This window comes from Triturus cristatus, chromosome 2_1, assembly GCF_964204655.1.
Source record: "Triturus cristatus chromosome 2_1, aTriCri1.1, whole genome shotgun sequence".
Classification (NCBI taxonomy): domain Eukaryota; kingdom Metazoa; phylum Chordata; class Amphibia; order Caudata; family Salamandridae; genus Triturus; species Triturus cristatus.
In genome coordinates this window covers 651,457,321-651,529,409 of record NC_140581.1, presented here as the reverse complement: position 1 = coordinate 651,529,409, position 72,089 = coordinate 651,457,321, and positions in this window count along the sequence as shown.

Below are 72,089 nucleotides of genomic sequence, written 5' to 3'. Positions count from 1 at the left end.
TCAGTCACTTTTAGGCCCATGCTGCGTCAAAACCCTGCGCCTGCTTGAAGCAGGCGTAAGGATTGACGCAGCATTGTACAGATAGGGCCCCCCAGATCATTGCTGGAGCTGCGTCGCGCTTGCGACGCAACTCCAGCAATGCGCCACTTTTCGGCACAGATGCGTCACGCATCTGTGCCGTTTTTGCCCCATGGTGCGCCGCATTATAAATGCGGCGCATCCATGGTGGCGCAGCTGTGGCGCATAATAACTGGCGCATCCCTGCTGATATGCAGGGATGCGCCAGTCGTCATAAATCTGCCCCAATATTATTACATTCACAACCATTTGCCATAATCCCTATCTCAATTGTGTAGTCAACGGTATCTCATGACCTACACCACAAATCGTTGGCAGACAAGAAAAACATAAATCAATTCTTATTTATCTATCCCAAGACCTTGGACTACTTCAGAGTCCGCTAACCTCTCCAACTTCTTGACAAGAAGCATATATGCATCACCAGTTCATCCAACACTCTTCTTCCACATGTGAACAAATTCAACGACAACAACTGCAATGCATAACCCATTTGATACTTACACTTTCAATACAGCAACCGACTTTGAAACCGCACCTTGTCAGTCTTCGAATTTTGGGCGTTGGGATATGGGACTCTGCTATTACTCTAAATTAGGGCATTTATTTTAGCTCCTCTTCTCATGATGTAAACTCTCCCTCTGCTACCAAGTTTGCTGGAGCAACTGGGATTGGTTTCAATTAAAATCTTGGTTTACGATTATCAGGGCTAATCCCCGGTGTATCGAATAATGACTCTTTGCCATTGTTTTAGAGAAGATGAGGAGCTGAACATCTCATTAAGTTATAATCTCAATCACTAATCTATTTTCAGTCAATAATGAGGGTTTGTTATGAGTTAAAGGGTTTTATTAATCCAATTTCTAGTGAATCATCTTTATTCAAGGTTACACATTCATTCGTATTAATCTCAATCATTATATATGAATAAATATCGTTAAGCAATTTTAGTCAATCAAATAATCATAATAAAATACATTAAGCGCTTTCCATAAAGGAAAGAATCCCTATTCTAGAAATGGGGAGAAAAGGTGTTAGTCAGAACCCATAAAGAGTTCTAGTTCGAGAGAGTGAGTGTGCAAGCGTAAAGATTTAGCATCGAAATTGATCTCAATAAATCAAGAATCAATCAAAGCAGAACTTCTCATAAAGAGAGTTTCAAGAAACTCAATTGAGCCTCACAGCAGTGTTGACCATGTAAAGAGAATGAATGGAATGGATAAGTTCGGTTCTGCTCTAGGAACATGCGCTATTATAGACAATATATTTTATCAATGCTGCAGTTTGTGGTGTTTTCTTTCGTTCTTCAGCCAGCTAATCATCTTTTGATGCTCTCATGGGAACAGGATCACTCCTCGTCTTATGACAGGAGCATGACTGTACATAGCAACTTTCAATGTTGCAACTATTTCTTATCATCTAGTTGTACTTCATTTTCTTGTTCAAAACTACTATCCCATGAGGGAATTTTCATATCTTACTTTCTAAATAACAAACTTATTAATTTATTAGCCGCAAACATTGTGTGAGCAGAAACATTTGCAGAATTAGATGACAACATTTATGGAACAAGAATTCATTATGAAAAACATGTCCATGAGAAAGTCAAGAAATTAACATTTTATGACTTAAGCATTCTTTTAGTCATGTCAGCTTGCCAGGCACTGTGGCTTCAGCATTATGAGGCCTAGTTTGAGTAAATATGGCTTCCTACTACAACGTTTGCTTTTAAATGCATTTTTATTTCTCATAAAGCCTACACTTAATTCTGCACTTTTATTATAAGCTGTATTATTTCCTCAATATTGTTAAACACTTCCCCAGTAGACAATGATGACACATGTTATGGTTGGGTCATTATTGAGCTGCAGCACCCGGCTGCCTGTTGCTGATTGAAATTGAAAAGCACAGACCCTAAAACAATCAGTGCTGCAGCTCATGCTAAATGTCATCCGAAGATGGCGATTGGGAATATAGCTCTGGAGAGAGTCAGAGCCTGACACAATTATGTTTACTAAGCTACTTGATGGACCTTTGTCCAATATTAAAGTAGACTGAGGGATCTACATGTAGTTGAATGTTTTTTTTGTATTGATATCTTACTTCTCAAGGTTATAGTTCTGCATTGAAAAGGTGACTTGGGCACAAAATAGCTTTGTTTCAAGTCTTTTGGTAAAGCGTTCACGGAGTGTGTGTGACATGATGGTTTTTAATCAATTGTATGTCAACAATAAAGCTCTCTATGATGAAAGGAAGAAGCTTAGAAGCTTGGAGAAACATTGGAGACAATCTCCATCCAACCCTAATCTCTCTCATTTACGTTTGGCAAGATCCAAATACCACAAGCACATCTTCCATGAAAAAGCATCACATTTCAGATCTCTCCTCGACTCTGCCAAAAACCGACCCCAAAAACTTTTTGACCTCATCAAAAACCCAAATTGCTCTCCCCAAACCATCAAGCCTGAGGATTCTTCAAAAAAAGCAGCAGAATTCTCTATATTCTTTGATGAAAAGGTCAGGTCAAATCGCTGGTGGATCAGGTCACTCACCCCACCCCCATTGAGGAGCAAAAATCCTTAATCACTTGGCAGAACTTTGCCGCCATCGCGGAAGGTGACCTCCTCAAATACATCCTCGAAACCAAACCCTCCAACCATTCTTCTGACCCCATCCCTAGTGTCATCGCCATTGATTTCTACACAAATAATCTCTCTTACTGGACCAGGCTAGTTAATCTCTTCCTCAGTCAAGGCTCCCTCCCTGCTGCCCTCAAAACAGAACAGGTTACCCCTCTTCTAAAAAAAACCCTCTGGAGATGCGAATGACCTCAACAAATTCCGCCCCATCACCAAACTCCCTTTTCTTTCGAAAATCATGGAAAAATGTGTTGCGAAACAACTTTCCCACAGATTATGGACAATAATCTCCTTGACGTGTTCCAGTCTGGCTTCATTCAAAATTGCAGCACTGAAATAGCCCTGTGATTGATGATGCGCTGCATATACTCGATTCTGGGTAATCGTGCCTTGTGATTCTTCTTGACCTCTCTGCAGCCTTTGACACTGTTAATCACAACACCCTCCTTAACACTCTTCAACAGAGAATGTGCCTCATTCCTCTCGGACAGATCCCAAATGATCAAGATAACGAACAGTCTTTCGTCTCCATTGGCAGTAGGTCAAGGTATCCCTAAAGGTTCTATCCTTGCACCCACTTTGTTTAATCTCCATCTGGAACCATTAGGGAACCTTCTTCGTAAATCTGGGATCCACTACCATCTCTATGCGGATGACACTCAAATCTACCTCAAGGTGTCTTCCGCACACAATCTCTCACTACTCAACTCTACTCTCAACTCTATTCACAACTGGATGGTAGCTCACCAACTTATTCTCAATCCCTCCAAAACTGAATTCCTCCTCCTATCTACATCTCTCCCCCCCGCCTCTTCAATCCTGGATGGATCAGCTGAATTTACTCAACAATAAGCCCATCATTGTCAACAGCGCTAAATCCCTAGGTGTCATACTTGACAAAAGACTCAACTTAATCTCCCACATCAACTCCATTGCTAAGAACGCATATTACCAGCTGCGCCTTCTGGGGGGATGCCTCGGTTCTTCCCGGAGAAAGACCTAAAACCCTGGTCCAATCACTAGTTCTCTCTAGACTGGATTACTGCAATTCTCTTCTGGCTGGCCTACCCATATCTCACCTCTCCCCCCTTAAATCCATCCTCCATTCAGCAGCTCGCTTTATTTCAGGTTCCAAACGAAGTGACCACATCACTCCTATCCTGTCCTCTTCGATGGCTTCCCATCGAGGCAAGATCTATTTACAAAACTGCCTGCATCACCCACAAAGCCTTGCACACTTCCTCCCCTCGTTATCTGGCGAAGAAACTGAAAATGTCTGGAGGCTGGAGACCTTCTCGGAATGCGGAAAAGTTTCTGCTTGAGCCCCCCTCCTTCAAAAGGGAAAGATCGATGGCTCAATCGTTCTCAGGTAATGCGGTGAGAACCTGGAACTCGCTTCCTCCATTGCTCCGTGCCACCACCTCTATCCGGATCTTCAAAGCTGAACTCAAATCTCTTTTCTTCCAAAGACACTTTCAGAACTAATACCTTAATTCTCAGACCCCTCTAGGAAATTAGTTCATCATTGTAAATTTTTAATATTTTCTTGTACATTCCTCACCCTTGCTGGCTGTGTTTGATATTGTGTTCTTGCCTTCTATGGTTTTACCCTACATCTTCTAGTCTCCTGTTTATTTTTGTAAAGTTCTATTTTGTAACATATCTCTCATGTAACGTCACTGGTTCCATTGTACAGCACTCTGACACCTTTGGGTAAAGTCTGCGCTACATAAAAATGCATTAAATAAATACATAAATCTGGTCATCTGGTTAGGGCAGTACAGCCTCCTCTACTCCAGAGTCACTGCAGGATGCAGTTTGACTAAACATTTAAGCACATGTGTGGTACACTTGATGAATATATACATGTAGCACCTTAAACAAGAAAAAAATACGCTTCCCTCAAAAGCAATTTCTTACGTGGAATAATGGTGATACCGATCAGACACCAAAAAGGGTTTCAGTGTTGTGTATTTTAATTTAGTGTATTTTATTTTTATTTAGTGTGGGTCAGTGTACCATCAAGTAGCATATGTACCATCAATTCCTGACTAAATAATATTGTCATGCTTCCGGGAGAGAGGGAAGACTTTTTTACTTCTGCTTTAATTTTATTGCCTGTTGTTCTGTTCTGCACAAGACATTGGCAGGGGTCACAACTGTAAATTAGCAACAGACTACTTTTCTCAGGACCGAAGATGAAACAGAGCAGCAGAGGACCTTTGCATATGCTTGCATTTCTGCTATTAGACCTAACCAGTACAAGGGAATAGTCACTTTTTTGTCAGAAGAATGTAGCTTTTATTCGCTCACGTCTTACGGATCTGTAGGTGATGTTTTGAGAGGGGGATTATCGTTTTTAGCTGGCATCTGTTTTTTCTTCTTTAAAGTTCTACAGCCAGTGCACCAGCAATTTGTAGATGTGCTGAAAGGAGGCTGACGGGCAGTGTGAGGCTATTCTGTTTTCCTCCATTTTGATGCTCAGTTAAAATGGCTTCTTTGGCATGGTCTTGAGTGAGAGGGTCATTGGACAACCATTCACATCATGAGAGCGGAATGTTTTGGTCACTGCACTGCTTCACCAACGTAGCAATAAAAAGCTTCTGAATTCCTTACAATCAGCAAGTGTTTCCATCACATCACATGAATGCAGAGCACCACTTAGACTGTAATGAGACAACCACTGACTCCAGCATGCATGCTCACTCACAGTTGATGTTCTAAGTCGACCTTGCTCAAGCAGCATATGTGTGTTCGGGTGCCTACATTGAATGGGTTTGTGACTAGAAATAATTTCTATGGCTCTGGGGCTGACTAGTTCCTACTCAAAGGGCCAATATTTTCATACAATTTCACCTGGCACATGCTGGGAATGTATAGAGGGCAGAGTACAAAGGACGAAGGGAGTAAATGTCCAATACCTGCTCTTCCAATACTCTTCATATAATTCAGTATCTCTTATCACCTCTCCTAGTTATAACTCACAAGACTGTGATCTTGGAAATAGAGAGAGTTAATGAAGCTGCTGATCAATTTTGAATCCTTATGGTACAGCTTACCTTTCTATCAATACAAAAAAAAATAGACAACATTAACCCCAGTTATGGTGGCCCAAACCTTCATGCTGTAGACTTCTCCGTAGAGGTGTTCATTATCATTAATAATGGCACCCTCCTAGAGAATTATCAAAGCCAATAGGTCTAACTTAGCAATCTGATGCAGTGATTGCAATTTTTATTGAAAGCATATGCGAATGAAAATATAGTGGAAGTTATAATTAGTGTTATCTGGGTAGCGAGCTGAAGAGAGTGTGTAATGAGGTCCGCTACTTATAATAATTTAAATGTGGTCGATAAATTGTAAACAAACTTAGAATTTTAAAAGTTTGTGTACTTTGAACTTGGTTTGAGTAGGGAAAATATGTTTTCTTACATATAACTAAGCTTTAACCTTCATTTGTTTAATTGAATTTCAATGGATTTTTTACATTTTCTATAAATATGTATTTTAAATTGTAGAGTCCAGTGTTGCAAGTGTAAAGTTGTTATGTGTAAGTGATGCAGCGCGGAGTGCAAAATCCGTCACTACTGTCACGGACCAAAAAGATCTCACACATGCACACTATCCATACATTCTCTGGTGGGGCCCATAACACCAACACACACTCACCATCAGTCCGTGCAAGAGGCGATTATCTTTCCAAGCGCTAAATAATGAGGGAGGAAGATACCACTTTGCCCTAATGAGCAACAAACCTACACAACCTTCTTATACTCATTAGGCCCTAGATTTCACATTTGGTATTCCCCTCATAACCGGGACGGATCTGTTAGTTGTAGATTTAAGTGAATTTCTAATACTCTAATTAACCTTTTCATTAACACATTTCAATGAATAAACAACCCAACTCATTTCTGTAGATGTTCAAATCCAATGTTATATTAATATTGCAGATTAAATCATTCATTTGATCAAGTTGCCATTCATATTTACCTATTCTGGCTAAAGTCGTCCTCTATGTCAAATTTTTCAGTCTCGCAAATCTATGCCCATCAATTTTAGCAGATGCAGTTCATCAGGAGTTTGGGCATTAATTCTGTCCGTCAAAGATTCAGGCTAACAGCTGTCCTGCAGTGTCACCGTCCTCTCCGTCAGCATATCATCAGGAAATCGAAGGAGCGACCACCGATCTCATTACCTCTCTATTCTACTATAATTTATAGTAAAATCAATGTTAAAAAGTATCAAAGTCTGGGCATCCGAGTTCGCTGATTGGACAATCAGGGATCATCCTTTTGGTTTCTCACGAAAGTGTCTTTTGGGTTATGACCCTTGTCAGTTACGGTTCACACAACAGTCTTTGTTAGGAATACTTGGACGACGTCCCAGACTGTCCTTGAAAGGTACATGTTCATCTGGGGTCAGGTCCAGGCCACTGTGTATCTGTTGTCAGCGCAGGCGCACTTCACCCAAGCCTTGTTCAGCGTTGGCAGTCGGGTTAGACACCAACGTCAGTCATCTTTCGGCAGGCCAAAATGGTCAACTTAAGCAAAGAAACACAAAACGTAATTAAATACATAAAAATAACTAATTAAATGTTATTCCCTCGCTCATACCCATATGTGTGTGTATTTATGTAGCCAAAAGCAACACTCAATGCGGTTTATACTTACTAAATAAAGCACGAATCACAATTACATCACCAAAGCGACATATATCATGCAATGTTATAATTATCTATCATTAGTATGCGTACGAAATTTAGTTTACGTAATTATTAGACCATGCAGATGCAAATCCCACGTATATTTTGGTCATTAATAAGGTTGATTAATTATTTCCACTTCACTCCAAACCATTAGTACAATTATAATTAATTAATTAATCTAAATAATAAAACGACATGCAAAATGGGGTGGGTATACAAAATTTGCATAACCCACTCCAGCAATCCCCCCTTTGGTGATTTTATCACCACACCACCCAAAATTTTGTTCTGTCTTTACGGAATCTTTAAAATGTTTTCTTGCTCTTAATCATAATTCAGTTTCACCCATTTCTTCTCTTTTTACTGTTTTATACATACTCTCCTTCCATTCTTCTAATGTTATCTCTTCCAAATCCCTATCTTGATCCTTGTCCTTTCTTTTTAATTTTTCTCTTTTTATTCTTTTCTTATTTTTCTTGTTTCTACAGCACATACAACATAATCTTATCATTAAAACTATGCAGATTACACATGTTAATGGAAACAATATTTTACCTATAAGAGTACTACCTATTTTCACTAAGAAATTCTTAATAGCAGCTATTTTCTTTCCAATTCTATCCCAAACACATTTAACCTCCAGTGGTGCAAGTTCATCATGCAATTCAGTAATATTCTTAATATAAGTTTTCAGATCTTTACTTTTGTCAGGAATGTAAGTACAACAATGTTGAAGTTTCAGCATTCCACAGACTCCACCCTCTTTTGCCAATAAAATATCAAGGGCAAGTCGATTTTGCATTACCATAGCACGCATGGCAACCATTTCAGTTTTAACCAATAAAAATCCTCCAGCGGTGCTTGTTGACAAGCGATCCACTACTGTTGACAATTTTCTAATCTTGTTTGCATTCAGAGTTATTCCCACTGCTGGTATCAATGCCTGAAAAATGTCACCTCCAATTTCTGCCCAAGATTCTCTCTTGGTTCTAGCTAAATGATTACTTAAGCTATGCACACCATCTTCTCCTCTATCCATATGAGAGATTTTTGGAAAGACCAGGTCTAAGTAACATATGCCATACCAATGGTCTGGCAAACGATACTATGCCCTGTTCCCACAAATAAAATATAATCCAGGAAAGGCTGGATCTCTTCCACCTTTGAATCCCCATCCACCCATGATTCGATATGTATCATGGCACTCACTATTACCTAGAAAATAATTATCATACGCAGTTTGATTCCTTCGAATGCAAAATTTCCCTTTCTGAGGCCAATCTAAAGCTATAGTTGGACTAGCTTCTCCTTTCAAATGTTTTTCTTTCTCTATATCCCAGATTGTTTTCTCCATTTTCCCTTCTGCTGCTTTTCTTTGCATTTTCAATTTCCTTTCCTAAACCATGTCTAGGAATGTCTTTTCCTCCTTCTTCAAACTGCATGTTAAATTGTTTCTAAAAATATACTCTAATGTTAGTTCCTTAGTTTCCAAAAAGAATTCATCTAATACCTTAGCAGGTTTTACTTTGTTCAATTTATTATAAGAAGGCACTTGCACAAAAATGTTGTCTACATCTGAAAAATAATATTCTAATTTCCCTGTCTCATAAAATAAACTAGCTATTACACTACATGTTATTCCATACGTTGCCGGAAGGTGATGATATGTCACTCCCTCAGAAACAGATGCAGGTAACTGCATACATACGTAGCAGTCCCGTACGTCCATTGTCTTTACATATTCATACAATAATTTTGAAAACACATTATTAGAAAAATCTGTTATTGACCTGTCTTTATGCAAATCATTTCTATCTATTCTAGTTGGAACTACTTTTGGAATTTTCCCTATATTAGTTTTGTTCTCACTATGTCCTTCTAATGTATCTATAGTAGCCTTAAAAGAAATGACAAGAGCAAGGATGCTCCATAAAAGCATTAATGATCCTGTACAACAACAACACATTTTACACCATCTTTTCATGAATGTACATCTACCTTTACTACTTTCTATGTTAGCCATCTTGTTAAAATGGACCGTGTCTTTTGACTTAGCCTCTTTTACTTCACAACTAGTTTTCTAACCTAAGGTTCTAACACCTCTTTGGTTCTACCAGTCACTATTTTTAATTCAATATCTTGTTTTCTTCATCAATAGTTTTCTTAACTTATTCAGTTTGGCATCTCATCGTTCTTCACTCTCCTCTCGTCTTCCAAATATGGATTTTCCTGAACTTCCGTTTCTTCTTCTCCAATGTCGGACAAGAGAACTCTCAGGATTTCCGATTCTATTTCATCCTCAACCACTTTCAGTACAGTCTCCTCTGGATTTCCTTGACTATCTGCCTCTTCTCCCTGTTCAGGCAGTGCCACATACGTCCATTCTGGTGACTTATACTTCTGGTTAGGTTTCCTTGTTCTTCTACTCTCTTTGTCTTCTGTTAATTTGTCTTCTTTTGATTTCTCTTGACTTGTCACTTCATTCACCTATTCAGCTCTTGGTGAATTCACTCTTGTTAATCGATATCTCAGTTTCCTTATTTTATTGGGCCAAACATCATCTCTTGCAACTCTTTTTACTTTACTTCCTTTGTCATTCTTTTCATTCCTCCAAGCTCTCTTTCTAAGAACTCGACCTTCAGGTATTTCATTTTCACTCTCTTCAGACTCTGTCTCAACTTGCTTTGTCTTTTCAGCAACTTCTTCTTCCACTACTTATTTTGTTTTCCCTACTTCTGTCCCTCCTCGGGTCTCCGGCACGCAATCTTCCTGCTGGCTACTTGTCCCTTCACCTAACTCGATGTTGCATTTCCCTACACCTCCCCGGGGGTCTTCCGCAGAAATCTGTCCCTCTCTCTCTGTGCCTGTCCCTTGTTTACTTAGATTTGTTATTTCAGGTAGAATTTCTCTCAGTCTCTCATCTGGTACTTCCTTTTCATGAATTTCTTTTGTTGTGTCTTCAGTACTTTTTCCTCTTTTCTTCCTGTGTTCCTTCTTGGAACCCTGCACTTCTTGCTCGTTTCCAGAATCGCTAGATTCGGAAATCTGCAATCTTCTTCTCAGAGCGATACTTCTGGGGACTAAAGCTGATCTTTGTACTGTTTCCCCCCCTTTTAGAGTTTCCTTGTGTCTTTGACCCTTCGTCATCTGATTCAGTGCTTGATTCTGATTCATCAAAGTATTATTTTCCTGTGCTGCCCACCGGATTTGGAATTCTCAATGTATGACTGGCATGGATCCAGTTTTACAGTCCAGCACACTTCACAGCTGTGGTCGTGGTCAAAATGACTTGTCGTGGTTTTTCCCACCTTGGAACCAGACAATTTCTTCTTCTGTGGACTTTTATCCTTACCCAATCACCTGGGCTCAGATCATGGGCTTGCTTCTTTTCAAGTGTGGTGGCATCTGGTCCAACCTGATGAAACACAGAATGAACTGCGCCAGCCAAGCCTTTACAGTATTCCAACACCATGTCATCAGTTATTGTCATCAGCTTGTTGACTGGTATAAACACATGTCTCATTGCACGTCCCATGATTATTTCATGAGGACTCAATCCTGTAGTTCTGTCTGGTATGGCCCTTATTGTCATGAGTACTAGAGGCAAGACATCAGGCCATTTCATACCTGTGGCCAAACACATTTTCTCTATTCTATTTTTGATAGTACCATTCATCTGTTCAACCACACCAGAAGCCTCTGGTCGGTAGGCACAATGTAGTTTTTGTTGTACATTCAATGCTTCACAAATTAATCCTACAATCTTATTATGAAAATGTTCTCCTCGGTCTGACTCAATTGTCACTGGGAACCTGAACCTGGGAATGAATTCTCTCAGTAGTAGCTTGGCTACTGTTAACCCATCATTTCTTCTTGTTGGGAATGCTGCCACCCACCTGGAGAATAGGCAGACCACTACCAAAACATACCTCAGTCTGTTACAGGGAGGCATCTCAATGAAATCTACTTGCATTCTGGTGAAAGGCCCTGCTTCTCGGCCTATTGTTCCCAGACTCACTACTGTCTTCCTTCCAGGATTGTACTGCTGACATATTAAGCATCTCTGACAAAGACTTTCGGCTACAAGTCTGAAATTTGCATTGTACCAGGTCTGCTTAAATGACCTGATCATGGCATCTCTCCCAATATGTCCCTGGCCATGATACATCCGTGCCATGGTAGACATCATGCTATCAGGCATAACTGGTCTTCCATCTCGATAGACCCACACATGATAACTACAACAAGTAGAGGTGCACTATACAAAAATAGAGAGTCCAAAATATTTCTTTTTTATCTTTGTTTAGCTTTTATTTCATAGCCGATAAATACACACAAACAGCCAACGCGTTTCGTTCCTTTAAAGAACAATTTAAACGGAACTTCTTCAGGGCTTGAACTAACAGCAAGTCAGGTTTCAAAACTGTATATTTGATGAATGAAGAACGAAGAAAAAAAGACTGCGTGTCCCACTTAGTATGTAGGAGATCAACAATATCTTGGTCGGTAACAATGTGTTTCAATATATCTGAAGAGTCAATTATTCAAAAGATGAAAAGCGAGAACCAATTACGGTGATGGCTGTCAAATTTGTAAAGAAATCGTTTTCGAAGAATAGCTGAAATCTCATCTGTTGAGTAGTTTCATGAGATTTAAGACGGAAATTCTACTCGGCTTTTAAAGACGCTTAATTTCATGCCATGAAATATCATCTGTGATATAGCTTCAGAAATTTAAAGTAGAGTTTCTAATTTGCATTAACGAGCGCTCAATTTCATGTCACCAAGATAGCAGATGATCGCCTTGATAAGCGATTCCTGCTCTCTCTTCAATCCACCGAAGATAGAGCCGACTGTGTGTCATATACTGAGTACGACTCCTTGTCAACAGAATTGCTACATCATGGGGTACAAACACTTTTAATGGATATCCCATCACAATTCCTTCACTCTGCTCCAGACTTTGACATGTTGCAGCCACCGCTTTCAAACATCCAGGTAAACCTACAGCTACTGGATCTAGCATTGATGAAAAATATGCAATTGGTCTTCTCATTTTTCCATGTTTCTGGGTCAACACAGAAAGTGCACATCCATTTCTCTCACTGCAATACAACTCGAATTCTTTCTCATAGTCAGGCATGCCTAATGCAGGTGCTTCACACCACCCATCTCTCAATTGTCTAAATGCTGCCAATTCTTCTTTGTTTAATTCAAGGGGATCTTTTACATCACTTCTCGTCAATCGCACTAAAGGCTTTGCGATCAAGGAAAAGTTTCCAATCCACTGACGGCAGTACCCTACCATTCACAAAAACATTCTTACTTCTCTTTGAGTCATGGGAGCTTGCATTCCTTTTATTATTCTGATTCTGTCTATGGTTATTTTCCTTAGTCCTTTCTCAATGTTGTGTCCCAGATACTGCTCTTCCTTCTTACAAAACTGTAGTTTTGCGGGTGATACTTTAAGTCCTCCATCTGCCAAATGATTCAGCAAGGCTATTGTATCTACCTCACAGGCTTCACGTGTTTTTGACGCTACTAAAAGGTCATCAATATATTGGACCAATACAGAGCTTTCTGGCATTTCTAGACTCTTCAAAGATCTCTTTAACAACTGATTAAATATTGAGGAGCTCTTTGTATACCCCTGTGGGACTCGGCACCATGCCAAAATACGCTCACCAACACGAAATGTAAAAATTTGCTGACTGTCATGGTGCAATGGGATGGAAAAGAAAGCATGACACAGATCAATTACTGTGTACCATTCTGCATCATGGGGAATCTGATATAAAATCACTGATGGATTGGGTACAATGGGACAACATGATACCACAATTTTGTTCACCTTTCTCAAATCTTGCACTAGCCTAAATTTCCCATTAGGCTTTTTCAGTCCCATTATTGGTGAATTACATGGACTACTCATTATTTCTCTCAAGATTCCTTGTCTGATCATTTTCTCGATTATAGGAGTTACACCTTCAATTATTTCAGGTGTCAATCTATACTGTGGAACATTTGGATACGTTACTCCTTCTTTTACAGTTATTTTGACTGGATCTACATTTCTCATTTGTCCTACAACCCCCCCAGTGAAATCCCAAACCTCTGCCTTTACAAAGTTTCTCAGTTCTGTTGGTAATTCATCAGGGTTGAATACAGCATATGTTTCAGTAACTTCACTTTCTCTGTTAGCTAGGGTCATCTTATACAATACATCATCATCTGGTGTTTCAAAAGCTATTCCATCCGGATTACAAAATATAGTGCAATTCATTTTGCACAACAGGTCCCTACCCAATAAATTCACAGGACTGGTGTCACACACCACAAAGCGGTGCATTTCTGAAAATTTCCCTATGCTGACTTTCACTGGTTCTGTAAGATAGGTCTTAATTTGCCTGTTGGACACACCAACTACTTGGATCGTTTCATCCGAGAGAGGAAGATTCTTAACATCAGCTGATCTAACAGTTGATCGAGTAGCACCAGTATCCACTAGGAAAGTAATATTTTCATCATTAACCGTCCCATCTACAAAAGGTCCTGTCTGGTCTACTTCTAGAGTTGCGCCAAGTACGCACTCTTCTTCCTCCCTTCGGCACCGTCAATAACTCTCTTCTGTGTCACTCTCATCGCGTTGCAGCCAATACTGCGAGACAGCGCTAGCGCGTGGCAGCTTATTTACCTGTTCTTCATTGTAGAATCCCGATTCACGACTATACTTCTGTGTGTTTCTGCTCTGTGGAAAAGGCGGCTTTGGCACCTGATTCTGTGGGGGAACAATTTGCTGCTGTTGCTGCAGTTGACCACTCACCTCATGGTGCACCTGTGGGTTCAATGATGGATTTTCATTGTTAGTACTCGGGGGAAATTTACACTCAGATTTCCAATGCCCTATCCTGCCGCAATTATGACACGGAAATTTCTTTTTAGCTTCTTCAATGTTCCCTTTGTATTTCCCATTATTACATTTTGGCTTGGTCCCTGCTTGTTCCACCAGTTGTGCTTCCTGTCTCTCCGCTACCTTTACCTGTGCCGACATTGCCTTCTCCTTTAACTTCCGCTGTTTTGCTTCAATTTCATCACTGAAGTATTTAGCATGTCTCAATACTTCATCTATTTTCCTGCCAATCTACCGTATGCTGTTTAATCATATCACCAATTTCTGGTCGTAAACCATATACAAATCTGTATACAAAATGGCTCAAATCCTTTTCACTCAGATTCTCGTCTCCGCTAAACTGCTTAAAAGCTTGTATTAGCCTCTCATAGTATGCATGTACTGACTCTTTACTTTCCTGGTGTGTTCGATCAATTTTTACCCAGTCTGTTTCTTTAGGGGGCACTTTATTTTTCAAAAATACCATAACCTGCTCATATTTCTTTATTACCTCAGGGTCCGGAGCTCCTATTTTAGGATCTCTAGGATATTCTTTGGTTAGCCAATTTATCATCAATTTGCATTCTGACCATAGATCTGCTGGGACAATTATGTCAAACAGACTATTCAAATCAATACATAGTACTTTAGACAATTCCACAAATCTGTCTACTTGTCTGTACCACTCGACTGGCTTTTCCCGTAGTCAGGGGAAATCATTCGTAAAAGACAAAATATCCTGTCTCGTCCATGGGACATGTAAATATCCTCCTCCTGGAATCTCTCTCATAGGGCACTCTGTCACTACCTTCTCCTTTTCTCTTACAGGAAAGGCTGAAAATGTCTTATCTGAGGCATCATCGCGTTTTCTATACCACCTGCTTCTCCATTTATCCACGTCTCCCCATTTTCTCAGCAAAATGATTATGTCCTTAATTTGACCTATTCGTCCTGTGGTGTTCATGTTCTCAATGTCCTTTTCAGTGAATTCTACTCGAAAAGGTTTCTGTAAGGCTTTTACCTTTTCAATATCAATACCCATTTCATTTGCTACTTCTTCTAACCTTTCATGCAAGTTTTTCGCTCTCCAAGTTACACTTTTGCACAGAAATAATAATTCTACGTCCTGATAGGTTTTCAATTTTTCTGTCGGGATCGTCCCTACGATTAACTCTTCCAGTACCATTCGTAACTTGGCCACATCAATTGATTGGGATTCTTTGTCTTTCTTCTGCAAGCTTCTCAACCATTCACTTAGCTCATCTGTTGATGGTCCTACTGGTTTTTCTACACTTCCGTGTCCAAAATCATTTTGTGTTTCTGACACTGTCTCTATCATTGTCATACGTCTTTCTGCACAATTCTGATCTACAAATGGATTATTTGTAAAATTTGGTTCCATTACACTCATAGTTTGCCTCCATGGATTCTCATTCTTACTCACTCTTGGTTGTTCTACAGGGTTACTATTTCTGTAAGGGACTGTCAAACAATGCTCACTGTCCTTCTGTTGTTCAAAAATAGGCATTACTGGACCTATCGTTACTGGAACAGTTACAGCTTCTAGATTCTTGGTCAATTCTCTTATTTTCTCAGTTAATTCCAGGGTTGTTTTTGCTACTTCTACAGAATTTTCTCCATCTGTTCTTCCTTCTGATCTCTTCTCTACTTCCCTGGTACCACTGTTTTTACTCAAACTTAGGGATTCTGGTACCGATTTTATAATCCGCATTGTTTCTCTCATTGGGGCACTTGGAGTTAAACATTTCTGGTTCCGATCAATACGGTGGTAGATTTTTATAAAACATATCATCAAGAACATCATCCTCAGACTCATTCGCTCCATACCCTATCGATTCTAAATTATGCCTCTTTTCTGCACACTTTCGACCTTCATTCTCTCCTACAGTTCTTACAGGGAACACACCCTCAGTCATGCTCGCATCTCGCCACCTTTTCATTCGATCACTATGCGTTTCATGCCCGTATGGTCTTCCAAACCATTACCTATATCCTCTACCACTTCTTTGTCTTTCTCGTTCATGCATTTCGTCTTCCCATTCTGTCAAAGCCTCAAACTGTGTCGGTCTAGGTCTTGGTTCCAAATTCATCAACTTTTCCCGTACATTTCTTAAAACCGCCAAATTAAATGAACCATACTCTGGAAAAGCCAATACTCTGTCGTCCCTGATGTATCTCACCCAGTTATCTAACCAAATACAAGTATGATACCCATATTTCGCAATCATAAAGGATGCAGGGGTTTTCGGTGGAGGAAGTAACTGTCCTTCCCTAGTCTTAACTGGTTTGTCTTTCTTAAACCACTTCTTAATTCTCCCTAACCAGGTTTTCTTCTCCTTCTCTGGTGGGTCGTAATACATTTTCTTGTCTTTCGCGCAACGCTAGTCCCTCTTTACAACTGTACCGCTAATCTATCCAATCACAGAGCAACCTCACACTAACGCACCTATTCAGAGCGTCCACGTCACTCTGCTTCTTCTCCAATCCTACCGCGGCGTACACTAACGCACCAATCCAGGGCGTTTCACAGTTCTGACCGACGGTCCAATCCCAGCGCGGTCGTTCTGACGTCAGCAGCCGCTGCGGCAGCTCCTGCTCCTGCTTCTGTCTACCCCTCCTTTACAAATCCGCTCAGTACGTTTTTTGTTTCAATTTCTACACTTCTGTTAGTAACAACATAGAAACATCTCCATTGTCTGCTTCGCTAACCGAAGAACAGCAAAAGACCTTTCTCATGAGAATTCCGTCTTTCCCGAGAGCAGCGCTTACCTCTGCCCTACTACAGAATCATTACTTCCGTTGATAAAGTAGCACATCCCTCTACTTCACCCTTCTAACAAGCATTAGCTAATTGTTTCTCTAGCATTTAAGACACTTAGTTGGAGACCCAATGCTACTGAGAAATAAACCCAGAGTTTCGCAATCAACCCAAATGCCTTTACATTCACACTCATTCACACAAGAAAAATGTAGTACATTCACACAGAATCCTGTCTTTCCCGAGAACAGCGAACAGTCTGTCCTACTACAGAATTATGACATACGTTAACAAAGCAGCGCTTACCTCTCCTTTGTCCTTCTAACAAGCTCAGAGAGTACCTATTACCTTTCCAGTGATAAGCGTTATTGGAATGCCAGTTGGATCCCTGTTACCTAAGACCAGAACTTCACAGGTAAACTTCACTATCATACACACTTCTCTCACACTATAAATGTCTCTAATGGCAACACACGACGATGCTACCGAATCAAACCCAGACAATGCGCTGTGCAACTTCAATTGTCACACGTTTCCCCTGTGTACCTACAGGGCAACAACAATTCCGTCTTTTCCCGAGAGCAGCGCTTACCTCTGCTCTACTACGGAACCGTTACAAACTTCCGACTTCCTACATCCCAGAAGCTGTGCAACAACATTAAACTCAACGTAACTCAACATAGAGTGTTAGTACATAAATGAATACCAATCAATAACCAAAATCAATAAGCAATGTACAAGCAATAATCACTAAACAAAACAATAACAAACCATCATACTGCTACCAGAAAAAGTGATGCAGCGCGGAGTGCAAAATCCCTCACTACTGTCACGGACCAAAAAGATCTCACACACGCACACTATCCATACATTCGCTGGGGGGGCCCATAACACCAACACACACTCACCATCAGTCAGTGTGAGAGGCGATTAACCTTCCAAGCGCTGAATAATGAGGGAGGAAGATACCACTTTACCCTAATGAGCAACAAACCTACACAACCTTCTTATACTCATTAGGCCCTAGATTTCACATTTGATATTCCCCTCATAACCGGGACGGATCTGTTAGTTGTAGATTTAAGTGAATTTCTAGTACTCTAATTAACCTTTTCATTAACACATTTCAATGAATAAACAACCCAACTCATTTCTGTAGATGTTCAAATCCAATTTTATATTAATATTGCAGATTAAATCATTCATTTGATCAAGTTGCCATTCATATTTACCTATTCTGGCTAAAGTCGTCCTCTATGTCAAATTTTTCAGTCTCGCAAATCTATGCCCATCAATTTTAGCAGATGCAGTTCATCAGGAGTTTGGGCATTAATTCTGCCCGTCAAAGATTCAGGCTAACAGCTGTCCTGCAGTGTCACCGTCCTCTCCGTCAGCATATCATCAGGAAATCGAAGGAGCGACCACCGATCTCATTACCTCTCTATTCTACTATAATTTATAGTAAAATCAATGTTAAAAAGTATCAAAGTTTGGGCATCTGAGTTCGCTGATTGGACAATCAGCGATCATCCTTTTGGTTTCTCACGAAAGTGTCTTTTGGGTTATTACCCTTGTCAGTTCCGGTTCACACAACAGTCTTTGCTCAGAATACTTTGACGACGTCCCAGACTGTCCTTGAAAGGTACATGTTCATCTGGGGTCAGGTCCAGGCCACTGTGTATCTGTTGTCAGCGCAGGCGCAGTTCACCCAAGCCTTGTTCAGCGTTGGCAGTCGGGTTAGGCACCAACGTCAGTCATCTTTCGGCAGGCCAAAATGGTCAACTTAAGCAAAGAAACACAAAACGTAATTAAATACATAAAAATAACTAATTAAATGTTATTCCCTCGCTCATACCCATATGTGTGTGTATTTATCTAGCCAAAAGCAACACTCAATGCGGTTTATACTTACTAAATAAAGCACGAATCACAATTACATCACCAAAGCGACATATATCATGCAATGTTATAATTATCTATCATTAGTATGCGTACGAAATTTAGTTTACGTAATTATTAGACCATGCAGATGCAAATCTCACGTATATTTTGGTCATTAATTAGGTTGATTAATTATTTCCACTTCACTCCAAACCATTAGTACAATTATAATTAATTAATTAATCTAATTAATAAAACGACATGCAAAATGGGGTGGGTATACACAATTTGCATAACCCACTCCAGCAATCCCCCCTTTGGTGATTTTATCACCAGACCACCCAAAATTTTGTTCTGTCTTTACGGAATCTTTAAAATGTTTTCTTGCTCTTAATCATAATTCAGTTTCACCCATTTCTTCTCTTTTTACTGTTTTATACATACTCTCCTTCCATTCTTCTAATGTTATCTCTTCCAAATCCCTATCTTGATCCTTGTCCTTTCTTTTTAATTTTTCTCTTTTTATTCTTTTCTTATTTTTCTTGTTTCTACAGCACATACAACATAATCTTATCATTAAAACTATGCAGATTACACATGTTAATGGAAACAATATTTTACCTATAAGAGTACTACCTATTTTCACTAAGAAATTCTTAATAGCAGCTATTTTCTTTCCAATTCTATCCCAAACACATTCAACCTCCAGTGGTGCAAGTTCATCATGCAATTCAATAATATTCTTAATATAAGTTTTCAGATCTTTACTTTTGTCAGGAATGAAAGTACAACAATGTTGAAGTTTCAGCATTCCACAGACTCCACCCTCTTTTGCCAATAAAATATCAAGGGCAAGTCGATTTTGCATTACCATAGCACGCATGGCAACCATTTCAGTTTTAACCAATAAAAATCCTCCAGCGGTGCTTGTTGACAAGCGATCCACTACTGTTGACAATTTTCTAATCTTGTTTGCATTCAGAGTTATTCCCACTGCTGGTATCAATGCCTGAAAAATGTCACCTCCAATTTCTGCCCAAGATTCTCTCTTGGTTCTAGCTAAATGATTACTTAAGCTATGCACACCATCTTCTCCTCTATCCATATGAGAGATTTTTGGAAAGACCAGGCCTACGTAACATGTGCCATACCAATGGTCTGGCAAACGATAATATGCCCTGTTCCCACAAATAAAATATAATCCAGGAAAGACTGGATCTCTTCCACCTTTGAATCCCCATCCACCCATGATTCGATATGTATCATGGCACTCACTATTACCTAGAAAATAATTATCATACGCAGTTTGATTCCTTCGAATGCAAAATTTCCCTTTCTGAGGCCAATCTAAAGCTATAGTTGGACTAGCTTCTCCTTTCAAATGTTTTTCTTTCTCTATATCCCAGATTGTTTTCTCCATTTTCCCTTCTGCTGCTTTTCTTTGCATTTTCAATTTCCTTTCCTAAACCATGTCTAGGAATGTCTTTTCCTCCTTCTGCAAACTGCATGTTAAATTGTTTCTAAAAATATACTCTAATGTTAGTTCCTTAGTTTCCAAAAAGAATTCACCTAATACCTTAGCAGGTTTTACTTTGTTCAATTTATTATAAGAAGGCATTTGCGCAAAAATGTTGTCTACATCTGAAAAATAATATTCTAATTTCCCTGTCTCATAAAATAAACTAGCTATTACACTACATGTTATTCCATACGTTGCCGGAAGGTGATGATATGTCACTCCCTCAGAAACAGATGCAGGTAACTGCATACATACGTAGCAGTCCCGTACGTCCATTGTCTTTACATATTCATACAATAATTTGGAAAACACATTATTAGAAAAATCTGTTATTGACCTGTCTTTATGCAAATCATTTCTATCTATTCTAGTTGGAACTACTTTTGGTATTTTCCCTATATTAGTTTTGTTCTCACTATGTCCTTCTAATGTATCTATAGTAGCCTTAAAAGAAATGACAAGAGCAAGGATGCTCCATAAAAGCATAATAAGGTTAATAAGGTTCTAACACCTCTTTGGTTCTACCAGTCACTATGTTTAATTCAATATCTTGTTTTCTTCATCAATAGTTTTCTTAACTTATTCAGTTTGGCATCTCATCGTTCTTTACTCTCCTCTCGTCTTCCAAATATGGATTTTCCTGAACTTCCGTTTCTTCTTCTCCAATGTCGGACAAGAGAACTCTCAAGATTTCCGATTCTATTTCATCCTCAACCACTTTCAGTACAGTCTCCTCTGGATTTCCTTGACTATCTGCCTCTTCTCCCTGTTCAGGCAGTGCCACATACGTCCATTCTGGTGACTTATACTTCTGGTTAGGTTTCCTTGTTCTTCTACTCTCTTTGTCTTCTGTTAATTTGTCTTCTTTTGATTTCTCTTGACTTGTCACTTCATTCACCTATTCAGCTCTTGGTGAATTCACTCTTGTTAATCGATATCTCAGTTTCCTTATTTTATTGGGCCAAACATCATCTCTTGCAACTCTTTTTACTTTACTTCCTTTGTCATTCTTTTCATTCCTCCAAGCTCTCTTTCTAAGAACTCGACCTTCAGGTATTTCATTTTCACTCTCTTCAGACTCTGTCTCAACTTGCTTTGTCTTTTCAGCAACTTCTTCTTCCACTACTTATTTTGTTTTCCCTACTTCTGTCCCTCCTCGGGTCTCCGGCACGCAATCTTCCTGCTGGCTACTTGTCCCTTCACCTAACTCGATGTTGCAGTTCCCTACACCTCCCCGGGGGTCTTCCGCAGAAATCTGTCCCTCTCTCTCTGTGCCTGTCCCTTGTTTACTTAGATTTGTTATTTCAGGTAGAATTTCTCTCAGTCTCTCATCTGGTACTTCCTTTTCATGAATTTCTTTTGTTGTGTCTTCAGTACTTTTTCCTCTTTTCTTCCTGTGTTCCTTCTTGGAACCCTGCGCTTCTTGCTCGTTTCCAGAATCGCTAGATTCGGAAATCTGCAATCTTCTTCTCAGAGCGATACTTCTGGGGACTAAAGCTGATCTTTGTACTGTTTCCCTCCATTTTAGAGTTTCCTTGTGTCTTTGACCCTTCGTCATCTGATTCAGTGCTTGATTCTGATTCATCAAAGTATTATTTTCCTATGCTGCCCACCGGATTTGGAATTCTCAATGTATGACTGGCATGGATCCAGTTTTACAGTCCAGCACACTTCACAGCTGTGGTCGTGGTCAAAATGACTTGTCGTGGTTTTTCCCACCTTGGAACCAGACAATTTCTTCTTCTGTGGACTTTTATCCTTACCCAATCACCTGGGCTCAGATCATGGGCTTGCTTCTTTTCAAGTGTGGTGGCATCTGGTCCAACCTGATGAAACACAGAATGAACTGCGCCAGCCAGGTCTTTACAGTATTCCAACACCATGTCATCAGTTATTGTCATCAGCTTGTTGACTGGTATAAACACATGTCTCATTGCACGTCCCATGATTATTTCATGAGGACTCAATCCTGTAGTTCTGTCTGGTATGGCCCTTATTGTCATGAGTACTAGAGGCAAGACATCAGGCCATTTCATACCTGTGGCCAAACACATTTTCCCTATTCTATTTTTGATAGTACCATTCATCTGTTCAACCACACCAGAAGCCTCTGGTCGGTAGGCACAATGTAGTTTTTGTTGTACATTCAATGCTTCACAAATTAATCCTACAATCTTATTATGAAAATGTTCTCCTCGGTCTGACTCAATTGTCACTGGGAACCTGAACCTGGGAATGAATTCTCTCAGTAGTAGCTTGGCTACTGTTAACCCATCATTTCTTCTTGTTGGGAATGCTGCCACCCACCTGGAGAATAGGCAGACCACTACCAAAACATACCTCAGTCTGTTACAGGGAGGCATCTCAATGAAATCTACTTGCATTCTGGTGAAAGGCCCTGCTTCTCGGCCTATTGTTCCCAGACTCACTACTGTCTTCCTTCCAGGATTGTACTTCTGACATATTAAGCATCTCTGACAAAGACTTTCGGCTACAAGTCTGAAATTTGCATTGTACCAGGTCTGCTTAAATGACCTGATCATGGCATCTCTACCAATATGTCCCTGGCCATGATACATCCGTGCCATGGTAGACATCATGCTATCAGGCATAACTGGTCTTCCATCTCGATAGTCCCACACATGATAACTACAACAAGTAGAGGTGCACTATACAAAAATAGAGAGTCCAAAATATTTCTTTTTTATCTTTGTTTAGCTTTTATTTCATAGCCGATAAATACACACAAACAGCCAACGCGTTTCGTTCCTTTAAAGAACAATTTAAACGGAACTTCTTCAGGGCTTGAACTAACAGCAAGTCAGGTTTCAAAACTGTATATTTGATGAATGAAGAAATAAGAAAAAAAGACTGCGTGTCCCACTTAGTATGTAGGAGATCCACAATATCTTGGTCGGTAACAATGTGTTTCAATATATCTGAAGAGTCAATTATTCAAAATATGAAAAGCGAGAACCAATTACGATGATGGCTATCAAATTTGTAAAGAAATCGTTTTCGAAGAATAGCTGAAATCTCATCTGTTGAGTAGTTTCATGAGATTTAAGACGGAAATTCTACTCGGCTTTTAAAGACGCTTAATTTCATGCCATGAAATATCATCTGTGATATAGCTTCAGAAATTTAAAGTAGAGTTTCTAATTTGCATTAACGATCGCTCAATTTCATGTCACCAAGATAGCAGATGACCCCCTTGATAAGCGATTCCTGCTCTCTCTTCAATCCACCGAAGATAGAGCCGACTGTGTGTCATATACTGAGTACGACTCCTTGTCAACAGAATTGCTACATCATGGGGTACAAACACTTTTAATGGATATCCCATCCCAATTCCTTCACTCTGCTCCAGACTTTGACATGTTGCAGCCACCGCTTTCAAACATCCAGGTAAACCTACAGCTACTGGATCTAGCATTGATGAAAAATATGCAATTGGTCTTCTCATTTTTCCATGTTTCTGGGTCAACACAGAAAGTGCACATCCATTTCTCTCACTGCAATACAACTCGAATTCTTTCTCATAGTCAGGCATGCCTAATGCAGGTGCTTCACACCACCCATCTCTCAATTGTCTAAATGCTGCCAATTCTTCTTTGTTTAATTCAAGGGGATCTTTTACATCACTTCTCGTCAGTCGCACTAAAGGCTTTGCGATCAAGGAAAAGTTTCCAATCCACTGACGGCAGTACCCTACCCTTCACAAAAACATTCTTACTTCTCTTTGAGTCATGGGAGCTCGCATTCCTTTTATTATTCTGATTCTGTCTATGGTTATTTTCCTTAGTCCTTTCTCAATGTTGTGTCCCAGATACTGCACTTCCTTCTTACAAAACTGTAGTTTTGCGGGTGATACTTTAAGTCCTCCATCTGCCAAATGATTCAGCAAGGCTATTGTATCTACCTCACAGGCTTCACGTGTTTTTGACACTACTAAAAGGTCATCAATATATTGGACCAATACAGAGCTTTCTGGCATTTCTAGACTCTTCAAAGATCTCTTTAACAACTGATTAAATATTGAGGAGCTCTTTGTATACCCCTGTGGGACTCGGCACCATGCCAAAATACGCTCACCAACACGAAATGTAAAAATTTGCTGACTGTCATGGTGCAATGGGATGGAAAAGAAAGCATGACACAGATCAATTACTGTGTACCATTCTGCATCATGGGGAATCTGATATAAAATCACTGATGGATTGGGTACAATGGGACAACATGATACCACAATTTTGTTCACCTTTCTCAAATCTTGCACTAGCCTAAATTTCCCATTAGGCTTTTTCAGTCCCATTATTGGTGAATTACATGGACTACTCATTATTTCTCTCAAGATTCCTTGTCTGATCATTTTCTCGATTATAGGAGTTATACCTTCAATTATTTCAGGTGTCAATCTATACTGTGGAACATTTGGATACGTTACTCCTTCTTTTACAGTTATTTTGACTGGATCTACATTTCTCATTAGTCCTACAACCCCCCCAGTGAAATCCCAAACCTCTGCCTTTACAGAGTTTCTCAGTTCTGTTGGTAATTCATCAGGGTTGAATACAGCATATGTTTCAGTAACTTCACTTTCTCTGTTAGCTAGGGTCATCTTATACAATACATCATCATCTGGTGTTTCAAAAGCTATTCCATCCGGATTACAAAATATAGTGCAATTCATTTTGCACAACAGGTCCCTACCCAATAAATTCACAGGACTGGTGTCACACACCACAAAGCGGTGCATTTCTGAAAATTTCCCTATGCTGACTTTCACTGGTTCTGTAAGATAGGTTTTAATTTGCCTGTTGGACACACCAACTACTTGGATCGTTTCATCCGAGAGAGGAAGATTCTTAACATCAGCTGATCTAACAGTTGATCGAGTAGCACCAGTATCCACTAGGAAAGTAATATTTTCATCATTAACCGTCCCATCTACAAAAGGTCCTGTCTGGTCTACTTCTAGAGTTGCGCCAAGTACGCACTCTTCTTCCTCCCTTCGGCACCGTCAATAACTCTCTTCTGTGTCACTCTCATCGCGTTGCAGCCAATACTGCGAGACAGCGCTAGCACGTGGCAGCTTATTTACCTGTTCTTCATTGTAGAATCCCGATTCACGACTATACTTCTGTGTGTTTCTGCTCTGTGGAAAAGGCGGCTTTGGCACCTGATTCTGTGTGGGAACAATTTGCTGCTGTTGCTGCAGTTGACCACTCACCTCATGGTGCACCTGTGGGTTCAATGATGGATTTTCATTGTTAGTACTCGGGGGAAATTTACACTCAGATTTCCAATGCCCTATCCTACCGCAATTATGACACGGAAATTTCTTTTTAGCTTCTTCAATGTTCCCTTTGTATTTCCCATTATTACATTTTGGCTTGGTCCCTGCTTGTTCCACCAGTTGGGCTTCCTGTCTCTCCGCTACCTTTACCTGTGCCGACATTGCCTTCTCCTTTAACTTCCGCTGTTTTGCTTCAATTTCATCACTGAAGTATTTAGCATGTCTCAATACTTCATCTATTTTCCTGCCAATCTACCGTATGCTGTTTAATCATATCACATATTTCTGGTCGTAAACCATATACAAATCTGTATACAAAATGGCTCAAATCCTTTTCACTCAGATTCTCGTCTCCGCTAAACTGCTTAAAAGCTTGTATTAGCCTCTCATAGTATGCATGTACTGACTCTTTACTTTCCTGGTGTGTTCGATCAATTTTTACCCAGTCTGTTTCTTTAGGGGGCACTTTATTTTTCAAAAATACCATAACCTGCTCATATTTCTTTATTACCTCAGGGTCCGGAGCTCCTATTTTAGGATCTCTAGGATATTCTTTGGTTAGCCAATTTATCATCAATTTGCATTCTGACCATAGATCTGCTGGGACAATTATGTCAAACAGACTATTCAAATCAATACATAGTACTTTAGACAATTCCACAAATCTGTCTACTTGTCTGTACCACTCGACTGGCTTTTCCCGTAGTCAGGGGAAATCATTCGTAAAAGACAAAATATCCTGTCTCGTCCATGGGACATGTAAATGTCCTCCTCCTGGAATCTCTCTCATAGGGCACTCTGTCACTACCTTCTCCTTTTCTCTTACAGGAAAGGCTGAAAATGTCTTATCTGAGGCATCATCGCGTTTTCTATACCACCTGCTTCTCCATTTATCCACGTCTCCCCATTTTCTCAGCAAAATGATTATGTCCTTAATTTGACCTATTGGTCCTGTGGTGTTCATGTTCTCAATGTCCTTTTCAGTGAATTCTACTCGAAAAGGTTTCTGTAAGGCTTTTACCTTTTCAATATCAATACCCATTTCATTTGCTACTTCTTCTAACCTTTCATGCAAGTTTTTCGCTCTCCAAGTTACACTTTTGCACAGAAATAATAATTCTTCGTCCTGATAGGTTTTCAATTTTTCTGTCGGGATCGTCCCTACGATTAACTCTTCCAGTACCATTCGTAACTTGCCCACATCAATTTATTGGGATTCTTTGTCTTTCTTCTGCAAGCTTCTCAACCATTCACTTAGCTCATCTGTTGATGGTCCTACTGGTTTTTCTACACTTCCGTGTCCAAAATCATTTTGTGTTTCTGACACTGTCTCTATCATTGTCATACGTCTTTCTGCACAATTCTGATCTACAAATGGATTATTTGTAAAATTTGGTTCCATTACACTCATAGTTTGCCTCCATGGATTCTCATTCTTACTCACTCTTGGTTGTTCTACAGGGTTACTATTTCTGTAAGGGACTGTCAAACAATGCTCACTGTCCTTCTGTTGTTCAAAAATAGGCATTACTGGACCTATCGTTACTGGAACAGTTACAGCTTCTAGATTCTTGGTCAATTCTCTTATTTTCTCAGTTAATTCCAGGGTTGTTTTTGCTACTTCTACAGAATTTTCTCCATCTGTTCTTCCTTCTGATCTCTTCTCTACTTCCCTGGTACCACTGTTTTTACTCAAACTTAGGGATTCTGGTACCGATTTTATAATCCGCATTGTTTCTCTCATTGGGGCACTTGGAGTTAAACATTTCTGTTTCCGATCGATACGGTGGTAGATTTTTATAAAACATATCATCAAGAACATCATCCTCAGACTCATTCGCTCCATACCCTATCGATTCTAAATTATGCCTCTTTTCTGCACACTTTCGACCTTCATTCTCTCCTACAGTTCTTACAGGGAACACACCCTCAGTCATGCTCGCATCTCGCCACCTTTTCATTCGATCACTATGCGTTTCATGTCCGTATGGTCTTCCAAACCAGCACCTATATCCTCTACCACTTCTTTGTCTTTCTCGTTCATGCATTTCGTCTTCCCATTCTGTCAAAGCCTCAAACTGTGTCGGTCTAGGTCTTGGTTCCAAATTCATCAACTTTTCCCGTAAATTTCTTAAAACCGCCAAATTAAATGAACCATACTCTGGAAAAGCCAATACTCTGTCGTCCCTGATGTATCTCACCCAGTTATCTAACCAAATACAAGTATGATACCCATATTTCGCAATCATAAAGGATGCAGGGGTTTTCGGTGGAGGAAGTAACTGTCCTTCTCTAGTCTTAACTGGTTTGTCTTTCTTAAACCACTTCTTAATTCTCCCTAACCAGGTTTTCTTCTCCTTCTCTGGTGGGTCGTAATACATTTTCTTGTCTTTCGCGCAACGCTAGTCCCTCTTTACAACTATACCACTAATCTATCCAATCACAGCGCGACCTCACACTAACGCACCTATTCAGAGCGTCCACGTCACTCTGCTTCTTCTCCAATCCTACCGCGGCGTACACTAACGCACCAATCCAGGGCGTTTCACAGTTCTGACCGACGGTCCAATCCCAGCGCGGTCGTTCTGACGTCAGCAGCCGCTGCGGCAGCTCCTGCTCCTGCTTCTGTCTACCCCTCCTTTACAAATCCGCTCAGTACGTTTTTTGTTTCAATTTCTACACTTCTGTTAGTAACAACATAGAAACATCTCCATTGTCTGCTTCGCTAACCGAAGAACAGCAAAAGACCTTTCTCACGAGAATTCCGTCTTTCCCGAGAGCAGCGCTTACCTCTGCCCTACTACAGAATCATTACTTCCGTTGATAAAGTAGCACATCCCTCTACTTCACCCTTCTAACAAGCATTAGCTAATTGTTTCTCTAGCATTTAAGACACATAGTTGGAGACCCAATGCTACTGAGAAATAAACCCAGAGTTTCGCAATCAACCCAAATGCCTTTACATTCACACTCATTCACACAAGAAAAATGTAGTACATTCACACAGAATCCTGTCTTTCCCGAGAACAGCGAACAGTCTGTCCTACTACAGAATTATGACATACGTTAACAAAGCAGCGCTTACCTCTCCTTTGTCCTTCTAACAAGCTCAGAGAGTACCTATTACCTTTCCAGTGATAAGCGTTATTGGAATGCCAGTTGGATCCCTGGTACCTAAGGCCAGAACTTCACAGGTAACCTTCGCTATCATACACACTTCTCTCACACTATAAATGTCTCTAATGGCAACACACGACGATGCTACTGCATCAAACCCAGACAATGCGCTGTGCAACTTCAATTGTCACACGTTTAGCCTGTGTACCTACAGGGCAACAACAATTACGTCTTTTCCCGAGAGCAGCGCTTACCTCTGCTCTACTACGGAACCGTTACAAACTTCCGACTTCCTACATCCCAGAAGCTGTGCAACAACATTAAACTCAACGTAACTCAACATAGAGTGTTAGTACATAAATGAATACCAATCAATAACCAAAATCAATAAGCAATGTACAAGCAATAATCACTAAACAAAACAATAACAAACCATCATACTGCTACCAGAAAAAGTGATGCAGCACGGAGTGCAAAATCCCTCACTACTGTCACGGACCAAAAAGATCTCACACACGCACACTATCCATACATTCGCTGGGGGGGCCCATAACACCAACACACACTCACCATCAGTCAGTGTGAGAGGCGATTAACCTTCCAAGTGCTGAATAATGAGGGAGGAAGATACCACTTTACCCTAATGAGCAACAAACCTACACAACCTTCTTATACTCATTAGGCCCTAGATTTCACATTTGGTATTCCCCTCATAACCGGGACGGATCTGTTAGTTGTAGATTTAAGTGAATTTCTAGTACTCTAATTAACCTTTTCATTAACACATTTCAATGAATAAACAACCCAACTCATTTCTGTAGATGTTCAAATCCAATTTTATATTAATATTGCAGATTAAATCATTCATTTGATCAAGTTGCCATTCATATTTACCTATTCTGGCTAAAGTCGTCCTCTATGTCAAATTTTTCAGTCTCGCAAATCTATGCCCATCAATTTTAGCAGATGCAGTTCATCAGGAGTTTGGGCATTAATTCTGCCCGTCAAAGATTCAGGCTAACAGCTGTCCTGCAGTGTCACCGTCCTCTCCATCAGCATATCATCAGGAAATCGAAGGAGCGACCACCGATCTCATTACCTCTCTATTCTACTATAATTTATAGTAAAATCAATGTTAAAAAGTATCAAAGTTTGGGCATCTGAGTTCGCTGATTGGACAATCAGCGATCATCCTTTTGGTTTCTCACGAAAGTGTCTTTTGGGTTATTACTAGGGGTGGGCGGAATTTGCGCAATTGCGTTACGCAAATCTCCGCGAAACGGTAAAAAATCTCCGCGAACACGCAGAAATTCCGCGAACACGCGGAATTGCTTGTTTGCGATGCTTTTTTCCTGTTCACAATTGCTGTTTGCGTGCTCGGGAAGAAATATCTCGCGAACACGCATTTTGAGAACGCGAACAAGCAAAAATTTCGCAAAATCGCGGAAAGCAGACTTTTGAGCAATTTCGCGTTCTCCGCGGAACGCGAAATTACGCAAATTCCGCGAGCGGAACGGAATTTACCGCCCAGGCCTAGTTATTACCCTTGTCAGTTCCGGTTCACACAACAGTCTTTGCTCAGAATACTTTGACGACGTCCCAGACTGTCCTTGAAAGGTACATGTTCATCTGGGGTCAGGTCCAGGCCACTGTGTATCTGTTGTCAGTGCAGGCGCAGTTCACCCAAGCCTTGTTCAGCGTTGGCAGTCGGGTTAGGCACCAACGTCAGTCATCTTTCGGCAGGCCAAAATGGTCAACTTAAGCAAAGAAACACAAAACGTAATTAAATACATAAAAATAACTAATTAAATGTTGTTCCCTTGCTAATACCCATATGTGTGTGTATTTATCTAGCCAAAAGCAACACTCAATGCGGTTTATACTTACTAAATAAAGCACGAATCACAATTACATCACCAAAGCGACATATATCATGCAATGTTCTAATTATCTATCATTAGTATGTGTACGAAATTTAGTTTACGTAATTAATTAGGCCATGCAGATGCAAATCCCACGTATATTTCGGTCATTAATAAGGTTGATTAATTATTTCCACATCACTCCAAACCATTAGTACAATTATAATTAATTAATTAATCTAATTAATAAAACGACATGCAAAATGGGGTGGGTATACAAAATTTGCATAACCCGCTCCAGCATAAGCCTGGGAGGAGTTTGAAGAATTCTGCTATGCAGAACTCCGTGAAGTGCAAAAAAACTATGCCATGCTACACAGAGCTCCGCAAGCGGTGGAGTGGGTTGCATAAATGCTGTTCGCAGTGATTTTCAGTGCTTGTCTGCACTGTGAAATCATCGCAAATGGTACCATCTACAGCGCAAGTGGGCGCTGACTCCTTTCTGCCGCTCAAGTACATTAAGAAATCTGGCCGCCTGCGTTGAGAAATCTCGCCTGGAGAATGAAATAGCGGAGCAGAGTTTTTCGAAACTCCAAGTGCTCCGCGTAACGGGGAGATTGGAAAACTCCGCAAACTCTGTGAGTGGAGCGGAGTTCACCGCCCAGACGTAGTTATGTGGAGTGTCTCACAGTACAGTGTAGGAGAGTATTGCAAATTGTATTGCCATAGACTGGAGTATTGAAGATTTGATTTTAGTGGAGTTGAGTAGAGTGTAGTATCGTACAGTGTAGTCAAATGTTATATAGTGCATTGGCATAGTGTCTCATATTGTGGAGTCAAGTATTGTAGACTGGAGCAGCAACTTGTACAGTGGAATGATGTTAAATAGTAGAGTAGGGTGTTATAGACTGTTATAGAATAGAGTGGAGTGTCATAGAGTATAGTATCATCATGTGGAGTGTTGTAGAGTACAGTGGAGGAGATTGTCATAAAGTGGAGTGCAGTGTCATATAGTGGAGTGGCGTATCGTAGAGAGAAGTTGAGTGGCGTGTTGTCAAGTGTCTTATAGTGAAGTTCAGTGGCATAGAATGGATGAGCATAGATTGGAATAGAGTGGCATAAAGTACAGAATAGCGTAGGGTGGAATTGCATACAGTGGAGTAGAGTGTCGAACAGTGGAGCGGCATAGAGCAAAGTATACTACAGTGGTGGATCGTGGATAAAGTGTAGTTGAGGAGAGCATAGTGGAGTGGAGTATACAGTAGTAGGGTAGTGTTGAGTGGAGTAAAGTGTCATAGAGTAGAGTGGCGTGCCATTGACTATAGTGGCATGAAGTGTAGTAGAGTGAGTTGCATAGCACACAGTTGAGTAAAGTGTCATGAATTGGAGTGCCATGTTGCACAGTACAGTGTAGTGGGGCTTCGTACAGTACTGGAAAGTGATGTCGACTACAGTAGAGTAGAGTGGCTTACAGTGTAGTTGAAATTTGTAGAGTGGAGTGGTGTACAATAAAGTACAATGTTGCAGAGCATGGTACAGGGGATTGGCATTCAGTGTTACACAGTATAATGGCATTGAGTGGAATAGCACGCAGATGATGTAGTGAAGTAGAGTGGGGTACTGTGTCAGAGTAGAGTGTAGTAAAGTGGTATGCAGTGGCATACAAAGAGTTGCGTGTTCGCGAGATATTTCTACCCGAGTATGCAAACAGAGTTTGCGAACAGGAAAAAAGCATCGCGAACAAGCACTTCCGTGTGTTTGCGGAATTTCTGCGTGCTCGCGGATATTTTTTACCGTTTCTCGGAGCTTTGCGTAGCGCGACTACGCAAATTCCGCCCACCCCTAAGAGTGTTGTACAGTTTTGTAGAGTGGAGTTACAAAGAGTGGCATAGAGTACACTGGAGTGGCGTAGAGTTAAGTAGCATAGAGTTGAGTAATGTAGACTGGAGAGGCATACAGTGGAGTGGAGTAGAAAGTAATAACAGATAGTGTAGTAGCATACAGTGGAGTGACGTAAAGTGTAATAACGTGTAGTAAAGTTGTGTACAGTGGAGTGGCGTATAATGGAGTGGTGTAGACTGGAGTGGCATACGGTGGTGTGGGGTAGAGTGTAGTAGCATACAGTGGAGTGGTGTATGTTGGAGTGAGGTCCAATCAAATAGCGTAGAATGTAGTGGCATAGAGTAGAGTGCCATACACTGGAGTGGTGTAGAGTTGAGTAGTGTACAGTGTAGTGGCATACTGTGGAATGGAGTTGAGTGAAATAGCATATACTGGAGAAGCGTATAGTGGAGTGGCATACAGAGAAGTGGTGTACACTGAAGAGGCGTAGCATGGAGTTGCATAGAGTGTAATAGTGTAGAGTGGATTAGTGTACAGTAGAGTTGAGTACAGTGTAATAGCAGTGGAGTGGCATTGAGTGGAGTGTTGCATAGTGAGGTGGCATGGAGTGCAATAGTGCATAGTGCTGTGGGGTACATTGTAGTGGCATATAATGGAGTGGTGTAGACTGGAGTGTCCTACAGAGGTGGGGTAGAGTGTAATAGCATTCAGTGGAGTGGATTGGCAATCATTGGAGGGGGGTCCAATCGAATAGCATAGAATGAAATGGCATAGAGTGGAGTGCCATACATTGGAGTGGCATAGAGAGCATTGCATATTCTGGAGTGGTATGTAGTGGAATAGCATACAGTGAAGTACAGTGGAGTATAGTAGAGTGGAGTAGCATACAGTGAAACAGAGTAGAGTGGAGTGGCGTACAGTAATATGGAGTAGAGTGGAATAGCGTATAGTGGATTAGCAGCCAGTGGAGTGATTTACAGTGAATTGACATAGACTGGAGTGGCATACAGTGGTGTTACGTACAGTGTAAAAGCATAGACTGGAGTGGCGTAGAGTGGAATAGCATTGAGTGGAGCTGCCACAGTGGTGTGAAATACAGATGTATGTGAAATTTAGCAGGAATGCAGATCGTGGTGTGCAGAGTAATGCACATCAGTGAATTGTGCTGCCTAACATTTCTGCAGATTTACCAATCAATGCAGGGCCACGCACGTTCCTTTGTAAATCTGTCTTAAGTATTGTATTGTCTCTGTGACAACATGAGTGACACAAGGGTACAACAATCCAATAATATAGCTAGCCCTTAGTTATATTTTGGGCCATATTTTGGGCCATGGTATATCGTGATAACATTACAGTATACCATGTTTATGGCGATGACAATATAATTGGGTAATGGCTGTTTTTAAAAAATGAAAAGGCAGCAGTACTGTTTTTACTACACTTTGGCTATGTTCAGTGTTAGGGCCTTTGATGGTAAGTAGACTAAATATCGAATTTCTAATATCGACGTGTAATTATATCGAGTTTCAAATAACGATAGTACAAAATATTATTGTTTAAAATATTGATGTTAATAATATTGATTTAGTGTGTTGTTAAAAATACTGTTATGATAAATATCGTTTGCTAAAATATCGTCATGAAAATATATCGTTTTAGTCTTTTTTTTATTATGTTACAATAATAGTTAATTAATGTTACAAAAGATTTGAATTATATATTTTTTTTAGAAGTGGGATGTTGGGTTTATAGGGGATAAAGGTAGGGAGTGTTTTAAAGCAATTTATTTTGCAAAAATATAATAAAATGTCAAAAATTTAAAATAAATTGTATAATTTTTTAGGAGCGTTTATAGGGGGTTAAAGTTGGGCTTATATGGGGAAAGGGTAGGGAGTGTTAAAAAATGTTTAAAAATGTATAAAAAAAATTTTGGAGTGGGATGTTAGGTTTATAGGGCTTTATAGGGGATAAGGGTGGGGAGTGCTTTAAAACATTTTTTTTACCGAAATGTAATACAAATTTTAAACAAATTATAATAGTTTTTTTTAGGAGAAGGGTGTTGTGCTTATAGGGAATAAGGGTAGGGTGTTTTTTCAAACAATTAAAAAATAATAATTCAAAATGTAAAATTTTAACAACAATTTATAAATAATTGTTTATGAGCTGGGTTGGGTTGACACGATTCATTGAAGAGAATGCCGTCTTCGAACTGTCCCAATCTGGATTCAGAAGCAACCACAGCACAGAGACCATCGTACTCGCCGCCACAGACGACATCCACACCCTTCTGGACCAAGGCCACTCCACAGCCCTCATCCTACCCAACCTATCAGCGGCCTTCGACACCATCTTCCACCGCACATTAGTCGCCAGACTACACGACGCAGGCATACAAGGAATAGCCCTGGACTGGATCTGATCATTCTTCCCCGGAAGAAGCCAAAGGATCAGACTCCCACCCTTCCTCTACGACCCCACAAAAATTACCTTCGGAGTCCCACGGAATTCATCCCTGAGCCCCACCCTCTTCAACATCTACATGGCCACCCTCGCAGCCATCGTCCGACAACACGGCCTCAACATCGTATCCTATGCTGACGACACCCAGCTCATCCTCTCCCTCACCAAAGACCCCACCACTGCCAAACTCAACTTCCAGAAAGGAATGCAAGATGTCGCAGTCTGGATGACCAAGAGCTGCCTGAAGCTCAGTGCCGAGGAGACAGAAGTCCTCGTCCTCGGTACCACCCCTTCTGCATGGCACAGCACCAAGTGGCCGACCACCCTCGGAAGCTCACCTACCCCCTCAGACCACACCAAGAACCTCGGCATCGTACTTGACTCATCACTCTCCATGAACCGACAGGTCAGCGGCGTCACCAACAGCTGCTTCAACACCCTCCGCATCCTCCGCAAGACCTTCAAAAGGATCCCCCCTGAGTCAAAGAAGACAGTTACCCATGCACTCATCACCAGCAGACTGGACTATGGAAACGCACTCTATGCCGGCATCAACAAGTCCCTACTCCGCAAACTCCAGACAATACAGAACACCGCCGCCAGACTCGTCCTCGGAATCCCCCGACACGAACACATCAGCCAACACCTATGAAGTCTCCACTGGTTACCGGGTGAGAAAAGAATCACTTTCAAAATCCTCACTCATGCCTACAAATGCCTATACAACAACGGACCCAAATACTTCAACGACAGAATCAACTTCCACGTACCCAAAAGAAACCTCCTATCTTCCAAACTCACAGTGGCCGAAACCCCAGGCATCCACAGAGCCAGAGCAGGCGGAAGATCCTTCTCTCACGTTGCAGCCAAGACCTGGAACGAGCTACCGGCAGACATCAGATGCCCTGAACACCTTCAGGAAGACCCTCAAGACCTGGCTCTTCAGCTAAACAGATCTGCGGAACCCCCCTCAGCGCCTTGAGACCCTCACGGGTGAGTAGAGTGCTTACAATTCCCTGGTTGATTGATTTAGAGATGATTAGGGTGCGAAGTGTTTTAAAACCTTTAATTTAAATTTTTTATTTTTTTTTAGATTGAGAAATATTTTATAAGTTTTTTATTTAGGAGCGGGATGTTGAGTTTATAGGGGATAAGGGTTCAGAGTGTTTTAGAAATGTATTAACTTAAATTGTACACATTTTATAATATTCAATTAAAAAAATATTATTTTGGCAGTAGAGTATGTTGTGTTTAAAGGGGATAAAGTTGAGTAATTTATTTTAAATTAAAAATTCAAAATTAAGGGGTCGATTCCGATCCTGGATTTTTTTTCCCCGTACGACTCGTATCAGTATTTTTTTACGAACAAATTGTACAAGTCCTGTACAAACGGCAAAGTACGATTCGTACGTGGAAAATACATACGAATCGCCTCAGGAAAAGTCTACGAGACGTCCCTGGACAAGTTTACTCACAACTCGTAAAAATGAAGTCCGAGTGCGCAAGTACGATCCGTACCGCCCGTCCGAAAACACAAGCGCAAGGAAAAGGCCCCGTACGGAGCGAACTTTGTACGACCCCTAACCCGAGTACACTTGTGCCCAGGGTACGAGACGTACGCCCCCCCAGCCTCCCACCCCTCCCGCGTACGTCCGCACTGCACACCCACCCCCCGTATGTATGGCCCGTACCCCCCGTATGTACGCACCGAACCCCCCCGTATGTACGGACCGTACCCCCACCCGCATATGTCCGCACCGTATCCCAGGCGTACCCCCACCTGCGTATGTCCGCACCGTACCCCAGGCGTACCCCCCACCCATGTATGTCCACACTGTACCCCAGGCGTACCCCCCACCCATGTATGTCTGCACTGTACCCCAGGCGTACCCCCCACCCGCGTATGTCCATACTGTACCCCAGGCATACCCCCCACCCACGTATGTCCGCACCGTCCCCCAATCCTCGTGTATGTACGGACTGTACATATGCGAGGATTGGGGTACACCTGGGGTACGCTGTGGACATACGAGGGTGGGGGGTACGCCTGGGGTATGGTGCAAACATACGCGGGTGGGGGGTACGGGCCGTACATAGGGGGGTGGGGGACATACGGGGGGTGGGGGGTACGGGCCGTACATAGGGAGGGTGGGGGGTACGGGCCGTACATAGGGGGGTGGGGGTATGGGCCGTACATACGGGGGTGGGGGTATGGGTTGTACATAGAGGGGGGGGGTACTGGCCATACGTACGGGGGTGGGGGGTACGGGCCCCACATATGCAATGTTGGGGTATGCACCGTACATGATGACACATACGATGTGGGTGATGGCGTGTATGTCGCGTAGTGGGGCCCCTTTTCCTCGTGCATCGCAGCGTACTTAGCTTCTCCAGCACTTTTTGGCTCCCGTAAAATTATAGCCGTGCGGAGTGCTGTAGGTACGAATCGTACTTGCTGGTCCGTAAAACGCTGCCTGACTCCGTGCGGACATCGCGTACGCGTTGTCCAGGATCGGAATTGTATGTATTTTTTAGCCGTACAGTGCTTTTTACGATACGTGCGGAAATGGTATTTCTGTACGAATCGTACTTGCTGGTTTGTACGGTGGAATTCCCGGGTATGAGTCGTACGGAGAAAACGCTCCGTACGACCATTTGTACCCGGGTTTTACAGGATCGGAATTGGCACCTAAATGTAATATTTGGGTAATTATTAATTGTTTAATAATGAGAGTACATCCTTTTGTTTATACTGGATTATATATCTTAATTTTGTCATATTAAAAATATGTTTTACTAATTTGTACAATTTACAAAAAAATATGTATGTGTGTAATATATTGTGAAATATATGTTTCAAATGTAATAAAAAATATTATATATGTTTAATTATTTTGTAAAATTTTGTTACAGTATTTAACATTTTATTTTTATGATTAATTTTTATTTATGAACGATATTTTTAAAATCGATACTGACTATCACTTTCCATTATTTAATATCTTTTTAAGTGGGAATGGTAAATTATTTATGTTTAGTCTCCAGCATCTTCCAGGATTTAATACAGTTTGGAAGGGGACTAGTAAATTTAATATGTTTATTGTCAAGCACCTTTCCAAAGTTAAAATAGTTTGGAAGGGGAATAGTAAATTAGATATGTGTAGTGTCCAGCACCTTCTCTGACTTAATATAAATTGGAGTGGGAATCATAAATTATATGTGTTTAGTGACCAGCACCTTCCCTGAGTTAATATATATAGGAGTTGGAATAGTAAATTATATGTTTATTATCCAGCACCTTCCCAGAGTCAATATAGTTTGAAGTGGGAATAGTAACTTAAATATGTTTAGTGTCCAGCACCTTCCCTGAGTTAATATAGTTTGGAGTGGGTATAGTAAATCAAATATGTTTAGTGTTCAGCACCTTCCTAGAGTTAATGCAGTTTGGAGTTGGAATAGTAAATTATATATGTTTAGTGTCCAGCACCATCTCTGACTTAACCCCTTCGCTGCTAGGCCTTTCCCCCCTGTGCTAAGCCTTTTTTTGGCTATTTGGGGTAGTTCGCGCTTAGACCCCTGAAACGTTTTGACCACATAAGGTATCCACGTCACATTTGTGTCCTTATTTTCCATCATCATGGGGATACTAAAGGTACCAAGGGTTTGTGAATTCCCCTGGAGGGGACCCAGAAATTAGCCAAAATACAGGTAATTTTAGTTTTTTGGGAAAAATGGGAAAAAGGGCTACAGATGAAAGCATCTATTTTTTTTTCCTGCAAATGGTATCAAAAAAGGGGTTGTGGTGCTGAAATCACCATCTTCCCAGCTTTCAGGAACAAGCAGACCTTTGTCATAAAACCAACATTTCTTACACAGTTTTGAAATTTTTCTGGGACATAGCCTATTTTTGCTATTTTTTGTGCTTTCAAACTCTTTCTAGTTAATGGTAGAATTGGGTATGAAAGCAATAATGGATACTAGGTAGCTATACATTTTAGAAAAGTAGACAAAATTCTGAATTCAGCAAGGGGTCATTTGTGTAGATCCTTCAAGGTTTCTTTATAGAAAATAACCGTTGAACATATGAACAATTAAAAATTAGTTGAAAAAAACAACCATTTGTGTCAACATTTTCACCTGTAACTTCTTCTAACTGTGACAGCTGTTTGAAAGAAATATACCGTTACATCCGCTGGACCTTTCAGGTTGTGGGGATATATAGGACTTGTAGGTTCACCAAGAACCTGACGAACCCAGAGCCAATAACTGAGAAGCGTCCTGCAACAGATTTTTATTATGTGTCCAATGCAGAATTGGCTAAAAACGTATTTTGAAAAAAATGCAGAGCTTAGAATTCTCGGTGCTATACCCTTATTCCCTATGTTTTGGGCTCTTCCCAGTCACAGGCCCTTGCCCCACCCACACAAGTGAGGTATCATTTTACTCGGGAGACTGAGGAGAATGCTGTGGGGTAGGACATTTGTGCCGGCATGGTGATTCCACCCAAAAATATGTGGAAAATACGTTCTTTAAAGCTACATTTGAGGTTTGCAGGGCATTCTAGGTAGGAAAACGTTAGGGGATCCTCGCAAGCCATACCTCGCTGGACTACCCCGGGTGTCTAGTTTCCAGAAATGTGTGGGTTTGGTAGTTTTCCAAGATGGCCACTGAGCCCGGGTCCAAAATCCCAGGTTCCCACCCAAAATCAGGTTGTTTTGTTATGTCTCCACAGTACGATTGGGGCCATTTCATGTTGCGGCAACTATGCCTACCCACACAAATGAGGTACCATTTTTATAGGGAGACCTGAGGGAACGCTGGGTTGTAGGAAATTTGTGTCAGCCCAGTGACCCTACAACTTTCCCACACAGAAATGTGAGAAAAAATAGATTTTTTCAACAAAATTTGAGGTTTGCGGGGGATATTGGGTAGGGAAATTTTCTGGGACCCATGCAAGCCATACCTTGCTGTACTCCCCTGGTTGTCGAGTTTCGAGAAATGTGTGGGTTTGGTAGCTTTCCCTAGGTGGACGTAGAGCCCGGGGCTAAAAACTCATGGGAACCCCATTGCAAAACCAGGTTATTTTGTAATAGGTAATTTTGATGTCGCCTCCATAGGTTTTGGGCCCTTGCCTGTCGCGGGTACTTGACCCAACCATGCGAATGAGGTACCATTTTTATCGGATGACCTGGGGGAATGCTGTGTAGAAAGAAATTTGTGGATCCACGCAGATTCCAGAACTTTCCACCACAGAAATTTGAGAAAAATGTGTTTTTTTATACAAATGTTGAGGCTTGCAAAGGATTCTGGGTAACAGAACCTGGTGAGAACCAGACAAGTCTCCCTATCCTGGATTCCCCTGGGTGTCTAGTTTAAAAAAATTAATAGTTTTGCAAGGTTTTCCTAGGTGCTGACAGAGCTAGGGTTCAAAATCTACAGCTAGGCACTTTGCTAATTAGTGTCAGTTTTCACTGTAAAATGTGGTGTGTCCACGTTGTGTTTTGGGCCGTTTCCTGTTACGGGCACTAGGCCTACCCACACAAGTGAGGTACCATTTTTCTCAGAAGACTTTGGGGAATGTGGGTGGGTGGAATTTTGAGGATCCACACAGTGCCCAGAACAATCCCACGCAGAAATGTGAGAAAAAATAGATTTTTTCAACAAAATTTGAGGTTTGCGGGGGATATTGGGTAGGGAAATGTTGGGGGACCCATGCAAGCCATACCTTGCTGTACTCCCCTGGGTGTCGAGCTTTGAGAAATGTGTGGATTTGGTAGCTTTCCCTAGGTGGCCGCAGAGCCCGGGGCTAAAAACTCATGGGAACCCCCTTGCAAAACCAGGTTGTTTTGTAATAGGTAATTTTGATGTCGCCTCCATAGGTTTTGGGCCCTTGCCTGTCGCGGGTACTTGACCCAACCACGCGAGTGAGGTACCATTTTTATCAGAAGACCTGGGGGAATGCTGTGTAGAAAGAAATTTGTGGATCCACGCAGATTCCAGAACTTTCCACCACAGAAATTTGAGGAAAATGTGTTTTTTTTTTTACAAATTTTGGCGGCTTGCAAAGGATTCTGGGTAACAGAACCTGGTGAGAACCAGACAAGTCTCCCCATCCTGGATTCCCCTGGGTGTCTAGTTTAAAAAAATTAATAGTTTTGCAAGGTTTTCCTAGGTGCCGGCAGAGCTAGGGTTCAAAATCTACAGCTAGGCACTTTGCTAATTAGTGTCAGTTTTTACTGTAAAATGTGGTGTGTCCACGTTGTGTTTTGGGCCGTTTCCTGTTACGGGCACTAGGCCTACCCACACAAGTGAGGTACCATTTTTCTCAGAAGAATTTGGGGAATGTGGGGCGGGTGGAATTTTGAGGATCCACACAGAGTCCAGAACAATCCCACACAGAAATGTGAGAAAAAATAGATTTTTTCAACAAAATTTGAGGTTTGCGGGGGATTTTGAGTAGGGAAATGTAGGGGGACCCACGCAAGCCATACCTTGCTGGACTCCCCTGTTAGAGTTCGGGGCTAAAAACTCATGGGACCCCTTATGCAAAACCAGGTTGTTTTGTGATAGGTAATTTTGATGCCGCCTCAATAGGTTTTTGGCCCTTGCCTGTCGCGGGTACTTGACCCACCCATGGGAGTGAGGTATCATTTTTATCGAGAGACCTGGGGAATGCTGTGTAAAAGGAAATTTGTGGATCCACGCAGATTTCAGAACTTTCCCACACTGAAATTTGTGAATAAAGTGATTGTTTTAGCTCAATTTGAGGTTTGCAGGGGATTCTCGGTAGGGAGATGTTGGGGAACCCCCGCAAGCCATACTTTGCTGGACTCCCCAGGGTATCTAGTTTTCAGAAATGTGTGAGTTTTGTAGGTTTCCCTAGATGAACATCGAGCCCGAGGCCAAAATCTCACGGGACCCCTGTTGCAAAACCAGGTTGTTTTGTGATAGGTAACTTTGAAGTCACCTCAATAGGTTTTGGGCGCTTGCATGTCGCGGGTACTTGACCCACCCACACAAGTGAGGTACCATTTTTCTCGGAAGACTTTAGGGAATGTGGGCTGGGTGGAAATTTGTAGATCCACACAGATTCCAGAACTTTTCACCACAGAAATGTGAGGAAAATGTATGTGTTTTTTAATTTTTTTACAAATGTTGAGGTTTGCAAGGGATTCAGGGTAACAGAACCTGGTGAGAGCCAGACAAGTGTCCTCATCCTGGATTCCCCTGGGTGTCTAGTTTTTAAAAATGTATAGTTTTGCTAGGTTTTCCTAGGTGCCAGCAGAGCTAGGGTTCAAAATCTACACACCTAGGCCTTTGCTAAATAGTGTCAGTTTTCACTGTAAAATGTGGTGTGTCCACGTTGCGTTTTGGGCTGTTTCCTGTTACGGGCACTGTGCCTACGCACACAAGTGAGGTACCTTTTTTCTCAGAAGACTTTGGGAAATGCGGGGTTTGTGGAATTTTGTGGATCCACGCAGATTCCTGAACTTTAATGGTAGAATTGGGTATGAAAGCAATAATGGATACTAGGTAGCTATACATTTTAGAAAAGTAGACAAAATTCTGAATTCAGCAAGGGGTCATTTGTGTAGATCCTTCAAGGTTTCTTTATAGAAAATAACCGTTGAACATATGAACAATTAAAAATTAGTTGAAAAAAACAACCATTTGTGTCAACATTTTCACCTGTAACTTCTTCTAACTGTGACAGCTGTTTGAAAGAAATATACCGTTACATCCGCTGGACCTTTCAGGTTGTGGGGATATATAGGACTTGTAGGTTCACCAAGAACCTGACGAACCCAGAGCCAATAACTGAGAAGCGTCCTGCAACAGATTTTTATTATGTGTCCAATGCAGAATTGGCTAAAAACGTATTTTGAAAAAAATGCAGAGCTTAGAATTCTCGGTGCTATACCCTTATTCCCTATGTTTTGGGCTCTTCCCAGTCACAGGCCCTTGCCCCACCCACACAAGTGAGGTATCATTTTACTCGGGAGACTGAGGAGAATGCTGTGGGGTAGGACATTTGTGCCGGCATGGTGATTCCACCCAAAAATATGTGGAAAATACGTTCTTTAAAGCTACATTTGAGGTTTGCAGGGCATTCTAGGTAGGAAAACGTTAGGGGATCCTCGCAAGCCATACCTCGCTGGACTACCCCGGGTGTCTAGTTTCCAGAAATGTGTGGGTTTGGTAGTTTTCCAAGATGGCCACTGAGCCCGGGTCCAAAATCCCAGGTTCCCACCCAAAATCAGGTTGTTTTGTTATGTCTCCACAGTACGATTGGGGCCATTTCATGTTGCGGCAACTATGCCTACCCACACAAATGAGGTACCATTTTTATAGGGAGACCTGAGGGAACGCTGGGTTGTAGGAAATTTGTGTCAGCCCAGTGACCCTACAACTTTCCCACACAGAAATGTGAGAAAAAATAGATTTTTTCAACAAAATTTGAGGTTTGCGGGGGATATTGGGTAGGGAAATTTTCTGGGACCCATGCAAGCCATACCTTGCTGTACTCCCCTGGTTGTCGAGTTTCGAGAAATGTGTGGGTTTGGTAGCTTTCCCTAGGTGGACGTAGAGCCCGGGGCTAAAAACTCATGGGAACCCCATTGCAAAACCAGGTTATTTTGTAATAGGTAATTTTGATGTCGCCTCCATAGGTTTTGGGCCCTTGCCTGTCGCGGGTACTTGACCCAACCATGCGAATGAGGTACCATTTTTATCGGATGACCTGGGGGAATGCTGTGTAGAAAGAAATTTGTGGATCCACGCAGATTCCAGAACTTTCCACCACAGAAATTTGAGAAAAATGTGTTTTTTTATACAAATGTTGAGGCTTGCAAAGGATTCTGGGTAACAGAACCTGGTGAGAACCAGACAAGTCTCCCTATCCTGGATTCCCCTGGGTGTCTAGTTTAAAAAAATTAATAGTTTTGCAAGGTTTTCCTAGGTGCTGACAGAGCTAGGGTTCAAAATCTACAGCTAGGCACTTTGCTAATTAGTGTCAGTTTTCACTGTAAAATGTGGTGTGTCCACGTTGTGTTTTGGGCCGTTTCCTGTTACGGGCACTAGGCCTACCCACACAAGTGAGGTACCATTTTTCTCAGAAGACTTTGGGGAATGTGGGTGGGTGGAATTTTGAGGATCCACACAGTGCCCAGAACAATCCCACGCAGAAATGTGAGAAAAAATAGATTTTTTCAACAAAATTTGAGGTTTGCGGGGGATATTGGGTAGGGAAATGTTGGGGGACCCATGCAAGCCATACCTTGCTGTACTCCCCTGGGTGTCGAGCTTTGAGAAATGTGTGGATTTGGTAGCTTTCCCTAGGTGGCCGCAGAGCCCGGGGCTAAAAACTCATGGGAACCCCCTTGCAAAACCAGGTTGTTTTGTAATAGGTAATTTTGATGTCGCCTCCATAGGTTTTGGGCCCTTGCCTGTCGCGGGTACTTGACCCAACCACGCGAGTGAGGTACCATTTTTATCAGAAGACCTGGGGGAATGCTGTGTAGAAAGAAATTTGTGGATCCACGCAGATTCCAGAACTTTCCACCACAGAAATTTGAGGAAAATGTGTTTTTTTTTTTACAAATTTTGGCGGCTTGCAAAGGATTCTGGGTAACAGAACCTGGTGAGAACCAGACAAGTCTCCCCATCCTGGATTCCCCTGGGTGTCTAGTTTAAAAAAATTAATAGTTTTGCAAGGTTTTCCTAGGTGCCGGCAGAGCTAGGGTTCAAAATCTACAGCTAGGCACTTTGCTAATTAGTGTCAGTTTTTACTGTAAAATGTGGTGTGTCCACGTTGTGTTTTGGGCCGTTTCCTGTTACGGGCACTAGGCCTACCCACACAAGTGAGGTACCATTTTTCTCAGAAGAATTTGGGGAATGTGGGGCGGGTGGAATTTTGAGGATCCACACAGAGTCCAGAACAATCCCACACAGAAATGTGAGAAAAAATAGATTTTTTCAACAAAATTTGAGGTTTGCGGGGGATTTTGAGTAGGGAAATGTAGGGGGACCCACGCAAGCCATACCTTGCTGGACTCCCCTGTTAGAGTTCGGGGCTAAAAACTCATGGGACCCCTTATGCAAAACCAGGTTGTTTTGTGATAGGTAATTTTGATGCCGCCTCAATAGGTTTTTGGCCCTTGCCTGTCGCGGGTACTTGACCCACCCATGGGAGTGAGGTATCATTTTTATCGAGAGACCTGGGGAATGCTGTGTAAAAGGAAATTTGTGGATCCACGCAGATTTCAGAACTTTCCCACACTGAAATTTGTGAATAAAGTGATTGTTTTAGCTCAATTTGAGGTTTGCAGGGGATTCTCGGTAGGGAGATGTTGGGGAACCCCCGCAAGCCATACTTTGCTGGACTCCCCAGGGTATCTAGTTTTCAGAAATGTGTGAGTTTTGTAGGTTTCCCTAGATGAACATCGAGCCCGAGGCCAAAATCTCACGGGACCCCTGTTGCAAAACCAGGTTGTTTTGTGATAGGTAACTTTGAAGTCACCTCAATAGGTTTTGGGCGCTTGCATGTCGCGGGTACTTGACCCACCCACACAAGTGAGGTACCATTTTTCTCGGAAGACTTTAGGGAATGTGGGCTGGGTGGAAATTTGTAGATCCACACAGATTCCAGAACTTTTCACCACAGAAATGTGAGGAAAATGTATGTGTTTTTTAATTTTTTTACAAATGTTGAGGTTTGCAAGGGATTCAGGGTAACAGAACCTGGTGAGAGCCAGACAAGTGTCCTCATCCTGGATTCCCCTAGGTGTCTAGTTTTTAAAAATGTATAGTTTTGCTAGGTTTTCCTAGGTGCCAGCAGAGCTAGGGTTCAAAATCTACACACCTAGGCCTTTGCTAAATAGTGTCAGTTTTCACTGTAAAATGTGGTGTGTCCACGTTGCGTTTTGGGCTGTTTCCTGTTACGGGCACTGTGCCTACGCACACAAGTGAGGTACCTTTTTTCTCAGAAGACTTTGGGAAATGCGGGGTTTGTGGAATTTTGTGGATCCACGCAGATTCCTGAACTTTCCACCATAGAAATGTGAGGAATGTGTTTTTATTTTACAAATGTTGAGGTTTTCAAGGGATTCTGGGTAACACATCCCGGTGAGAGCAAAACAAGTCTCTCCATCCTGGAATCCCCTGGGTGTCTAGTTTTGAAAAATGTATAGTTTTGCTAGGTTTTCCTAGGTGGCGGCAGAGCTAGGGTTCAAAATCTACAGCTAGGCACTTTGCTAATTAGTGTCAGTTTTCACTGTAAAATGTGGTGTGTCCATGTTGTGTTTTAGGCCATTTCCTGTTACGGGCACTAGGACTACCCACACAAGTGCGGTACCATTTTTCTCAGAAGACATTGGGGAATGCGGGGTAGGTGGGATTTTTTGGATCCACGCAGATTCCAGAACTTGCCACCACAGAAATATGAGACAAATGTGTTTTTTTGCACAAATTTTGAGATTTGCAAGGGATTCTGGGTAGCAGAACCTGGTGAGAGCCAGTCAAGTCACCCCATCCTGGATTTCCATGGGTGTCTATTTTTCAAAACTGTATAGGTTTACTAGGTTTCCCAAGGTACCAGCAGAGCTAGGGTTCAAAATCTACAGCTAGGCACTTTGCAAAAGAAGGGTCAATTTTCACTGGGAAAATGTGGTGTGTCCACGTTGGGTTTTGGGCTGTTTACTGTTACGGGCACTAGGCCTACCCACACAAGTGAGGTACCATTTTTCTCAGAAGACTTTGGGGAATGTGGGTGGGTGGAATTTTGAGGATCCACACAGTGCCCAGAACAATCCCACACAGAAATGTGAGAAAAAATAGATTTTTTCAACAAAATTTGAGGTTTGCGGGGTATATTGGGTAGGGAAATGTTGGGGGACCCATGCAAGCCATACCTTGCTGTACTCCCCTGGGTGTCGAGCTTTGAGAAATGTGTGGATTTGGTAGCTTTGCCTAGGTGGCCGCAGAGCCCGGGGCTAAAAACTCATGGGAACCCCATTGCAAAACCAGGTTATTTTGTAATAGGTAATTTTGATGTCGCCTCCATAGGTTTTGGGCCCTTGCCTGTCGCGGGTACTTGACCCAACCATGCGAATGAGGTACCATTTTTATCGGATGACCTGGGGGAATGCAGTGTAGAAAGAAATTTGTGGATCCACGCAGATTCCAGAACTTTCCACCACAGAAATTTGAGAAAAATGTGTTTTTTTATACAAATGTTGAGGCTTGCAAAGGATTCTGGGTAACAGAACCTGGTGAGAACCAGACAAGTCTCCCTATCCTGGATTCCCCTGGGTGTCTAGTTTAAAAAAATTAATAGTTTTGCAAGGTTTTCCTAGGTGCTGACAGAGCTAGGGTTCAAAATCTACAGCTAGGCACTTTGCTAATTAGTGTCAGTTTTCACTGTAAAATGTGGTGTGTCCACGTTGTGTTTTGGGCCGTTTCCTGTTACGGGCACTAGGCCTACCCACACAAGTGAGGTACCATTTTTCTCAGAAGACTTTGGGGAATGTGGGTGGGTGGAATTTTGAGGATCCACACAGTGCCCAGAACAATCCCACGCAGAAATGTGAGAAAAAATAGATTTTTTCAACAAAATTTGAGGTTTGCGGGGGATATTGGGTAGGGAAATGTTGGGGGACCCATGCAAGCCATACCTTGCTGTACTCCCCTGGGTGTCGAGCTTTGAGAAATGTGTGGATTTGGTAGCTTTCCCTAGGTGGCCGCAGAGCCCGGGGCTAAAAACTCATGGGAACCCCCTTGCAAAACCAGGTTGTTTTGTAATAGGTAATTTTGATGTCGCCTCCATAGGTTTTGGGCCCTTGCCTGTCGCGGGTACTTGACCCAACCACGCGAGTGAGGTACCATTTTTATCAGAAGACCTGGGGGAATGCTGTGTAGAAAGAAATTTGTGGATCCACGCAGATTCCAGAACTTTCCACCACAGAAATTTGAGGAAAATGTGTTTTTTTTTTACAAATTTTGGCGGCTTGCAAAGGATTCTGGGTAACAGAACCTGGTGAGAACCAGACAAGTCTCCCCATCCTGGATTCCCCTGGGTGTCTAGTTTAAAAAAATTAATAGTTTTGCAAGGCTTTCCTAGGTGCCGGCAGAGCTAGGGTTCAAAATCTACAGCTAGGCACTTTGCTAATTAGTGTCAGTTTTTACTGTAAAATGTGGTGTGTCCACGTTGTGTTTTGGGCCGTTTCCTGTTACGGGCACTAGGCCTACCCACACAAGTGAGGTACCATTTTTCTCAGAAGAATTTGGGGAATGTGGGGCGGGTGGAATTTTGAGGATCCACACAGAGTCCAGAACAATCCCACACAGAAATGTGAGAAAAAATAGATTTTTTCAACAAAATTTGAGGTTTGCGGGGGATTTTGAGTAGGGAAATGTAGGGGGACCCACGCAAGCCATACCTTGCTGGACTCCCCTGTTAGAGTTCGGGGCTAAAAACTCATGGGACCCCTTATGCAAAACCAGGTTGTTTTGTGATAGGTAATTTTGATGCCGCCTCAATAGGTTTTTGGCCCTTGCCTGTCGCGGGTACTTGACCCACCCATGGGAGTGAGGTATCATTTTTATCGAGAGACCTGGGGAATGCTGTGTAAAAGGAAATTTGTGGATCCACGCAGATTTCAGAACTTTCCCACACTGAAATTTGTGAATAAAGTGATTGTTTTAGCTCAATTTGAGGTTTGCAGGGGATTCTCGGTAGGGAGATGTTGGGGAACCCCCGCAAGCCATACTTTGCTGGACTCCCCAGGGTATCTAGTTTTCAGAAATGTGTGAGTTTTGTAGGTTTCCCTAGATGAACATCGAGCCCGAGGCCAAAATCTCACGGGACCCCTGTTGCAAAACCAGGTTGTTTTGTGATAGGTAACTTTGAAGTCACCTCAATAGGTTTTGGGCGCTTGCATGTCGCGGGTACTTGACCCACCCACACAAGTGAGGTACCATTTTTCTCGGAAGACTTTAGGGAATGTGGGCTGGGTGGAAATTTGTAGATCCACACAGATTCCAGAACTTTTCACCACAGAAATGTGAGGAAAATGTATGTGTTTTTTAATTTTTTTACAAATGTTGAGGTTTGCAAGGGATTCAGGGTAACAGAACCTGGTGAGAGCCAGACAAGTGTCCTCATCCTGGATTCCCCTGGGTGTCTAGTTTTTAAAAATGTATAGTTTTGCTAGGTTTTCCTAGGTGCCAGCAGAGCTAGGGTTCAAAATCTACACACCTAGGCCTTTGCTAAATAGTGTCAGTTTTCACTGTAAAATGTGGTGTGTCCACGTTGCGTTTTGGGCTGTTTCCTGTTACGGGCACTGTGCCTACGCACACAAGTGAGGTACCTTTTTTCTCAGAAGACTTTGGGAAATGCGGGGTTTGTGGAATTTTGTGGATCCACGCAGATTCCTGAACTTTCCACCATAGAAATGTGAGGAATGTGTTTTTATTTTACAAATGTTGAGGTTTTCAAGGGATTCTGGGTAACACATCCCGGTGAGAGCAAAACAAGTCTCTCCATCCTGGAATCCCCTGGGTGTCTAGTTTTGAAAAATGTATAGTTTTGCTAGGTTTTCCTAGGTGGCGGCAGAGCTAGGGTTCAAAATCTACAGCTAGGCACTTTGCTAATTAGTGTCAGTTTTCACTGTAAAATGTGGTGTGTCCATGTTGTGTTTTAGGCCATTTCCTGTTACGGGCACTAGGACTACCCACACAAGTGCGGTACCATTTTTCTCAGAAGACATTGGGGAATGCGGGGTAGGTGGGATTTTTTGGATCCACGCAGATTCCAGAACTTGCCACCACAGAAATATGAGACAAATGTGTTTTTTTCACAAATTTTGAGATTTGCAAGGGATTCTGGGTAGCAGAACCTGGTGAGAGCCAGTCAAGTCACCCCATCCTGGATTTCCATGGGTGTCTATTTTTCAAAACTGTATAGGTTTACTAGGTTTCCCAAGGTACCAGCAGAGCTAGGGTTCAAAATCTACAGCTAGGCACTTTGCAAAAGAAGGGTCAATTTTCACTGGGAAAATGTGGTGTGTCCACGTTGGGTTTTGGGCTGTTTACTGTTACGGGCACTAGGCCTACCCACACAAGTGAGGTACCATTTTTCTCAGAAGACTTTGGGGAATGTGGGTGGGTGGAATTTTGAGGATCCACACAGTGCCCAGAACAATCCCACACAGAAATGTGAGAAAAAATAGATTTTTTCAACAAAATTTGAGGTTTGCGGGGTATATTGGGTAGGGAAATGTTGGGGGACCCATGCAAGCCATACCTTGCTGTACTCCCCTGGGTGTCGAGCTTTGAGAAATGTGTGGATTTGGTAGCTTTGCCTAGGTGGCCGCAGAGCCCGGGGCTAAAAACTCATGGGAACCCCCTTGCAAAACCAGGTTGTTTTGTAATAGGTAATTTTGATGTCGCCTCCATAGGTTTTGGGCCCTTGCCTGTCGTGGGTACTTGACCCAACCACGCGAGTGAGGTACCATTTTTATCGGAAGACCTGGGGGAATGCTGTGTAGAAAGAAATTTGTGGATCCACGCAGATTCCAGAACTTTCCACCACAGAAATTTGAGGAAAATTTGGGTTTTTTTTACAAATTTTGGCGGCTTGCAAAGGATTCTGGGTAACAGAACCTGGTGAGAACCAGACAAGTCTCCCCATCCTGGATTCCCCTGGGTGTCTAGTTTAAAAAAATTAATAGTTTTGCAAGGTTTTCCTAGGTGCCGGCAGAGCTAGGGTTCAAAATCTACAGCTAGGCACTTTGCTAATTAGTGTCAGTTTTCACTGTAAAATGTGGTGTGTCCACGTTGTGTTTTGGGCCGTTTCCTGTTACGGGCACTAGGCCTACCCACACAAGTGAGGTACCATTTTTCTCAGAAGAATTTGGGGAATGTGGGGCGGGTGGAATTTTGAGGATCCACACAGAGTCCAGAACAATCCCACACAGAAATGTGAGAAAAAATAGATTATTTCAACAAAATTTGAGGCTTGCGGGGGATTTTGAGTAGGGAAATGTAGGGGGACCCACGCAAGCCATACCTTGCTGGACTCCCCTGTTAGAGTTCGGGGCTAAAAACTCATGGGACCCCTTTTGCAAAACCAGGTTGTTTTGTGATAGGTAATTTTGATGCCGCCTCAATAGGTTTTTGGCCCTTGCCTGTCGCGGGTACTTGACCCACCCATGGGAGTGAGGTATCATTTTTATCGAGAGACCTGGGGAATGCTGTGTAAAAGGAAATTTGTGGATCCACGCAGATTTCAGAACTTTCCCACACTGAAATTTGTGAATAAAGTGATTGTTTTAGCTCAATTTGAGGTTTGGAGGGGATTCTCGGTAGGGAGATGTTGGGGAACCCCCTCAAGCCATACTTTGCTGGACTCCCCAGGGTATCTAGTTTTCAGAAATGTGTGAGTTTTGTAGGTTTCCCTAGATGAACATCGAGCCCGAGGCCAAAAACTCACGGGACCCCCGTTGCAAAACCAGGTTGTTTTGTGATAGGTAATTTTGAAGTCACCTCAATAGGTTTTGGGCGCTTGCATGTCGCGGGTACTTGACCCACCCACACAAGTGAGGTACCATTTTTCTCGGAAGACTTTAGGGAATGTGGGCTGGGTGGAAATTTGTAGATCCACACAGATTCCAGAACTTTCCACCACAGAAATGTGAGGAAAATGTATGTGTTTTTTTTTTACAAATGTTGAGGTTTGCAAGGGATTCAGGGTAAAAGAACCTGGTGAGAGCCAGACAAGTGTCCTCATCCTGGATTCCCCTGGGTGTCTAGTTTTTAAAAATGTATAGTTTTGCTAGGTTTTCCTAGGTGCCAGCAGAGCTAGGGTTCAAAATCTACACACCTAGGCACTTTTCTAAATAGTGTCAGTTTTCACTGTAAAATGTGGTGTGTCCACGTTGCGTTTTGGGCTGTTTCCTGTTACGGGCACTGTGCCTACGCACACAAGTGAGGTACCTTTTTTCTCAGAAGACTTTGGGAAATGCGGGGTGGGTGGAATTTTGTGGATCCACGCAGATTCCTGAACTTTCCACCATAGAAATGTGAGGAATGTGTTTTTATTTTACAAATGTTGAGGTTTTCAAGGGATTCTGGGTAACACATCCCGGTGAGAGCCAAACAAGTCTCTCCATCCTGGAATCCCCTGGGTGTCTAGTTTTGAAAAATGTATAGTTTTGCTAGGTTTTCCTAGGTGGCGGCAGAGCTAGGGTTCAAAATCTACAGCTAGGCACTTTGCTAATTAGTGTCAGTTTTCACTGTAAAATGTGGTGTGTCCATGTTGTGTTTTAGGCCATTTCCTGTTACGGGCACTAGGACTACCCACACAAGTGCGGTACCATTTTTCTCAGAAGACATTGGGGAATGCGGGGTGGGTGGGATTTTTTGGATCCACGCAGATTCCAGAACTTGCCACCACAGAAATATGAGACAAATGTGTTTTTTTGCACAAATTTTGAGGTTTGCAAGGGATTCTGGGTAGCAGTACCTGGTGAGAGCCAGTCAAGTCACCCCATCCTGGATTTCCATGGGTGTCTATTTTTCAAAACTGTATAGGTTTGCTAGGTTTCCCAAGCGACCAGCAGAGCTAGGGTTCAAAATCTACAGCTAGGCACTTTGCAAAAAAAGGGTCAATTTTCACTGGGAAAATGTGGTGTGTCCACGTTGGGTTTTGGGCTGTTTACTGTGACGGGCACTAGGCCTACCCACACAAGTGAGGTACCATTTTACTCAGAAGACTTTGGGGAATGTGGGATGGGTGGAATTTTGTGGATCCACGCAGATTCCAGAACTTTCCACCACAGAATTGTGAGGAAAATGTGTTTTCTTGACAAATGTTGAGGTTTGCAAGGGATTCTGGGTAACAGAACCTGGTGTGAGCCAGACAAGTCTCCCCATTCTGGATTCCCCTGGGTGTCTAGTTTTAAAAAATGTATAGTTTTTCTAGGTTTTCCTAGGTGCCGGCAGAGCTAGAGCTCAAAATCTACAGCTAGGCACTTTGCTAAATAGTGTCAGTTTTCACTGTAAAATGTGGTGTGTCAATGTTGCGTTTTGGGCCGTTTCCTGTTACGGGCAGTATGCCTACCCACACAAGTGAGGTACCATTTTTCTCAGAAGACTTTGGGGAATGTGGGTGGGTGGAATTTTGAGGATCCACACAGTGCCCAGAACAATCCCACACAGAAATGTGAGAAAAAATAGATTTTTTCAACAAAATTTGAGGTTTGCGGGGGATATTGGGTAGGGAAATGTTGGGGGACCCATGCAAGCCATACCTTGCTGTACTCCCCTGGGTGTCGAGCTTTTAGAAATGTGTGGATTTGGTAGCTTTCCCTAGGTGGCCGCAGAGCCCGGGGCTAAAAACTCATGGGAACCCCCTTGCAAAACCAGGTTGTTTTGTAATAGGTAATTTTGATGTCGCCTCCATAGGTTTTGGGCCCTTGCCTGTCGCGGGTACTTGACCCAACCACGCGAGTGAGGTACCATTTTTATTGGAAGACCTGGGGGAATGCTGTGTAGAAAGAAATTTGTGGATCCACGCAGATTCCAGAACTTTCCACCACAGAAATTTGAGGAAAATGTGTTTTTTTTTTACAAATTTTGGCGGCTTGCAAAGGATTCTGGGTAACAGAACCTGGTGAGAACCAGACAAGTCTCCCCATCCTGGATTCCCCTGGGTGTCTAGTTTAAAAAAATTAATAGTTTTGCAAGGTTTTCCTAGGTGCCGGCAGAGCTAGGGTTCAAAATCTACAGCTAGGCACTTTGCTAATTAGTGTCAGTTTTCACTGTAAAATGTGGTGTGTCCACGTTGTGTTTTGGGCCGTTTCCTGTTACGGGCACTAGGCCTACCCACACAAGTGAGGTACCATTTTTCTCAGAAGAATTTGGGGAATGTGGGGCGGGTGGAATTTTGTGGATCCACGCAGATTCCAGAACTTGCCACCACAGTAATGTGAGACAAATGTGTTTTTTTGGACAAATTTTGAGGTTTGCAAGGGATTCTGGGTAACAGTACCTGGTGAGAGCCAGTCAAGTCACCCATCCTGCATTTCCCTGAGTGTCTATTTTTCAAAACTGTATAGCTTTGCTAGGTTTCCCTAGGTGCTGGCAGAGCTAGGGATCAAAATCTACAGCTAGGCACTTTGCAAAAAAAGGGTCAGTTTTCATTGCGAAAATGTGGTGTGTCCACGTTGCGTTTTGGCCTGTTTTCTGTGGCGGGCACTAGGCCTACCCACATAAGTGAGTTACCATTTTTCTCGGAAGACTTTGGGGAATGCGGGTGGGTGGAATTTTGTGGGTCCACGCAGATCCCAGAACTTTCCATCACAGAAATGTGAGGAAAATGTGTTTTTTAACTAAGTTTGAGGTTTGCAAGGGATTCTGGGTAACAGAACCTGGTGAGAGGCACACAAGTCACCCTATCCTGGATTCCCCTTGCTGTCTAGTTTAACAAAATGTACAGGTTTGCTAGGTTTCCCTATGTGTCAGCTGCACTAGGGCCCAAAATCCACAGGTAGGAAAATTGCTAAAACAATTCTGGGCCTAGTGGGCTTTCTGTCAATCGGGGGTGGGGGTTACCCCGATATGCCCCCGGGGGGGCAGAAAGACTGTGGCTATGTTTTTGGGGGGCTTTGGGCAGCCCCCACCCCATGCATAAATAAGCCAGCATAATAGCTAGCGCCAACCGGGCTTTCTGCCCCCCGGGGGAAGATCAGGGGCCACTGCCCCATTCGCCCCTCGAGGGGCATAAAGACTGTGGCATTTTTTGGGGAGGTGTGGGCATGCATTCTGGTCTGACCTCAACCCTGAATAAAAAAACAAAAATCCTGAGGCCTAGAGGGCTTTCTGCGCCCCCTCCTGGGGGGCAGATAAGGAGCTATTGCCCCAATATGCCATCGGAGAGTGGCAGAAAGACTGTGGTAATTGTTTTTGGGTTAGGGGCATTGTCATGCCCATTCTAGGCGGCCCCCACACCTACATTATAAAAAAGAATCCCTGGGGCCTAGTGCGCTTTCTGCCCCCCTGGGGGCAGATCAGGGGCTATTGCCCCATCTGCCCATGGGGGAGCAGAAAGACTGTTGCATTTGTTTTGGGGGGTGGGGCATTGGCCTACCCATCTTGGACAGCCCCCACCCCAAGATCAATAAAAAATTCCTGGTTTCTAGTGGGCTTTATGCCCTCCAAGGTGCAGATTGTGGGCTTTTCCCCAATAGGGGGCAGAAAGACTGATATTTCTCTGGGGGGTGGGGGCATTGCCATGCTCTTTTTGGGCAGCCCCCACCTCAACATCAATAATGCTAGTGGGCTTTCTGCCCCCCCAGGGGGCAGATTGGGGCTACTACCCTGGGGCAGAAAGACTGACATTTCTCGGGGGGATGGGGGCATTGCCATGCCCTTTTTGGGCAGCCCCCACCCTAATGTCAATAATAAAAAAATCCCTGGTTGCTAGTGGGCTTTCTGCCACCCCAGGGGCAGATTGAGGGCTACTGCCCCTGTCTGCCCCCTAGGGGGGCAGAAAGACTGACATTTTAATGGGGGTGGCGGCATTGCCATGCCCTTTTTGGGCTGCCCCCACCCCAATGTCAATAAAAAAAAATCCCAGGTTTCTAGTGTGCTTTCTGCCCTCTGGGGAGAGGCAGAAAGACTGACATATCTCTGGGGGAGGTGAGAGCATTGCCATGCCCTTTTTGGACAGCCTCCACCCGAACGTCAATAAAATAAAAACTGGTTTCCAGTAGGCTTTCTGCCCCCCCCGGGGAGCAGATTGATGTCTACTGCCCCCCTCTGCCCCCTGGGGGGGCAGAAAGACTGACACTTCTCTGAGGGGTCGGGGCATTGCCATGCCCTTTTTGGGCAGCCCCATCCCAACATCAATAAAAAAAATCCCTGTTTTCTAGTGGGCTTTCTGCCCTCCGGGGGGAGAGATTGAGGGCTAATGCCCCCGTCTTCCCCTGTGGGGGCAGAAAGACTGACATTTCTCTAGGGGGTGGGGGCATTGCCATGCCCTTTTTGGGCATCCCTCACCCCAATGTCAATAAAAAAAAAATCCCTGGTTTCTAGTGGGCTTTCCTTCCCCCGGGGGCAGATTGGGGGCTACTGCCCCCATCTGCCCCGGGCCAGAAAGACTGTTGCACCCAAACAAATATGGGGGAGCAAAGGCCCTTGCCCAAGGGGCTGCTCTACCTCCCTGGTGCTAGTGGGTGAATCCCTGCTTGGGGCTAGCCCTCCTGGGGTGATCCCCAAGCAGGGATCCACTAGCAAAGGGTACCATTGGAAAAGGGAGATTCTCCCCTTTCCAACCATTCCTCTCCCATCTTTTTCGGTGCTCAGGGGGTTGAGATAGCCCCACGAGCACTGAAACAATGAAACTGAAACTAAGTTTCAGTTTCATTTTCATTGCAATGACGTCAGCGCGCCATGTGCGCGATCGGCATTGGAATGAAAATGCTAATTGGCCTTCGGAGGTTGGGGAAGCTCTTCCCCAACCTCCCGAGGACAATAAAAAAAAGGTAAATCACTGGTGCTAAGGGGTTAATAGAAATTGGAGTGGGAATAGTAAATTATATCTGTTTAGTGTCCAGCACCTTCCCTGACTTAATATATGTTGGAGTGGGAATAGTTAATACTATGGGGTCTATTAGGATGGCGGGCGGTGGCACCACCGCAGTGCCTGCGGTGGCGGAAAATGCCTTTTTCCGCACACCAGGAGTGGCCTTCACGCCCGCCATTATGGTATGGCGTACACAGCCAATTCCCCGTCCGCTGTGGTGCGACAAACACACTGTCATCAAAGTGCGCCCGTCACCGTGGCGGTGGGAGCCAATGGAGACTCACCGCCGTGCAGAATGACGTCCCGTCTGCTGTACAAATCAGAATGCCTCAAAAAGCCAGTCGCACCACAGCGGAGAAACCGCCCAACTAGAGACAGCGGAAGCTCGACACCGGAGTGTGAAACCTGAGTCCCGGTCCTGACTGCAATGGATCCAGCTCTTCACGTCTTTCCGGTGCTGCAACTGATACATCACCAGCAACTAATGGACCGTCGTGGACGCCGGCGCAGGTACGCAATTACACAATCCCGCACAAAACCACAACACACAACTCATGGGCTGATACAGGTTCTCTGGCAACACCAGACACCCTGGTGGGGACAGGAACACATCCACAAGTGTACCCACACATGTCCTACCTGCCACCAAGTCACCCCTCCGCAGCCAGCTCATACATCACCGCGATCTCCAAGTAATGCCCCGGTCACGTCACCGCAGCGGTCAAGACAAGGGAAAACATGCATACAATGCAGAAGGCAGGGCCCGCGCCAGGCACGGGCAGGGCATAAAGTACACAGGGCCACACCTCCCCACTCCACACACTGGCCCCCCCACATGAATGGACATGCCATGTGCACCCCCTGTGCATCCCCAGGCCCAACACCAAGCTAGGAGTGGCTGCAGAGGAACACACAACACAGAAGCACAGGCCCAGGGCAACCCACACACCACAACAACACCCCATCCATGGCAAGAAAGCTGAGTACAAGCACAAAATGAACACACACACATACAATGAACAAACATCCTACTGGACACACAGCCTGCCAAGTCACACAGACATACCCCACACTGACACACAGCCACATACACAGACCACATGTCACCAGCAATGGAGCACAACATATAGGAAAGACAAAGTGAGGTGCACACAAATGGAAGGCCAAGGAGACAACCAACAAGCATGTGTACATCACATGCAAGACAAGGAACAGAGAACAAAACCCTCACCCCATCAAAACACACATGGCTGGCACTGTGAGTGAACTCAAACCTCAGTCAACACAGTGCAACAACTCAGGGAGACAGCAAGGCAACCCATGTATAGGCACAGGGATGAAATGAAGGCCCTGAAGTCAAACTGTGAACAGCCACACATATGTACACATCAACTTCACAGGAGTATGCCATCAGCACAACACACAGGGCACATTGACACACTACATGACTGTCAAACACAAGTAGGATACTTCACACATACCCCCCTCACACCTGCAGCACACAACCCCAGTGTCAGACACACACAAGGGTGTCAATAATGTCCAGTCAATACACATACAAACAATCACACTCACTGGGGGTATCCACAAACATCACACACACACAGGAATGCCAGAACCAATGTTTGTACAAAAACAACAGCCACACACATAACTCAACAAAAACACACACAGAACCACAACAAGACCACACATGACCTGTGCATCAAAACTGTGGGAAGGCAATGGGAGCACAGACAAAACAGGAGTGCACAACCTCATCAGTCAGGAACGATGCACAGACAACATACCACAACACAGACAAGAAGTGCACCATCACAGAACAACACAGCCACATCAAACACACAGCAGATGCACATGACAATAAATCACATAGCAAGCACAGCAGGACATCAGGGGATACACACCAGGTCAGGACAATGCAACATACACCCACAGCACTGCATGCACAAGAACCAGTATGTGCACACAAAACATAACAGTCCCACACAGCCATGAGTGACACACCGTGAACACCCACAACAACAATCAAAACAGCACACTGTTAACATCCCACTCAGGAAGTCAAGCAGTACTCCAGCATACACACATACACCTAACACAACACCCACAGATGCACAAGTCTGGGACATCAAGTGGAAACATCTTGACCAGAGGACTGGCCAGCACAGACAGTTGAACTGCACATGAACAACCATGATTGCTGAACAGAACTACAACAACACAGATAACCAAATGGGGAAATGCCATGAGTGGCACAGTGCTCCTGGACAAATATCTGCACCACAAAGCACAGTGTCACAAATGAAGTGATGGGGAGGGGCACACAGAGGCAACACAAGGGGACAGCTGACATCAAAGTGAAGTGGTGTGCACTTCAGTAGTGGACATGGCAGGAGTGCACCATATACAAATAGAGGGAGTGCAGACTCACGTCAAGGCATCTGAAGCTCAGATAGGGGATGGTATGACACCACACACCCCATGCCACACTGGAGGCAACAAAGCACCATGTGACAGCAATGCATGAGCACATCACACCCACAATGTCAGTGCGGTTGAGCAGGTATGCACAGTGAGTACAAACAGTATCAAGACACACGGCTGCTCAACAAAAAAACCCCTGACTTGCCAGTCACACACTCAGAATACTCACAATTGGCAAAAGCAACAAGTAGGAGTCAGCCAGAACTGCAAGGACACAATAGCACACAGCACAGTGCACAACATACAACTCACACATGTGCACACAATCACAATCACAGGCCTGAACAAGCACACAAACTGGCACTCTACTCTTGGGTGGCACATGTGTAGTTGACATTGCATGGGCACACACACATCAACACTCACAACAAACACACCCCCTTCACACTGCTCACTTCTTGACCACCCAAGTGCACACATTGAAAGTAACCCATGTGACTAGGATGACTGACCATCACAACATGACCACAAACATACACTGCTGGGCACACAGAAAGTAAGAACACACATACATGATGACCCTGGCCAGCCTGCCTGCAATCCTGTGGAAAGAATCACACACTGTGCTGGCAGTGCCCCCAAACCTGACATGTGTACAATGTAGCTAACATGAACAAAGAATGGGAATATAATGGTATTTCATCGGTAACCACCATCATTGCACCCACAAGCATCAGAGTCAGGAGGAAATGAAATCACACCTGTAAAAACTAGAAAAGTGAGACAAGCCATTAGCAATGTTGAAGTGGCATACATAACATGTTGCATAATAAACCATATACACACAGGAAAAACTTTATTCAGTAAAGCCATTGACAAAACAGACAACAACAGCAACTGTATTTATTCTCAAATTGCCAGATAGGCCCCATTAGAGAAGAAAAAGGCAAAAAATGCAGAGCATGTCCATGAGAAGCTGCACAGGCAAGGGGCAAACATCAAAGCCAGTGGCCAGTCCAAGGTGCAGCTGAGGTACATGAGAAGCTGCACAGGCAAGGGGCAAACAGCAAGGCCAGTGGCCAGTCCAAGGTGCAGCTTAGGAACATAAGAAGCAGCACATGCAAGGGGGTCAAACAGCAAGGCCAGTGGCCAGTCCAAGGTGTAGATGAGGTACATGAGAAGCAGCACAGGCGAGGGGCAAATAGCAGTGAACGACAAGGCAGAGTGAGTCCATGAGAAGCTGCACAGGCAGGGGGCACACAGCAGTGAACGACAAGGCCAGTGGGCAAGACAAAGTGCAGAGTGAGTCCATGAGAAGCTATACAGGCAGGGGGCAGACAGCAGTGAAGGACAAGGCCAGTGGGAAGGACACAGTGCAGAGTGAGTCCATGAGAAGCTGCACAGGCAGGGGGCACACAGCAGTGAACGACAAGGCCAGTGGGCAGGACAAAGTGCAGATTGAGTCCATGAGAAGCTGCACAGGCAGGGGACACACAGCAGTGGAGGACAAGGCCAGTGGGCAGGACAAGGGGTAGATTGAGTCAATAAGAAGCTGCACAGGGAATGTGTGTGACTGTACCCTGCCATGGTCAGCAACACAGTCTGGGGTGTCACGATGGGCAGCACAGGCCCCGCTGTGGGAGAGACAGGTGTGTGAGGTGGACCAACATTCAGACTTGGCTGTCAGTTGGACTGGGAGCTGGCTGTGTGTTGGGCACAGTTGGAGCAGTTGACTGGGGAGAGAGAGGCCCAGCTGAGGTAGAGCTATCAGTGGCTTGGCAAGCCGGAGGGCTGCTTGGACCAGGTGGTGTAGTGGCACATGGAGGTGGAGTCATGCAGACGTGAGACACAGTGTGGGTGGGAGATTGTGGAGGGGTGCCTTTCCACTTCTTGGGGATTCTAAATGGCTTGCCTTACTTTGGGCTTGGAATGGGTGAATCTGCCTTGGAGCCCTTCTTATGCTTAGCCTTGGTAGGCACCACCTTCTCAGTGGGCACAGAAACTGGCTGCTTGTCTTTGCGAGACTCTTTTGGGAATGGAGAGTCCTTGGCTGGGGATGGCTCTGAGTCAAATGACCCTGAGGTCTGCTTCTTCGCTCTTTGGGCCTTGGTGTCGCCTGATGGGCTTTTCTCTTTGTGCTCTGGGGTGGCTTTGGTTTTCTGTGGGGATGGTGTCTGCGGCCTAGACCTCTTGGGCTGCTGCTGTGTGCTGCGTGTGCTGTATTGTGACCTTGAGGACTGTGGAGCGTGGTCACTATCATCAGACGTGGCCACTGGCAGGGGGGTGGACAAAGGGATTGGAGCTGGACTACGAGATTGGGCTAGTTGAAGGGCTGCCGTCACTGCGGAGGGCAATGACTGGACAGTCCGGTGCAGCCCACCCACGTCTGAATGTATGCCCTCCATGAAAGCAGCCACCTGTGCCAATTTTTTATCGTGGTCTATGAATGCATTGAGAGCTCTCTGGCCTACACACAGCTGGTGCAAAAGTTTCACAGTCTCAGCACTGATGCCAGCAGGGGGGACAGGGACAGGGGCAGCGGTGCCTGGGGTGAAGGACATTCTTCACCTTATACTGGTGCGAACACGGGCAACACCAGAGGAAGTGGCTGGGAGGGTGGGCACTGTTCGCTGTGTGGTGGAAGATGATGGAAAGTCCCCGTAACCTGGGGCCGAAAACATGGATGCGTCCCCGCTGACATCAGATGATGTAGAACTTTGCGTCTCAGGCTGTAATGCCTCCAGCAGACTCCTGTCCCTCTCCGAGGCGCTAGTCACATCTGTGTCACTGGGCTCTTGTGCAGCTGTTGTGCTTGTTTCCCCACCACTGGTGTCCGTCCCCTGTCCCTCCGTGACCACGTGAGATGCTGCATGAGAGAGAGAGAGATGTGGGGTCAGTTCAGTGGCATAAACAGAACAAATACATGCAAGCAAAGCAACACTGAGGATCACTACATCTACATGTTGCATGCCAAGCTATGCAATAACATTGTGCAAACACACTTTTGTTAATCAAACAGTGCGTGTGAACAAGAAAACCAGGGATAAGTGAGCCATGTGATGACCACACAGTACAACATCCTGCATGTGACTCAGTTCAAACAGTAACACAAATAGCTCTGACCTGAAGCCAACCATCCAGAATGCTATTGAAATGCCCAGTGCTCGAATTCCCTTCGGTAGTACAGGTAGGACAAATGCATGACAGCTGCACCCAGCACAGAGGCCACTTACAAGCCACTGCAACACACTACCAACATCACATAGCCCAGCGCTGGCACACGCTGTGTACACATTTTGCCACACGCAGCCAAAGTCACCCTTCCCAGAATACTCACCCCTAATTTGCTGCTTATGCTCCTTCAATTGTGCATCCTGCTCAGGGTGTGTCCCGGTGTTGCGGCCCATCAGTGGTGTCATGCTGCGCCGTGCCAACCTGCCAGTGAGAGCGAGCAGCCCCAGTGTCATCTCCGCAACATTCTGTGCCAGCCGTGAGATGTCGTCCCACCTCTTGTGGCAGTAGGTGCGCCATTGGTTGGAGACACCAAGAGCCCACACCTTGCTCGCAATGGCACTCCACACGGCCTTACGCTGATGTACTTTGAGCTGCAGGCATGGGAAACAAGAGGGGGAAAACTTCAGTTGCACGGTGTAATGTAACCAAATCTCTCAGTACAGTAGCATGATACTGACTCATCCCAACTCCACAGATATGTCTTGCAGAGACAGAAATGCATCTCACAGGGTACATCTGCATGTGAGAAGCACACGTAAATGCATGCAGGTGTGAGGGGGACACATGATCTACACAGCTCATATTCAAGCAGGATGCTAGCACAGAAAGCCATGTCCAGTCTGCCCACATCTACTGTCCATTTAAAGGTAGAGCAAGACATACGTCACATATCAACATGTGTTTGGGGGGAGACTCACTGTGTTCAACACTGTGCAGGCCTTATCGACCTTGCCCTGTGAATGGCTCACTGTGCCATGGATGTCACATTGAGGGACAGGATCTCACAAACACAAACCCTTCTCACAGGGCCAGTCGTGTGCAATCTACAGGGCTGATATGGCTCATTGATGGGGAGTCCTGCCAAAAACACACATGTAACACTTTGTGTGTCCATGTTGTGTTTTAGGCCATTTCCTGTTACGGGCACTAGGACTACCCACACAAGTGCGGTACCATTTTTCTCAGAAGACATTGGGGAATGCGGAGTGGGTGGGATTTTTTGGATCCACGCAGATTCCAGAACTTGCCACCACAGAAATATGAGACAAATGTGTTTTTTTGCACGAATTTTGAGGTTTGCAAGGGATTCTGGGTAGCAGAACCTGGTGAGAGCCAGTCAAGTCACCCCATCCTGGATTTCCATGGGTGTTTATTTTTCAAAACTGTATAGGTTTGCTAGGTTTCCCAAGGTACCAGCAGAGCTAGGGTTCAAAATCTACAGCTAGGCACTTTGGCTATGTTTTTGGGGGGCTTTGGGCAGCCCCCACCCGATGCATAAAAAAAGCCAGCATAATAGCTAGCGCCAACCGGGCTTTCTGCCCCCCGGGGGAAGATCAGGGGCCACTGCCCCATTCGCCCCTCGAGGGGCATAAAGACTGTGGCATTTTTTGGGGAGGTGTGGGCATGCATTCTGGTCTGACCTCAACCCTGAATAAAAAAACAAAAATCCTGAGGCCTAGAGGGCTTTCTGCGCCCCCTCCTGGGGGGCAGATAAGGAGCTATTGCCCCAATATGCCATCGGAGAGTGGCAGAAAGACTGTGGTAATTGTTTTTGGGTTAGGGGCATTGTCATGCCCATTCTAGGCGGCCCCCACACCTACATTATAAAAAAGAATCCCTGGGGCCTAGTGCGCTTTCTGCCCCCCTGGGGGCAGATCAGGGGCTATTGCCCCATCTGCCCATGGGGGAGCAGAAAGACTGTTGCCTTTGTTTTGGGGGGTGGGGCATTGGCCTACCCATCTTGGACAGCCCCCACCCCAAGATCAATAAAAAATTCCTGGTTTCTAGTGGGCTTTATGCCCTCCAAGGTGCAGATTGTGGGCTTTTCCCCAATAGGGGGCAGAAAGACTGATATTTCTCTGGGGGGTGGGGGCATTGCCATGCTCTTTTTGGGCAGCCCCCACCTCAACATCAATAATGCTAGTGGGCTTTCTGCCCCCCCAGGGGGCAGATTGGGGGCTACTACCCTGGGGCAGAAAGACTGACATTTCTCGGGTGGATGGGGGCATTGCCATGCCCTTTTTGGGCAGCCCCCACCCTAATGTCAATAATAAAAAAATCCCTGGTTGCTAGTGGGCTTTCTGCCACCCCAGGGGCAGATTGAGGGCTACTGCCCCTGTCTGCCCCCTAGGGGGGCAGAAAGACTGACATTTTAATGGGGGTGGCGGCATTGCCATGCCCTTTTTGGGCTGCCCCCACCCCAACGTCAATAAAAAAAAATCTCAGGTTTCTAGTGTGCTTTCTGCCCTCTGGGGAGAGGCAGAAAGACTGACATATCTCTGGGGGAGGTGAGAGCATTGCCATGCCCTTTTTGGACAGCCTCCACCCGAACGTCAATAAAATAAAAACTGGTTTCCAGTAGGCTTTCTGCCCCCCCCCCCGGGGAGCAGATTGATGTCTACTGCCCCCCTCTGCCCCCTGGGGGGGCAGAAAGACTGACACTTCTCTGAGGGGTCGGGGCATTGCCATGCCCTTTTTGGGCAGCCCCATCCCAACATCAATAAAAAAAATCCCTGTTTTCTAGTGGGCTTTCTGCCCTCCGGGGGGAGAGATTGAGGGCTAATGCCCCCGTCTTCCCCTGTGGGGGCAGAAAGACTGACATTTCTCTAGGGGGTGGGGGCATTGCCATGCCCTTTTTGGGCATCCCTCACCCCAATGTCAATAAAAAAAAAATCCCTGGTTTCTAGTGGGCTTTCCTTCCCCCGGGGGCAGATTGGGGGCTACTGCCCCCATCTGCCCCGGGCCAGAAAGACTGTTGCACCCAAACAAATATGGGGGAGCAAAGGCCCTTGCCCAAGGGGCTGCTCCACCTCCCTGGTGCTAGTGGGTGAATCCCTGCTTGGGGCTAGCCCTCCTGGGGTGATCCCCAAGCAGGGATCCACTAGCAAAGGGTACCATTGGAAAAGGGAGATTCTCCCCTTTCCAACCATTCCTCTCCCATCTTTTTCGGTGCTCAGGGGGTTGAGATAGCCCCACGAGCACTGAAACAATGAAACTGAAACTAAGTTTCAGTTTCATTTTCATTGCAATGACGTCAGCGCGCCATGCGCGCGATCGGCATTGGAATGAAAATGCTAATTGGCCTTCGGAGGTTGGGGAAGCTCTTCCCCAACCTCCCGAGGACAATAAAAAAAAGGTAAATCACTGGTGCTAAGGGGTTAATAGAAATTGGAGTGGGAATAGTAAATTATATCTGTTTAGTGTCCAGCACCTTCCCTGACTTAATATATGTTGGAGTGGGAATAGTTAATACTATGGGGTCTATTAGGATGGCGGGCGGTGGCACCACCGCAGTGCCTGCGGTGGCGGAAAATGCCTTTTTCCGCACACCAGGAGTGGCCTTCACGCCCGCAATTATGGTATGGCGTACACAGCCAATTCCCCGTCCGCTGTGGTGCGACAAACACACTGTCATCAAAGTGCGCCCGTCACCGTGGCGGTGGGAGCCAATGGAGACTCACCGCCGTCCAGAATGACGTCCCGTCTGCTGTACAAATCAGAATGCCTCAAAAAGCCAGTCGCACCACAGCGGAGAAACCGCCCAACTAGAGACAGCGGAAGCTCGACACCGGAGTGTGAAACCTGAGTCCCGGTCCTGACTGCAATGGATCCAGCTCTTCACGTCTTTCCGGTGCTGCAACTGATACATCACCAGCAACTAATGGACCGTCGTGGACGCCGGCGCAGGTACGCAATTACACAATCCCGCACAAAACCACAACACACAACTCATGGGCTGATACAGGTTCTCTGGCCACACCAGACACCCTGGTGGGGACAGGAACACATCCACAAGTGTACCCACACATGTCCTACCTGCCACCAAGTCACCCCTCCGCAGCCAGCTCATACATCACCGCAATCTCCAAGTAATGCCCCGGTCACGTCACCGCAGCGGTCAAGACAAAGGAAAACATGCATACAATGCAGAAGGCAGGGCCCGCGCCAGGCACGGGCAGGGCATAAAGTACACAGGGCCACACCTCCCCACTCCACACACTGGCCCCCCCACATGAATGGACATGCCATGTGCACCCCCTGTGCATCCCCAGGCCCAACACCAAGCTAGGAGTGGCTGCAGAGGAACACACAACACAGAAGCACAGGCCCAGGGCAACCCACACACCACAACAACACCCCATCCATGGCAAGAAAGCTGAGTACAAGCACAAAATGAACACACACACATACAATGAACAAACATCCTACTGGACACACAGCCTGCCAAGTCACACAGACATACCCCACACTGACACACAGCCACATACACAGACCACATGTCACCAGCAATGGAGCACAACATATAGGAAAGCCAAAGTGAGGTGCACACAAATGGAAGGCCAAGGAGACAACCAACAAGCATGTGTACATCACATGCAAGACAAGGAACAGAGAGCAAAACCCTCACCCCATCAAAACACACATGGCTGGCACTGTGAGTGAACTCAAACCTCAGTCAACACAGTGCAACAACTCAGGGAGACAGCAAGGCAACCCATGTATAGGCACAGGGATGAAATGAAGGCCCTGAAGTCAAACTGTGAACAGCCACACATATGTACACATCAACTTCACAGGAGTATGCCAACAGCACAACACACAGGGCACATTGACACACTACATGACTGTCAAACACAAGTAGGATACTTCACACATACCCCCCTCACACCTGCAGCACACAACCCCAGTGTCAGACACACACAAGGGTGTCAATAATGTCCAGTCAATACACATACAAACAATCACACTCACTGGGGGTATCCACAAACATCACACACACACAGGAATGCCAGAACCAATGTTTGTACAAAAACAACAGCCACACACATAACTCAACAAAAACACACACAGAACCACAACAAGACCACACATGACCTGTGCATCAAAACTGTGGGAAGGCAATGGGAGCACAGACAAAACAGGAGTGCACAACCTCATCAGTCAGGAACGATGCACAGACAACATACCACAACACAGACAAGAAGTGCACCATCACAGAACAACACAGCCACATCAAACACACAGCAGATGCACATGACAATAAATCACATAGCAAGCACAGCAGGACATCAGGGGATACACACCAGGTCAGGACAATGCAACATACACCCACAGCACTGCATGCACAAGAACCAGTATGTGCACACAAAACATAACAGTCCCACACAGCCATGAGTGACACACCGTGAACACCCACAACAACAATCAAAACAGCACACTGTTAACATCCCACTCAGGAAGTCAAGCAGTACTCCAGCATACACACATACACCTAACACAACACCCACAGATGCACAAGTCTGGGACATCAAGTGGAAACATCTTGACCAGAGGACTGGCCAGCACAGACAGTTGAACTGCACATGAACAACCATGATTGCTGAACAGAACTACAACAACACAGATAACCAAATGGGGAAATGCCATGAGTGGCACAGTGCTCCTGGACAAATATCTGCACCACAAAGCACAGTGTCACAAATGAAGTGATGGGGAGGGGCACACAGAGGCAACACAAGGGGACAGCTGACATCAAAGTGAAGTGGTGTGCACTTCAGTAGTGGACATGGCAGGAGTGCACCATATACAAATAGAGGGAGTGCAGACTCACGTCAAGGCATCTGAAGCTCAGATAGGGGATGGTATGACACCACACACCCCATGCCACACTGGAGGCAACAAAGCACCATGTGACAGCAATGCATGAGCACATCACACCCACAATGTCAGTGCGGTTGAGCAGGTATGCACAGTGAGTACAAACAGTATCAAGACACACGGCTGCTCAACAAAAAAACCCCTGACTTGCCAGTCACACACTCAGAATACTCACAATTGGCAAAAGCAACAAGTAGGAGTCAGCCAGAACTGCAAGGACACAATAGCACACAGCACAGTGCACAACATACAACTCACACATGTGCACACAATCACAATCACAGGCCTGAACAAGCACACAAACTGGCACTCTACTCTTGGGTGGCACATGTGTAGTTGACATTGCATGGGCACACACACATCAACACTCACGACAAACACACCCCCTTCACACTGCTCACTTCTTGACCACCCAAGTGCACACATTGAAAGTAACCCATGTGACTAGGATGACTGACCATCACAACATGACCACAAACATACACTGCTGGGCACACAGAAAGTAAGAACACACATACATGATGACCCTGGCCAGCCTGCCTGCAATCCTGTGGAAAGAATCACACACTGTGCTGGCAGTGCCCCCAAACCTGACATGTGTACAATGTAGCTAACATGAACAAAGAATGGGAATATAATGGTATTTCATCGGTAACCACCATCATTGCACCCACAAGCATCAGAGTCAGGAGGAAATGAAATCACACCTGTAAAAACTAGAAAAGTGAGACAAGCCATTAGCAATGTTGAAGTGGCATACATAACATGTTGCATAATAAACCATATACACACAGGAAAAACTTTATTCAGTAAAGCCATTGACAAAACAGACAACAACAGCAACTGTATTTATTCTCAAATTGCCAGATAGGCCCCATTAGAGAAGAAAAAGGCAAAAAATGCAGAGCATGTCCATGAGAAGCTGCACAGGCAAGGGGCAAACATCAAAGCCAGTGGCCAGTCCAAGGTGCAGCTGAGGTACATGAGAAGCTGCACAGGCAAGGGGCAAACAGCAAGGCCAGTGGCCAGTCCAAGGTGCAGCTTAGGAACATAAGAAGCAGCACATGCAAGGGGGTCAAACAGCAAGGCCAGTGGCCAGTCCAAGGTGTAGATGAGGTACATGAGAAGCAGCACAGGCGAGGGGCAAATAGCAGTGAACGACAAGGCAGAGTGAGTCCATGAGAAGCTGCACAGGCAGGGGGCACACAGCAGTGAACGACAAGGCCAGTGGGCAAGACAAAGTGCAGAGTGAGTCCATGAGAAGCTATACAGGCAGGGGGCAGACAGCAGTGAAGGACAAGGCCAGTGGGAAGGACACAGTGCAGAGTGAGTCCATGAGAAGCTGCACAGGCAGGGGGCACACAGCAGTGAACGACAAGGCCAGTGGGCAGGACAAAGTGCAGATTGAGTCCATGAGAAGCTGCACAGGCAGGGGACACACAGCAGTGGAGGACAAGGCCAGTGGGCAGGACAAGGGGTAGATTGAGTCAATAAGAAGCTGCACAGGGAATGTGTGTGACTGTACCCTGCCATGGTCAGCAACACAGTCTGGGGTGTCACGATGGGCAGCACAGGCCCCGCTGTGGGAGAGACAGGTGTGTGAGGTGGACCAACATTCAGACTTGGCTGTCAGTTGGACTGGGAGCTGGCTGTGTGTTGGGCACAGTTGGAGCAGTTGACTGGGGAGAGAGAGGCCCAGCTGAGGTAGAGCTATCAGTGGCTTGGCAAGCCGGAGGGCTGCTTGGACCAGGTGGTGTAGTGGCACATGGAGGTGGAGTCATGCAGACGTGAGACACAGTGTGGGTGGGAGATTGTGGAGGGGTGCCTTTCCACTTCTTGGGGATTCTAAATGGCTTGCCTTACTTTGGGCTTGGAATGGGTGAATCTGCCTTGGAGCCCTTCTTATGCTTAGCCTTGGTAGGCACCACCTTCTCAGTGGGCACAGAAACTGGCTGCTTGTCTTTGCGAGACTCTTTGGGGAATGGAGAGTCCTTGGCTGGGGATGGCTCTGAGTCAAATGACCCTGAGGTCTGCTTCTTCGCTCTTTGGGCCTTGGTGTCGCCTGATGGGCTTTTCTCTTTGTGCTCTGGGGTGGCTTTGGTTTTCTGTGGGGATGGTGTCTGCGGCCTAGACCTCTTGGGCTGCTGCTGTGTGCTGCGTGTGCTGTATTGTGACCTTGAGGACTGTGGAGCGTGGTCACTATCATCAGACGTGGCCACTGGCAGGGGGGTGGACAAAGGGATTGGAGCTGGACTACGAGATTGGGCTAGTTGAAGGGCTGCCGTCACTGCGGAGGGCAATGACTGGACAGTCCGGTGCAGCCCACCCACGTCTGAATGTATGCCCTCCATGAAAGCAGCCACCTGTGCCAATTTTTTATCGTGGTCTATGAATGCATTGAGAGCTCTCTGGCCTACACACAGCTGGTGCAAAAGTTTCACAGACTCAGCACTGATGCCAGCAGGGGGGACAGGGACAGGGGCAGCGGTGCCTGGGGTGAAGGACATTCTTCACCTTATACTGGTGCGAACACGGGCAACACCAGAGGAAGTGGCTGGGAGGGTGGGCACTGTTCGCTGTGTGGTGGAAGATGATGGAAAGTCCCCGTAACCTGGGGCCGAAAACATGGATGCGTCCCCGCTGACATCAGATGATGTAGAACTTTGCGTCTCAGGCTGTAATGCCTCCAGCAGACTCCTGTCCCTCTCCGAGGCGCTAGTCACATCTGTGTCACTGGGCTCTTGTGCAGCTGTTGTGCTTGTTTCCCCACCACTGGTGTCCGTCCCCTGTCCCTCCGTGACCACATGAGATGCTGCATGAGAGAGAGAGAGATGTGGGGTCAGTTCAGTGGCATAAACAGAACAAATACATGCAAGCAAAGCAACACTGAGGATCACTACATCTACATGTTGCATGCCAAGCTATGCAATAACATTGTGCAAACACACTTTTGTTAATTAAACAGTGCGTGTGAACAAGAAAACCAGGGATAAGTGAGCCATGTGATGACCACACAGTACAACATCCTGCATGTGACTCAGTTCAAACAGTAACACAAATAGCTCTGACCTGAAGCCAACCATCCAGAATGCTATTGAAATGCCCAGTGCTCGAATTCCCTTCGGTAGTACAGGTAGGACAAATGCATGACAGCTGCACCCAGCACAGAGGCCACTTACAAGCCACTGCAACACACTACCAACATCACATAGCCCAGCGCTGGCACACGCTGTGTACACATTTTGCCACACGCAGCCAAAGTCACCCTTCCCAGAATACTCACCCCTAATTTGCTGCTTATGCTCCTTCAATTGTGCATCCTTGTTAGACCTGGCACCTTGGCGTGAGTTTCCCTTCCACTTTTTGATGGTGTGCCTCGATTGTTTTGCTGGTGTTGTCCGCTCAGGGCACTGCGCCACGGCTAATCCGTGCCGCAGTGCAAGTGCTCCCTAGGTAAAGTGTACCTGTAATTGATGTCCACGATTGGTTTATTGGATTCACTGTCAGTCCCCAGTAAAGTGCACCAGGGGTGCCAGGGCTCGTGAATGCCAATGCTGCTGGTGGGCTTGCAGCGCTGGTTGCGCCACCCACGGAAGCGGCCTTGTAAAGTGTGTCTAGGGCCTGCCACCGCAGACCCTGTGCGCGGTCCGGGACCGTCGCGCTGACTGCGCAAGTGCCCCCCCTTGCCAGTCCCTAAACCTTCCCTTACCTACATATTAGCCACCCCTCTGGTAGGCCCAAGGGCAGGGTGCATTGTAGGCATAAGGTAGGACATGCCCTGATGTGTGTGGCATGTCTTAGTAGTGAATTACAGCCATTTTCGTTCTTCACTATTGAAGGCTACCTGCTCTCCATAGGCCAGAATGGGCTGCTGGGATCACGCCAACGCTGTGACCCCCGTGGACTCAGAGAGCATGGTAGAAGTGTCGAGTTTAGTATGCCTGAACTCAGGATGATAAAATACTTCTTGTAGTCAAGTTTATTTTAATATCCTGGGTTTGTAAATACTACTTTTAGAAAGTTAGTATTTACTGACCTGACCATCTCAGTCCGCCTCTGCTGTATGTGTGTGTGTTCTGCCCAGCAACAGTAAGGAGCAGGGTTGGGGAATC